Here is a 72,089-nt window from a genome sequence, read left to right as displayed (position 1 = left end):
TTCCTAAGTATTTTATCTTCTTGGGGGCTACTGTGAATGATATTGATTTGGTAATTTCTTCTTCAATGTTCTTTTTGTTGATGTAGAGGAATCCAAGTGATTTTTGTATGTTTATCTTGTAACCTGAAACTCTGCCAAACTCTTCTATCAGTTTCAGTAGTTTTCTGGAGAATTCCTTCGGGTTTTCTGTGTATAACATCATGTCATCTGCAAGTAGAGATGATTTTACTTCTTTCTTTCCAATCCGGATGCCCTTTATTTCTTTGTCTAGCCTAATTGCTCTGGCTAGGACCTCTAGCACAATGTTGAATAAGAGCGGTGATAAAGGGCATCCTTGTCTGGTTCCTGTTCTCAAGGGACATGCTTTCAGGCTCTCTCCATTTAGAGTGATGTTGGCTGTTGGCTTTGTATAGATGCCCTTTATTATGTTGAGGAATTTTCCTTCAAATACTATTTTGCTGAGAGTTTTTATCATGAGTGGGTGTTGGACTTTGTCAAATGCCTTTTCTGTATCAATTGATAAGATCATGTGGTTTTTGTCTTTTGTTTTATTTGTATGGTGGATTACATTAATGGTTTCTCTAATATTGAACCAACCTTGCATACCTGGTATAAATCCCACTTGGTTGTGGTGGATTATTTTTTTGATATGTTGTTGAATTCTATTGGCTAAAATTTTGTTGAGGATTTTTGCATCTATGTTCATGAGGGACATAGGTCTGTAATTTTCCTTTTTTGTGGTGTCTTTACCTGGTTTTGGTATCAGGGATACGCTGGCTTCATAGAATGAGTTAGGTAGTATTCCATTATTTTCTATAATTTGAAATACCTTTTTTTTTTAGTAGTAGTGGTGTTAACTACTCTCTGAAAGTTTGGTAGAACTCTGCAGTGAGGCCATCTGGGCCAGGGCTTTCTTTTGTTGGGAGTTTTTTGATTACCGTTTCAATCTCTTTTTTGGTTATGGGTCTATTTAGTTGTTCTACTTCTGATTGTGTTAGTTTAGGTAGGTATGTTTTTCTAGGAATTCATCCATTTCTTCTAGGTTTGCAAATTTGTTAGAGCACAATTTTTCATGGTAATCTGATATGATTCTTTTAATTTTAGTTGGGTCTGTTGTGATATGACCCATCTCATTTCTTATTCGGGTTATTTGTTTCCTTTCCTGTATTTCTTTAGTCAGTCTGGCCAATGGTTTATCAATTTTGTTAATTTTTTCAAAGAACTAGCTTTTGGCTTTGTTAATTCTTTCAATTGTTTTTCTGTTCTCTAATTCATTTAGTTCAGCTCTAATTTTTATTATTTGTTTTCTTCTGGTGCCTGATGGATTCTTTTGTTGTTTGCTTTCTATTTGTTCAAGTTGTAGGGACAGTTCTCTTTTTGGCTCTTTCTTCTTTAGGTATGTGTGCATTTATCGATAATCAATTGACCTCTGAGCACTGCTTTGGTGTGTCCCAGAGGTTTTGATAGGAAGTGTTTTCATTCTAGTTGCATTCTATGAATTTCTTTATTCCCTACTTAATGTCTTCTATAATCCAGTCATTTTTGAGCAGGGTATTGTTCAGTTTCCAAGTATTTGATTCCTTTTCCCCGATTTTTCTGTTATTGATTTCCACTTTTATGGCCTTGTGGTCTGAGAAGATCCTTTGTAATATTTCGATGTTTTGGATTCTGCAAAGGTTTGTTTTATGGCCTAATATGTGATCTATTCTAGAGAATGTTCCATGTGCACTAGAACAAAAGTATACTTTGCAGCTGTTGAGCGGAGTGTTCTGTATAAGTCTATGAGGTCAAGTTGGTTGATTGTAGCAATTAGTGTCTCTATTGAGCTTCTTACTGGAAGTCCTATTCTTCTCCGAAAGTGGTGTGTTGAAGTCTCCTACTATAATTGTCGAGGTGTCTATCTCACTTTTCAATTCTGTTAAAGTTTGTTTTATGTATCTTGCAGCCCTGTCATTGGGTGCATAAATATTTAATAAAGTTATGTCTTCCTGGTAAATTGTCCCTTTAATCATTATGTAATGTCCTTCTTTATCCTTTGTGGTGGATTTAACTTTAAAGTCTATTTTTTCAGAAATTAATATTGCCACTTCTGCTCTTTTTTAATTGTTTATTTGATATATTTTTTTTTTCCATTCTTTGAGTTTTTGTTTGTGTCTCTAAGTATAAGGTGTGTCTCTTGTAGGCAGCATATAGACGGATCATGTTTCTTTATCCAGTCTGAGACTCTCTGTCTCTTTATTGGTGCATTTAGTCCATTTACATTCAGCGTAATTACAGATAAGTATGAGTTTAGTGTTGTCATTTTGATGCTTTTTTGTGTGCGTTGTTGACAATTTCATTTTTCCACTTACTTTTTTGTGCTGAGACGTTTTTGTTTGTAAATTGTGTGTTCCTCATTTTCGTAGCAGTTGAATTTATGTTTCCTGAGTTGTTATGTTTTTCTCGGTTTTTATTTTGAATTATGGAATTGTTAGACCTCTTTGTGGTTACCTTAATATTTACCCCTATTTTTCTAAGTAAAAACCTAACTTGTATCCTCCTATATCGCCTTGTTTTCCTCTCCATTTGGAAGATCTATGTCCCCAGTATTTAGTCTTTGTTTTTGATTATTCTGAACTTTTACATAATGACTTCATAGATTCCCTGTTTTGAGCATTTTTTTCTTTTTAAAATTAATCTTAATTTGTTTTTGCGATTTCCCTATTTGAGTTGATATCAGGATGTTCTGTTCTGTAATCTTGTGTTGGTATCTGATATCATCGATTTTCCGACCAAACAATTTCCTTTAGTACTTCTTCTAGGTTTGGTTTTGTTTTTGCAAATTCTCTAAGCTTGTGTTTATCTGTAAATGTTTTAATTTCGCCTTCATATTTGAGAGAGAGTTTTGCTGGATATATGATCCTTGGCTGGCAGTTTTTCTCCTTCAGTGCTCTGTATACGTCATCCCATTGCCTTCTTGTGTGCATGGTTTCTGCTGAGTAGTCTGAACTTACTCTTATTGATTCTTCTTTGTAGCTGACTTTTCTTTTATCCCTGGCTGCTTTTAAAATTTTCTCTTTATCTTTGGGTTTGGCAAATTTGATGATAATATGCCTTGGTGATTTTCTTTTTGGATCAATCTTATATGGAGTTCGATGAGCATCTTGGATAGATATCCTTTCATCTTTCATGATGCCAGGGAAGTTTTTTGCCAACAGATCTTCAACTATTCTCTCTGTATTTTCTGTTATCCCTCCCTGTTCTGGAACTCTAATCACATGCAAGTTATTCTTCTTGATAGAGTCCCACATGATTCTTAGGGTTTCTTCATTTTTTTTATTCTTTTATCTGATTTTTCTTCAACTATATTGGTATCAATTGCCTTATCCTCCAACCCCGCACTCTGCATTCCAATTGCTTCATTCTGTTCCTCTGACTTCCTATTGAGTCGTCTAATTCTGTAATTTTACTGTTAATCTTTTGGATTTCTGAATGTTGTTTCTCTATGGATTCTTGCAGCTTATTAATTTTTCCACTATGTTCTTGAATAATTTTTTTGATTTCTTCAACTGTTTTATCAGTGTGTTCCTTGGCTTTTTCTGTAGATTGCCTTACTTCATTTCTGAGGTCATCTGTGATATCTTGAAGCATTCTGTATATTTTTTTATATTCTGCATCTGGCAATTCCAGGATTGTACCTTCATTTGGGAAAGATTTTGATTCTTTAATTTGGGGAGTTGTAGAAGCAATCATGGTCTGCTTCTTTATGTGGTTTGGTATCGACTGGTGTCTCTCAGCCATCTATAAGATATTGTAATGATTTATTTTATATTTCCTCACTAAGTCTCATCTTGTTTTGTTTTGTTTCAGTACACCCAGATTGGCTACTAGATCGCGCTGTCTTGATTGTTGTAGACTTTGAATCTGTTATGTCCTACTACAAGCTGGTTTGGGCTGTTACCAGATATATAAGTGGAAGAGTCCATTCACTATTCTTGAATAGATTCAGCTTAGGTGTTCTGATTTTGGGTCACCAAGTGTGTGATGTAGACTGTCACCTATTAACTTAGAGAAGTAGTGGTGATAGTTGTGTGCACCAGATTCTAGGGTCACACTCCTGGGGGGCAGGATGCTGACAGCCTTCACCCATGTGCCAGTGAGGTAGGTGTGTATCTATTCCTAATTCACTTTTGTGGGTGGGCTCTGCAGCTGTACCTTAGGCATCCAGTGCTTGTACTTCTAAAGATTGATAGGCATCAGTATCCTCAGACCCCTTTGGCAGGTGGCTAGGTGATTTGGGTGGAGCTTCAGCCCTTAGTTCCCCTTTGTGGATCAGTGAGGGCTCTATTTAATAGGTAGACATATCAGACCTGGAAAACTTGTCTTTCCAGTGATTGGCTAAAATAATTACAGCCAGATCTCTATCAGAATTGCCTTTGCATTATAACAGCCACCTTGTTCCCCGCAGGGATGAAAGCCAAAGACTGTGGATCTCATATGCTTGGCTGGAGCTGATTCTGTATTTTTATTCCAGTTTAGGGAAGTCAGGGAAGGATTTTTCATCCCTGGGTTGTTAGTAGCTGCTTCTCTCAGGCCAGGAGGATGGGTTAGAAAAACAAAACAAAACAAAACTGCAGAGCACTTCAGTCCCTGGTCCAGGAAATTCCAATGTTAATGAATCCCCCTGGGAAGGGAGGGGAGGAATCAAATAGATAGGAGAGAGTAGCACCCAGGAATATAGACAAAGTTACTTTTCTTGCTTGGTGATGACTGTTTTATCTGAGATTCATGAGGAGCTTGTAGCCTGTGTGTGCTGGCTGGGTCGAGATTGCCCCTGAGGGTCAGGCCCACATCCTGTGCTTGTGCTGTCTCAGAAGCGTCCTGTGTTTGTGCTGTCTCAGAAGCCCTGGTCAGCTCCTCTGCTCCCAGTCCAAAGGCCAGCACCAAGGTTCGCCAGCTGGGACGCCGCACTCCAGGCTCCAAAACCAGTTGCTGCCTCCCTGTGACTTCTCTTCCTGTCAGCGGCGTCATTGCACTGCCTGCTGCACTGGCTGGGCTTCCCCCAAGGTCACTTCAGGGGTTTAGGGCTGCGTCCTGTGCTTGCGCCATCTCAGGAATCTGTGCTCAGCTCCTCTGTGCCCAGTCCAAAGCCCGGCTCCATGGTTTTCTGACTGGGATGCTGGCTCCAGGCTCCGAAAACAGTTGCTGCTTCCCCGTGGTTACTCGTTCTCTTGTCAACTGCGTTAGTGTGCAGCGCTGGCTGAGTCTCTACCAAGGTTACCCCAGGGGGCTAGGGTCTAGGGGTTAGGGCTGTGTCCCATGCCTGCCCCGCCTCCGCAAGCTACAATCGGCCCTACCACTCGGCACCAGGGAACCACGAGGGCTCAAGGACGGTTCCAGAAGCGGTCGCTGCTTCAGGGCATGGCTTTTCACTCCCCTGTCACTCAGGTCAACTCTTTAGATCTGTGTTTGATGGTCAGCGTCCGCAGATTGTCATGAATGTGATCGATTCACTTGTTTTTCTGAGTCTTTGTTGCAAGAGGGATCCGTGGTAGCTTCTACCTAGTCAGCCATCTTGGCCCTGCCTCTTGATTAGTCTTTTGAGGGAGGATTCTTGGCCCCCATTTGCAAAGAAGGGAAGAGAAATTTCACCATCACACACTCAAATATGTTCACTCTGAGCATACGTGCAAAGTTTCTGAAACTGCTTTCTTTTTCCTCCTCTCCCAAATATTCACCCACTTCCTTCCTACATCATTCTTTTTTTAAAAAATCAGTTATAATGATTTATTTCCTTCAATTTTGACAGTGATATGAATTGAGCTCTTTGCTTAAATTGGGAATGGGTTGAGTTGTATCATTAAGTCAGACTCAGTTTTTGCTTCATCCCCAATATGCTTATCTGCCACCTCTACAGGCTTTGGCCGATTGCCTTCCACTCAGGCCAGAACACTCTTTCCAGTAGCTCATGCCATTCCAGTAGCTGAAAAGCCATGCTGCTTTCTCTGTTGCTGCAGCCAGCCCAGAACTAGAAGCCCTCACATGCAGTGCCAATTGACAAGAGAGACTGCTCTGCCTTCTGTCTAAACAGACTGGATACACAGAGGACCTGGTTTCTTCAACAGGTATCTGAAAGGGCTACACAAACAATGCAAACGTGAAAAAAGAATTAAATGATGATCCAAAGACACACTGATTCCATAATACATGTTTGGAGACATGGGACTTGATTTAAAAACCAGATGTATATACTGGGATCCTAGGAAGCTGTGGTCAACTGGTTAACACACCATATTTTATTTGCTCTTCTCAGCCTTTCTTTGCTTTTTTTTCCCTCCAATTCATCTTTAGACACTGTGTTTTTTTGTTTGTTTTGTTTTTCGTTTGTTTTCTTAAGAGGCATATGCTAAGACAGTCATTTATGTCATTCTTCTCTAACCTGTCTTCTAATCAATAACAACAAAGTTAACAGGTACAGGTTGTCATGTTAGAATGATTTTTTTTTTCTTTTTAAAAGTGAATCAATCTATATAGTGATAGAACTCTGACCTTTTCCTCATTATCTCATTAATTGTCTGTATTAAGTGACTGAGCTAAATGACTCAGCCAATTATGAGTAAAATGTTAAAAAATGAAATAACCAAAAAAAAAAAAAAAAAGCCTATCACTTGTTAAGGACTTGTTACTGAAAAAAAGATGAATGCATGAATGAATTTTGTTGCTACATCTTTTTTTCTGATCACTACATGTTTTGTAGTAGTTTGACATTATTGTTGACCCTGGGTTATTATTTCGTCAAACATAATGAATTATATTGCATAAGATATTACAGTATTTATGTAAACCCATTGCAGTTGTGTTGATTCTAATGCATAGCGATCCTATAGGACAGAGTAGAACTGCCCCATAGGGCTACCAAGGAGTGCCTGGTGGATTCAAAAACTGCTGACCTTTTGGTTAGCAGTCGTAGCTCTTAACCACTATGCCACCAGGGTTTCCTGTATTTATATAAAATGTACTATTTTCAATCTAAACACGTTTTACTGGACAAAATTGGGTTAATATCTTAAGCACATGATTTTTGTTGTATTGTCTTTTTTAAAGTTCTTAAAGTATTAAGAAATGTGCTGACCCAGATAGAGGAAGATGATATACTGATCAGTGGCAGCTCACTGGCATTAAGTCATTTATCAGATGCTGACAAATTACTGACAATTTGTATTGATTTGCTAGCTGGGCTTAGTGAACCGAAAAGTCAAATCCAAATACGCACTGAACTGGAATTGGATGGAGACTTGACTGTTTCCATCGAATCAAAGTCAAGTTAAGCTGACACTTTATATCTGTACATTCAGCTATAAAATTTCCATTTTCATTAAATTGAATAAAACACTTTTAATTGGTATGGATTCAAGTAAGTTTTTTTTTTTTTTTTTTTGCGTTAGGAACCAAAATTTTGGCCAAGAGTTTTGTGAAATCACAGAGGGTTCTAAGTTTGTATTTTAAAATAGAACCTTTCTAACTACAGAAGTCAAAATTTAATTGCTTGAAACTAGAAAAATTTGACTTGTTTAAGTATAATTTCAAAACACACTTTTTGAAATTTTTATTGCTTTTTTAACACATACTGTAATGTGATATATTTAGTATGTACATAATTTACTGAAAACAAACACATATTTTTCCCCAATAATCTATAGTTCCATATGCATTGTGCAAAATTGTATACATTTTGTATAAAGGATTGTATAATATGAGGGTACTGTGCAGAACAGATATTGTTGGATTTAATAGTTGAAAACAAATTATTAAGGATTCTATTCACATATCAAGGAAGAGCTAAGTTTATGAATTAGTTTTTATTTCTTAAAAATAATTTAGTTATTTATAGAATCCCACCTAAACTTGTCTCTTGTCAGGTTTACTCTGCTAAAAAATATATTTAAAGAATTTATCTACTATAATGCATTATTATAAAATTCAAAACCATACTTATTCTCTCCTCTTTCCTGGTGGTATTTTGGTTGCTATGAGTTGGAATCACCTCAACAGCTATGGGTTTTGTTTGGTTTTTCCTGGTGGTATAGGTGAAAATGCACCTGATATCCGAAATGCATGAGATTTTTAAAAATATGGCTCAATTACTATTTATGTCTATGAAATAATTAACAATCTATGACATTTGACTCTGCTTTCCCATGTAATAAATGGTTGTATTACTTCAGCACTCTACATTTAGGAGGGTAAGCATATCAAATAAGTGCTTGCTAAAACGTTGGGTTTGAGGGATAAAAAATTAATGCAAAGCTGTTTACTTATTAAGCACCCTTTAAAGGTGTTGGGTCTTGTTGATTCAGAATAAAAATTCTGTAAAAAGGTACAATATCCTAATTTTTTCATACTGCAGGTGTCACAAAGTATTACAGGAGACCATAAACTATGTGAAATGGCATGTGGGGATGTGGTACTGTTGTTGTTGTTTACTTTATTGACTCAAAGTGTTTTTAAATAAAGTAAGGCAGTGTTTTCTCAAAAAAAAAAAAATCACATAAATACAGGTCAGGTAGAACTCAGTATTGTTAGAGTGTGTTAGGCAGGGTACACATGCTCCATTGTCACATTTGGTCAGTTTTTCCACATTGAAGTTACTTTCACGGACCCTTAGGCATTTCATTGATGACCCTAGATTTCCACAATAAAACTCAGTTGTACTTTATGTATTGCTTAATTTAAAAGGAGTAGTTGACAGTGTGCCTAGTCTTAATTATTATTATTATTCTTTTTACAGAGAGTGAAAATGGTTGGCTATCCTCTCAAGTTGTTTCTGGGTTTAAAATATTTAGTTAATAGAAAAATACCCACTGATGAAATAAAACTTGAACAATATAGTTTTGATACTGTCAAGGATTTAGAAGTTAATTATATCCTTAAACTTCACATTTCAAGAATCATATTTTCTTTGAAAATATGAAATTTCTCAAAAAGCACTTACATGTGCTTTTTAGAGTGAATATTATCCTGGAGAGGTGGATTCCTTTAGGGCTACCATTTGTCATACAGACTTTTGGCATGGGTTGAGGAATAAGCCTTTGCAGGGAAAGGGAAAAATTGCAAGGCCAGGTCAGCAGTCTACCCATCAACTCATGGAGATGTGTGTGCAGGCCAGGCTGAACGTCGGACACGGTATGGGTTGTGCTCTAGTGAAGAAGGTACTTTGTTGCTGTGAGCTTCCTTTTTATATGGAAATTGAGAGAAAACAATTTTACCAAACAGCTTGGCATTGGTTGGTGTAGATTTGGGTGACAGCTGCTTATAGGAGTTGTCTGGAAAATCAGCTGCTCTGTGCCTGAGGACCCTGTAGCGGCAGGGACATTAGAGTCTGTGGGTGGTTATCTATCCCACTGCTGGGCTGAAGAAGCCAAGAGTATTGTGGGAAACTAAGCTCAGATGCCAACCCTGCAGCTGAGAGATGAGGGAGCCCCCTCCTCTCAACTTGTTGTCTAGGCAACTCAGGATACTCACTTAAGGTCTTTTTTCAGAAAATCTTGTTCCTTCACAACATAATTTATACTACTTGATAAACACACAGGCATTTTTAAAAACCAAACAGACAAAACTAAGCCCTGTGAAGATTTATTAAATAAATTTTAATTAATTTATTTTGACTTAGGCCTTTACAAAATAGCTGATGATTCAAAATGAGGAAAAAAATTGACGTACAGTTTTGAAATGTTATATAAGCTTAACTGCTTGCTTTACAAACACTTTAGAAATAAAATATATATATATATATGTTTTGTGGGAGTAATTCATTAATTTATAACCTTTGTGGTGAATGATACTCTGCAAAAATCTTTTTAAAGGAGATTGTTATGATAAAAGGATTTTAGAGAATATTTATTTTCAGAAGAATTTTTCAATCTTTTTTGTATTCAGGCTACAAATATCCCAAAGATATTAATATTTCCACCAATTACTGAGATGTAAGACTTAAATAAGAAGGAACTGTTGTGGCATCATCATATTAAAATACCATTCTTATCAAATCAGGATTTATGTTTTCACCCATGCCTCCCATAAAATAAAATGTGTAGATCCATGCACATATTATGAAATATCCTTGTGCATGTTGCTCAAGATGATCAGGTGTATTGTACTTTTTTTATTTCTATAGACTCATCCTTTAGATCTATGGCAATATGCCGAACTATCCTCTTACTCATATTGTTTCCATTTTCAATAAACTCATTGCCGTCCAGTTGATTCAGACTCAAAGCAACCCTTTAGGACAGTGTAGAACTGACCCATAGGGTATCCAAGGCTATAAATCTTTACTGAAGCAGACTTCCACATCTTTCTTCCAAGGAGCAGATGGTGAGTTCAAACTGGGGTTAGCAGCCAAGTACTTAATCACTGTGCCATTAGGGCTCTTCCATTTTCAATAGATTAAGAAAATATTTAGCTGTGAATGCTATTAATTCAAACTCTTACAATTGAAAATGAAGGAAAGGACATGTAAGAGATGTTGAATAACTTAGCAGCTTGGTAGCTTAAGATTTGATTTTGCAACTCGGAATTGGCTTGGCTTATAAGCGGGTTTTCTAAAAACAATCCAAGTGGCATTAAAATAAAGACAGAGAAAATGCATTTTTCAGTCTTTATGATTTATAGTCCAGTTTATAGGAAATACTAAAATTATTTATTTTGACAAAATTAAATATTTGAATTATAAATCCATCTATGATGACTGAGATATTCTCTTTCAAATAAGTTTTGCTTTTGTTTGTTTTTCAATATCCTATGCCTAGAGCTGTATTCCAGTTCCTGCAGAACAACAGCTGTTTCACTTATAGGCTTCTACATACAAGCAATGAGAAATGAGAGAGTGATGACATTTGGGCAGAGTTCAGTCCGACTATATTTACACGCTGAGGATTCTTACTTTCTGTTTCTGTTGACACCTACCATGCAGAGTCACAATTCAGTCACACTCCCTAAAATAGAGCATTCATGTTCACAGTGTGCCACAGCCTATGTGTGGTCGGAGCATTTCCATGAACTGAAGCCACATGTCCTACAGCTTGCTGCTTCAATGACTGCCAACTTTTGCAATGAAAACAAAGTTCCAGGTGCACCCACATTACATTGCTAATTCTATATCAACCAGATGGAAAAAAATGCAAAACTCTTCTAATTACCCTTCGTATTTGCCACACCTATGGCATTTCTTCTCTTCATATCCAGGTTTGACTCAAGAGCTCAAGAGTTATTTAAAATTTCTAGCTCAGATAAACGTATAAAGTCTTCACTGGCCAATAGAAAGTGAAGAAACTTAGCCTATTATAGCATATTTAACTACGTCAGATGTTGTAATTTTTTAACTATCAAGGAAAGCTCTCAGTGTCTTCTGTGGAACCAAAAACTATATTTAATTGGCTTGTTTTATCATCATGTCATATTTTCCGGACAAATACTAACATTTTTGCTGGATGCTGCTAAACAAACCTTATAAAAGACTGAAAAAAAATCTAGAAATATCTAACTTCTGGAAAACCCTTGAAAATCAGTCATTAAAATATTTTAGCTAGTGGATTTTAAATCCTCTTTTAAAATGAAGCACTACACATCATGAGTTCATTACAGCTCACTTGTAAGTATCATAGAATTTGCAAATCATTTTCACATTACCTTATAAAATTATGTCAATATTATGATATAGGTATAATTTAACTTCTTTCTAATGAATTAAAAATGTCCGAGGGGCTATATTTTTCTTCTAAGATCACAAAGAAAATACTGAGAAGCATAATACCCAAATTTTATGCTCAAAGCCATTTTTTCTTCTCTTTTTCCTTCTTCTACTTCAGACATTTAAAAATAGTTCCCAGGCAAGATTCAAAAGCAAAGATCTTCAATTTCTTGAAAGCTGTATTACCATTTCTTACAGTTTTCAAATAAAATAATTTTATTTTCTATAAGTTTTTTCCTGACTTCAGATGTTTGAAATTTTGGTTAACTCCAATTTGAAGCCTTTTAATTCACAGATTTCTCAACTATATGCTGTTTACGAGGATCTGGCTGGTGAAGACTACCTAGACTAGGAGGATTATTCAGTATGATCTACCAGCCCCACCTCTTAGAGCCAAAATGTTCTAGTCCTTTTGGCCAGAAAATTTCAAACTAATTTCTGCCTTTGATATCAGTATGCAATTATATTAAAAATGGTATGTAGATGCTATAAAAGAACATTTCAAAAAAAATTATCTGGTGAATAACTAAATAGAAGAAATGTTAGTGTTCTCCTTGCTAGTTATTTAACTCCTAATAACAATTGCTAATTAAACAATTTGGTGCAAACAGTAACAAAACATAAAATGGGTAGAAAGATGGAAATAGTAAAGTTGGCTAAAAAGATTTTCAATTATTTTTAAAAAACACACTCTGAATTGACTCCAGTTTTCTAAATTATGAAAGATGGTTTATTCTTATCACATAGGAAAGATTTCAGAGTGCAGTGAAGATGCTGTACTTATTTGTCTTATGGGTATCAGAGCAATATGTCCTCAATTAAGTCAACAATCCCTATAGGAGCTTTTAAAAGTGGAATCCCTTGTTGTCCCCTGGGGCATTGGGTTTTAAATATACTTTGTTGTCTCAAATCCTTGCATTGTTTTACCATATGATTTAATCACTCTCTGTCTCTTTCCCGTGTTTCTATGATGTGATGTGAGTCTGGCATTTTAAATTATTTTCTCTGTGTGTTTGAAATGCAATCTTTCCTCTTCTTCCTTTTTCTTTAAATAGCATACTAGAAACAAATTCAACTTTTAGTGATGTTCAAGGTAGACAACTTTAATCTGTTTCCTGATTTCAAAATACTTCTCTTGACAGAAGGCAGGGCCAAGATGGCAGAGTAGTCAGATGCTTCTGGTGATCCCTCTTACAACAAAGACCCCAAAAAAAAAACAAGTGAAACAATTATATTTATGACAAGCTAGGAGCTTTGAACATCAAAGGCAAAGTTAGGAAACAGACTGAGTGGCAAGGGGAGGGAGAGATGGTTCAGAAGCAGAGCAGAGTTGCCAGACCTGAATCACCAGGAACCCTCAGGCACCATTCCTGGGAGCGACTGCCTCAGGCTGGTTGTAGCATTTGACCACAGTTTCCTCAATGAGAAACAGAAAGCTGCACAGCCTACTCACTCCTCTGGAACAAGAGAATAATGGTGTTCTCGGCATAAGCTAAGTACTTGCGTATATTTTACTGCACCCCCAGGTACCAAGCTGGCTTCAGTGGCTGTGGATTTCCCTGGGCCTCAGATAGGTCCTGATGAGCTTCCTGAGCCATTTCCCCAGCCTTGGAGAAGGAAAAAACTCACAACTGGGGGAAAAGATAATCTGCTAGCTCCACTAACCTGGGGAGCTCAGGACAGAAGTGACTCCTGTCCAGAATAAACAGTCCAGGGACTTTGAATATCTTTCCGCCCTGCACGGACCTGTGTGGGCCTATTTCAGGAGAATTGACCCTAGTTTGCAGACTGCCACTGTTTACGCTGTGCAGTGGAGAGGTGGGTGTTTGATGTTTGACACTGCTTTGCCTACTAAACAGGGTCCTCACCTAGCCACATCAGGGCCCTGAGGACTGGTGGCTCCACTCAGGTCACCCAGCCACCCATGAGAGCAGTCCAAGGATAACCGGTACCTCCCAGACCCTACAGCCAAAAGCACTGGGTGCCCATGGTCCATCTACAGAACCCAACCACCTGTGCACTCTAGGGAACAGGGGCACATGTTCCTCACAGACAATCGGGGAACAGTTATCAGCTCCCAGCCTTGTTCAGTCTGTGACCTTTTGCTGCAGCCAGATACCTGTATCTACACCAATTACCCTGCATCTCTAAGATTATAGAACAGAGCCTGTACCACACACTTGATGACAAACTACCTGGACACCTGAGCTGAATCCATACAAGAAAAGTGAATGGACTCTTAGGCTGATATACCTGATAACAGGTTTAGCCATCTCGTGACAGGACATTAGAGCTTCAAAGGAGAAAATAAATAAGCTACCTCACTCAAGCATCCTATCCGGGCACATAAAAAAAAAAAAAAAAGGGGGAAGAAGCTAGGATAGTGTAAGAAAAAATAAAATAAACTAATACAATTACTTACAGATGGCTCAGAGACAACAGTCAGTATCAAATCCCATAAAGAAGCAGACCATGATCCTTTCAACAAGCTCTCAAATCAAAGAATCCAGGGATCTTCTGGATTTAGTGCCTTCCTGGAATTACTGGATGTGGAATACAAAAGATTAATATGCAGAACTCTTCAAGACATCAGGAACAAGATCAGGAAGGAGATCAGGCAATACGCTGAACAAGCCAAGGAACACACAGATAAAACAGTTGAAGAAATTAAAAAGGTTATTCTAGAACATAATAAAAAATTTAATGGGCTGCAAGAATCCATAGAGAGACAGAAATCAGAAATTCAGAAGATTAACAATAAAATTACAGAATTAGACAACTCAATAGAAAGTCAGAAGATCAGAATTGAGCAAGTGGAAGGCAGAATTGGTGAAACTGAAGATAAAGCACTTGGTGCCAATATATTTGAAGAAAAATCAGATAAAATAATTAAAAAAAAAATGAAGAAACCCTAAGAATCATGTGGAACTCTAGCAAGAGAAAGAACCTACGAGTGATTGCAGTACCAGAAACAGGCAAGGATAAAAGAAAATACAGAGAGAATTGTTGAATATTTGTTGGCAGAAAACTTCCCTGATATGGTAAAAGATGAGAAGATATCTATCCAAGATGCTCATAGAACTCCACATAAGGTAGATCTTAAAAGAAAGTCACCAAGACGTATTATAATCGAACTTGCCAAAACCAAAAATAGAGAATTTTAAGAGCAGCTAGGGATAAATGAAAAGTCACCTACAAAGGAGAGCCAATAAGAATAAACTCAGACTACTCAGCAAAACCTTGCAAGCAAGAAGGCGATGGGATGACTTATAAAAAGCATTAATGGAAAAAAATTGCCAACCAAAAATCCTATATCCAGCAAAAATGTCTCTTATATATGAAGGTGAAACTAGGACATTTCCAGATAAACACAAGTTTAGAGAATTTGTAAAAACCAAACCAAAACTACAAGAAATACTAAAGGGAGTTCTCTGGTTAGAAAATCAATAATACCGAGACTAGAACACTGGACAGAGCAATCAGATGTCAACCCAGATAGGGAAATCACAAAAATAAATAAAGATTAAAAAAACCTGCAAAACAAGGAAAAAGCGATGTTATTATGTAAAATAAGACAACATTAAAATAATAAAGAGGGACTAAGAAATGTCATAGATCTTTCCTAAGGGGAGGAAGACAAGGTGATATAAGGAAATAAAAGTTAGGTTTAAACTTAGGAAAATAGGGGTAAATATTAAGGTAACTATAAAAGACTAACAATCCTACTCAGCAAAATAAAAGAAAAAAATAGAGACTCAGAGAAACAAAATCAACAACAACGAAGAGGAAAAGACAATACATAAAGATAAACTACTCAGCACAAAAAATTGAGTGGGAAAAAGAAACTCTCAACAACACACAAAAAAAGACATCAAAATGACAACACTAAACTCATACCTATCCATAATAATGCTGAATGTAAATAGACTAAATGCACCAATAAAGAGACAGAGAGCGGCAGAATAGATTAAAAAAAAAACACCATCTGTCTATATGCTGCCTACAAGAGGCACACCTTAGACTTAGAGACACAAACTAACACTCAAAGGATGGAAAAAAATATATCAAGCAAACAACAATCAAAAAAGAGCAGGACTGGCAATATTAATTTCTGAGAAAATAGACTTTAAAGTTAAATCTACCACAAAGGATAAGGAAGGACACTATATAATGATTAAAGGGGCAATATACCAGGAGGATATAACCATATTAAATATTTATGCACCCAACAAGAGGGCTGCAAGGTACATAAAACAATCTGTAACAGCATTGAAAAGTGAGATAGACAAGTCCACAATTAGAGTAGGAGACTTCAACACACCACTTCCGGTGAAGGACAGAACATCCAGAAGGAAGCTCGATAAAGACAAAAAAGATCTAAATGCCACAATCAACAAACTTGACCTCATAGACATATACAGAACACTCCACCCAAGAGCAGCCAAGTATACTTTCTTTTCCAGTGCACATGGAACATTCTCTAGAATAGACCACATATGAGGGCATAAAGCAAGCCTTAGCAGAATGTAAAACATAGAAATATTACAAAGCATCTTCTCTGACCATAAAGCCATAAAAGTGGAAATCAATAACAGAAAAAGCAGGAAAAAGAAATCAAACACTTAGAAACTGAACAATGCCCTGCTCTAAAATGACTGGGTTATAGAAGACAAGAAGGATGCAATAAAGAAATTCACAGAATCCGATGAGAATGAAAACACTTCCTATCCATACAGCTAAGGCAGTGTTCAGAGGTCGATTTATATCAAAATGCACACATACAAAAAGAAGGGCCAAAATCAAAGAATTATCCCTAGAACTGGAACAAATAGAAAGAGAGCAAAAAAAGAAAACCTCAGGCACCAGAAGAAAGCAAATAATAAAAATTAGAGCTGAATTAAATGAAATAGAGAACAGAAAAACAATTGAAACAGTTAACAAGACCAAAATATGGCTCTTTTAAATAATTAACAAAATTGATGAACCATTGGCCAAATTGACAAAAGAAAAACAGGAGAGCAATAATCTGAATAAGGAATGAGATGGGCAATATTACAACAGACCCAACTGAAATTAAAAGAATCATATCAGAGTACCATGAAAAGTTGTACTCTAACAAATTTGAAAACCTAGAAGAAAGGGATGAATTTCTGGAAACACACTACCTACCTAAACTAACACAAACAGAGGTAGAAGAACTAAATAGACCCATAACAAAAGAAGAGATTGAAAAGGTAATCAAAAAACTCCCAACAACAACAACAAAAAGCCCTGGCCCAGACGTCTTCACTGCAGAGTTCTACCAAACTTTCAGAGAAGAGTAAAAACCACTAGTACTAAAGGTATTTCAGAGCACAGAAAGGACAGAATACTCCCAAACTCATTCAATGAAGCCAGCATATCTGTGATACATCACAAAAGAAGAAAATTACAGATTTATATCCCTCATGAACTCACATGCAAAAATCCTCAACAAAATTCTAGCCAATAGAATTCAACAACATGTCAAAAAAATAATTCACCATGACCAAGTGGGATTCATACCAGGTATGCAGGGATGGTTCAACTTCAGAAAAACAATTGATGTAATCCATCATACAAATAAAACAAAAGACAAGAATCACATGATCTTATCAATTGATGCAGAAAAGGTATTTGACAAAGCTCAACACCCATGCATGATAAAAACTCTCAGCAAAATAGGAATAGAAAGAAAATTCCTCAACATAATAAAAGGCATTTATACACAGCCAACAACCAACATCATCCTAAATGGAGAGAGTCTGAAAGCATTTCCCTTGAGAATACTATGTAAGAACAATGATGAATCTGTGAAACATTTCATAACATGGAGGATTCTGGAAGGTATTATACTGAGTGAAATTAGTCAATTGCAAAAGGACAAATATTGTATAAGACCACTATTATAAGAACTTGAAAAATAGTTTAAAGAGAGAAGAAAATATTCTTTGAAGGTTACGAGAGGGGGGAGGGAGGGAGGAATGGGGCTTTCACTAGGTAGACAGCAGATAAGAACTATTTAAGTGAAGGGAGAGGCAACACACAATATAGGAGAGGTCAGCACAACTGGGCTAAACTGGATTGAACACTTCGAAGGTCAGTGTAGCATGGGCAGGGGTTAGGGGACCATGGTTTCAGAGGATATCTAAGTAAATTGGCATAATAAAATCTATTAAGAAAACATTCTGAATCTTACTTTGAGGAGTGGCATCTGAGGTCTTAAACACTAGCAAGCAGCCATCTAAGATGCGTCAATAGGTCTCAGCCCACTTGGAACAAAGGAGAATGAAGAAAAAGACACAAGGTAATTATTAGCTCAAGAGACAGAAAGGGCCACATAAACCAGAGACTACATCAGCCTGAGACTAGAAGAACTAGATGGTGCCTGGCTACAATCGATGCCTGCCCTGACAGGGAACACAACAGAGAACTCCTGAGGGAGCAGGAGAGCAGTGGGATGCAGACCTCAAATTCTCATAAAAAGATCAGACTTAACAGTCTGACTGAGAGTAGAAGGACCCTAGAGGTCATGGTCCCCAGACCTTCTGTTAGCCCAAGGCAGGAACCATTCCCAAAGCCAACTCTTCAGACAGGGGTTGGACTGGACTATGGGATAGAAAATGATACTGGTAAGGAGTGAGTTCTCGGATCAAATAGACACATGAGGCTATGTGGGCAGCTCCTGTCTGGATGGGAGATGAGAGGGCAGAGGGAATCAGAAGCTGGCTGAATGAACACGAAAATAGAGAGTGGATGGAAGGAGTGTGCTGTCTAATTAGGGGGAGAGCAACTAGGAGTATATAGCAAGGTGTATATAAATTTTTGTATGAGAGGCTGATTTGATTTGTAAACTTTCACTCAAAGGACAATAAAAATTAAAAAATAAAAACTTCTCTTTCTTTCCCTCCTTCTACACCCCCCCTCTTCCTCTGTCTATGTGTCTAAATCTGTTACAGGAAGATAGCCAAGTAAGAAATGAGTTGTAACCCTGACTATGCCATTAACTTCTTATTTGACTTTCAACAAATCACTTAACCTCCATATGTCACATTTTCTTTATGACTATAATGAAGAGCCCTGGTGAGGCAGTGGTTAAGAGCTCAGCTGTTAACCCAAAGGTCGGTAATTCAAATCCATCAGCCTCTCCTTGGAAACCCCAAGGAGAAATTTCACTCTGTCCTGTAGGTTTGCTATGAGTCAAAATAGATTCAATGGCATTGTTTTTTTTTTTTTTTTTTGGTTTTAATGCAGAGAGTAATGTTACTTTTCTTGAATTACAAAGAATGGTTGAGAATTGTAGTATTCCTAGAAACCACGAAGAAAGTTATAAATAATTAGATTGTGAGCCATAGATCTGAAGTATCCAGTTTATGTTTTCAAAATTGAGGCATGGTAATACTATAGAAAATTCCACGGCTTGGATTAGGCTCACCTTAGTCTTCAGGGTGAAACTTTGCTCTTCAACACTTTAAAGAGGTCCTTTGCAGCAGATTTACCCAATATAATGCATCTTTTGATTTCTTGACTGCTGCCTCCATGGCCGTTGATTGTGGATCAAGTGACATGAAATCCTTGACAACTTCAGTCTTTTCTCCATTTATCACGATGTTGCTAATTGGTCCATTTGTAAGGATTTTTATTTTCTTTATGTTGAGGTGCAATCCCTACTGAAGGCTGTGGTCTTTGATCTTCATTAGTAAGTGCTTCAAGTCCTGTTCACTTTCAGCAAGCAAGGTTGTGTCATCTGCATAACGCAGGTTGTTAATGAGTTCCTCCAAACCTGATGCCTCATTCTTCTTCATATAGTCCAGCTTCTTGTATTATTTGTTCAGTATGAGGTTGAATAGGTATGGTGAAAGAATACAACCCTGACACACACATTTCCTGACTTTAAGCCAATCAGTATCCCCTTGTTCTGTCTGATCAACTGCTTCTTGATCTACGTAAAGGTTCTTCATGAGCACAATTAAGTGTTCTGGAATTCCCATTCTTCGCAATGTTATCCATAATTTGTTACAATCCACACAGTTGAATGTCTTTGCATAGTCAATAAAACACAGGTAAACATCCTTCTCGTATTCTCTGCTTTCAGCTAGGATCCATCTGACATCAGCAATGATATCCCTGGTTCCATGTTCTCTTCTGAAACCGGCCTGAATTTCTGGCAGTTCCCTGTCGGTATGCTACTGCAGCTGTTTTTCAATTGCTTTATATGCATGTGAAAGCTGGACAATGAATAAGGAAGACTGAAGAAGAATTGACACCTTTGAATTGTGGAGTTGGCGAAGAATATCGAATATACCACAGACTGCCAGAAGAACGAACAAACCTGTCTTGGAAGAAGTATAGCCAGAAGCTCCTTAGAAGCAAGGATGGCGTGACTGCGTCTTACATACATGTTGTCAGGAGGGATCAGTCCCTGGAAAAGTATATCTTGCTTGGCAGAGTACAGGGTCAGCAGAAAAGAGGGAGACCCTCAACGAGGTGGATTGACACAGTGGCTGCAATAATGAGCTCAAGCATAACAACAATTGTAAGGAAGACGCAGGACCAGGCAGTGTTTCTTTCTGTTGTGCTTAGGGTCGCTATGAGTCGGGACCAACTCGGTGGCACCTAACCACAATAACAATCCTATAGAACTACTTGACTTTACTGATAAAGACAGAATTCATTCTGAGATTAACATGTTGAAACAAGCAAAATTTCAATATCTTCATAGGTCATAATAAATATATAGATTCATTGGCTTGCAAGGGCTTTAGGGTGATCTGAAGGAGAATGCAGGCTTTGGAGTCAGACAGAGTCATTTCGTGTTCCAAAGAAGTCATTTTTTGTTTGACCTTGGTCAAGTGACTTAAGGTCTAAATGTCACAGATTCTTCATGTCTAAAATAAGGAAGGTTTTTTTATGGGCTAGCTATGAAAACTAATGTGAGAGCCATTTCCGATAGTTTCTAATAATATATGCCTTATATTAGTATGCATAATCACATACTTTGCAGGAAAAAAAAAACTCCGTTTCTTAAAAAAATAAATGTATCTTATTTTGACTCAAATACTGCTCACCTTGAAATACACTATTTTTGATAGCACTCCTGATTCTTGGACCTTTTATTTTGCAAAATTTGAGAAGGTAAACTTGTATGATCTATAAAATTTTGATTAGTTTGATCTCTATTGTTCAAAACAATTTCTTTCTTTTTTTTTTTAAACAGGGAAAATAGCAAGAGTGTTGGCATTCATAGCAGTTATATATTGTAGTAGGGAACGAAGGTTGGCAGATGTGTGAACAGTCTCAGCTATCCGTTAAAAGATTGAGTTCCAATTTCTTTAAATACCTGTGGACAGCTTAACCACTGCCACAGCTTGCTGGAGTGTACACCGATACAAATGCTCATAATTTAAAATTTATTTAAAACAGCAGTTGCAATCTGTTCCGTGGAAGAGGTGAGATGGAATATTAATAGAATAAATTTAGAGGGCTGAAACCCCTCTTAGTAACATATTTAAAAGTATAACGTGTTCAAATTCAAAACTATTATATTCGATCACACCCCCCACACACATACACACACACATCTCTCAAAACAGAACTAGAAGGGACATGGTGTTACAAAATATTCCATATCTAAATGCATCTAATGTAAATTTTAGAAGGCTTTTTTTTAAAGCTAACTTTCGTAGGACATTCTTTATATGCTAGAACTATGCTAAGCCATTTAAATGTTCTAGTTATTTAATTCTCATATGGCCCATTTCAACGTAAAGAAAACTTAGGCAGAAGTTTTAGACAAAGTGAGCCAGGTAATTGTCCCAAGTCATGGAGCTTGGAATTCTAAGATTTAAATTCAGGTCCTCTGAGGCCATTATGATGTGTTGTTATCCACAATTGTACTTATCATTTATTATTCAAAATAATTGTGAAACTTGCTCTGAGTAGCCTCCTTACCATACTTCTGCCTTTTGCTACTAGCTAACAAGATTTTTGTGGAGCATGATTTCTGCAGTGTTAATTATGTGAATAATATTTTATGTCATCTGTATTTAATAAAATTCAAGATTTATTTCAGAATTATATATCCTTCCTTTACCGTCCACCCTTTGAGAAGAACTATAAAGCAATTTGGATGGTGAGAATCAACATAGACTGATTACATGTAATCTAAATTGTGAAATTAATCATGATCAGAATAACAATTTTAGATCTGGCTGTATGTAATTTAATAAAGAAATCTTAAACAATATCTATTGTACATCATATCTTTCAAATATTTTGGCAATTGTGAAGACAAATAACTATTAAAGTGTATTTGAGAATCTCTCCAAAAGTAAGTAAATAATGAACGAAGAATACATTTGTTATCATTTGAATAACATTTTTAGTAAGGGTCTTATCACCTTCTGGATGTGTACTGAATGGCTGAAGTCATATCAAAAAGCTAAGTATCATTGATATTACTCATTATTATATATTTTTTTGAAATATTAAAGAGCAACTTTTATTGTCATATTCATCCCACTGCAATATTGTCACTGTTTTGAGAAAATAAAGGGGTTATAATATATAACTTTGAGCTCAATGGCCCGTTATACAAGGTGTTTAAGAACTAAGTCGATTTATTTAAAAAAAAAAAAAAGGCAGTCTAAATACACACAGGGGCACATATCAATAGACAGTAATAGTTTAAATTCATAAATAGTAATGAAACATGCCAACACTGACAGTTATGCTACAATCCATATATTTTTGCTATTCAGCTGGAAATAAACAGCAGAGAGCACACACAACTGATGTTATTCCAACAGTCTTCCTCTAAGTCTTGTGAAAAATTTGAGACAAGCCCTACTCCCTGCATTTCAATGACAATAAATGAGTTTATTTCAAGCTCTGAAATTAATATTTTGGATTCTTCTGCCAAAGCTGAAGAGATGCTCTCCTTAGCCCTGAACATTACTTTGTGTTTAGGAATAATACGTTATGGCTTGGGTTTTAGCTTTTCTGAATCCTGCTTCATCTGTACCCTCAATAAATTTATAAATAAAAAACAGTGTGAGGAAGTTCACATTACTGTATTAACATTTCGTTTCGCGTTTGCAAATAAGTTGAAAAATTTCTATTTGTTTTTTCATTTATAAGTGTCTGGTATTAAAAAAAAAAAAGGTATAAGACAGGCATTTTTTTGCTAATGTACATGGTCTTCCCGCTCCCCCCAAGAATCCCTGCTGAAAACATTCTAGGAAACAACTTAATGAAAATCACTTTATGTATAAAAGTGCTGAAAACTTTTAAAATCCATAGAACATGAAAACACTAAAATGAAAAGGAGTCAAGGTAAGATTGTGTTGACAAACGTAAGAAGAGAGTATAGGAAAGCTATCTTGCTTTTTCCATTAGGAAATCACTATCCAGGAAAATTATTTTTCCATATTAATTGTATTTGTGAGTAAACAGGCTACAATTGTACTCAAGCAGATGCAGTACATTAATACTTAAAATAGAAAACACAACAAACTGGAATATAAAATATGATAACGCTATACAAATTATACATATTGGTAGGTAAAAGCATACCTTTGGTTTATCTTCTGAGCATCACTGTCTATTGATAGGTGTTTCTAGCTACTTTTAGACAACTGTTCATGACACAATGATGAGGAGATGGCATAGTTATGTGTAAAGGTTATCTCTTTTATCTTCACTGTCTTCATCTTTGTGGAAAGTTCACAGCAGAATTAAAATACACTCAGTATTAAAACAACAACAAATTCTTCCTTGATCTTGATTTGCCCCTTCAGATTTCTTTAAAACTTAATTCTTCCATTTCTTTTACTTTGACTGAATCTGCTTTCACTGCAAACGATATGGAGGAAGGAGAAAGGGAGAACTTTTTAGTGGTGTCGCTGTTTCCTGCTTCTAGTAAAATGTACAATATTTTGATGCATGTAAATCAGTATACGAGAATATATTTAAATTAATTGCATTCAAGCACAAAATTCTCAGAAGTGCATTTTTTTTCTTCTGCTTTTATTTCTGTTTTGTAAGATTGATTTATCATTTGTTTGTCTTTTAACCACTAGTTGGAGATATCGGTCCTGTGTTTAAAAACCTCCTGTTTAAAGCTCTCTTTCTAATCTCTTGTCTCAAGTGGAAGAGAAAATTAATTATCCATAGTCAGTTTGGCACTGTTTGAACAATTGTACCTCCTTCATCTCTTCTGTTCTTTTTCCCTAAGCATTTATTAAATGCCCTCTGTGAACTGCATGCTAGGGATGCAGAGCAAAGTCAGAGGAAGTTCCTGCTGTCAAGCAGCCTATTGTTTAGTTAAGAGATCCATTTTTAAGTTTTTTAAGATAGAGTGTAGCTATTATTTTAGAAAGATTCTCTGACAACTCTGTAGAAGATAGAGATAAAACTTAATACAAAAAGGTCCATTCAGGGAATACTGAAATCATTTGGGAAAATATGCAGGAGGGGTGGGGAAGAGGATAAGAAAGAAGTCTGAGTGGAAAGAAAAATAAATGATGAACATGGACAGAGCTAATATTGACATCTTAAAGTGGAATAGGAGAAAACAGCGTAAGACAGAGACCTGTGTTCTGGAGGCCAATAGAGAAGAATTTCAGGAGAAACGTGACCTGCAGTGTTAACTTAAGGTAGGACAGGAATAACACAATTATTCAATTTGATTATATAATTAAAGGTTACTGTCAACTTTTTTCCAGAAGTAGTTCTGTGGTTGTTGATGGTTTAATCCTGATTACAGTATACTGAAGAGTAGATGATGGATAAGAAAATGAAGACAACATTCTGTGTGTTAGAGGATAAGCCAGTAGATAAGCTAAAAATGCTCTTTTTATTAGAAGAGATGAGGAAAATAGGTTATGTACAGATCTGATTTTAAATATCAGCTAAATGTTAATGACCTTACACTGCAAAGAAGGTATATTAAATGAGTTGTCATTAATTCAACATCTCTTTACTTAAACTTTCTGATGTTTTGTGGAGCCCTGATGGCACAGTGATTAAGAGCTCAGCTACTAATCAAAAGTTCAGCAGTTTCAACCCACCAACTAACTGCTCCTTGGAAATTCTATGGGGCAGCTCTACTCTGAGTTGCTCTGAGTCAGAATCGACTTGACAGAAATGGGTTTGGTTTTGGTTTTGAGATATTGTACTCTGTTCTAGTTGCTAAAGACAAAACAATGGACAAGGCAGAGATGATCCTTACTATCATGAGAGTTAAAAAAAAAAAAAAAAACCTGTTGCCATCGGGTGGATTCTGACTCATAGTGACCCTAAAGGACAGAGTAGAACTGCCCCATAGAGTTTCCAAGGAGTGCATGGTGGATTCGAACTGCCAACCTTTTGGTTAGCAGCTGTAGCGCTTGACCACTACATTACCAGGATGACAGTAAATAAGTATACAAATTAATTCACAGGACTATTTCAGAAATATATAAATACTGTGGGAAAACGTGCTAGAATTTGATTGAGGAGGGTGGAGACAGTTCAGTTTAGTAACCTATGTGGGACTTTATGAGCAGGCAAAATGAGCTGAGGCTTGAAAGAGGAGTCAGTCATGTGAAGGACTGGGGGCAGAGCATTTCAAGCAGAAGGAACGGCAAATCCAGGAGCAAATTTGATGTGTTTGAGGAGCAAATGCAAACCAGTGTTAAAAGAATAGACTCTGGACTTTTAAAGATGCACAGAAGATCCCTCCTACCTCCTAATTTTTCCAGTATGCATTTATTCACCAAGCCCTTCGTGTATCTCAACACTGAGAGCTATACACACATCAGCTACGGGAATAATAGTTCTTACTACTATCTCAGCTATTTGTTAGCCAAATAATGTGAATGTATTAACATTTTCCAACAGAGACAGTTCTTATTTCACTAAAGAGTTTCCCCCCCCAAAATGTCCTGTACCTAACTCAAACAACCACTGAAGGTAGAAGCCGCATTCCCAGCTGGAAGAGTTCTGACCCCAGAAAAGTGACAAAACCCCAAAGGAAACAGTGCTTCCAGAACACCTGAATACCATCCTGGATCCACTGTTATTTTTTGACAAAAACCGTTAGCTTCTTTTTCCCCGTTTAGCTAGCTTCATAAATAGAAAGTGCTATCTACTGATTCATTTGCTTTTTTGACAAGAGCAGGCAAGTTTTCTCACAGCCAAGCTATTTTTTCTTCTGAAAAGCACTATCTTAATGAAGATTCTCTGTGTTCTTTTTTTCTATAAACTTAAGTTCTGGTAAAAGTTTTCAAGTGTGTTTAGAACATTTCTATGCTTTCAATTTCTCTACTATCTCTTTGTTTCTCAGTTCCAATACTAATCTCAGTATGCGTGCATCCCCTTTCAGTACTTGAAAGAGATATCTTTTCTTGAAGCCTCCTTTCCTCGCCTCATATTTCCTCTCAAATCAAGCTGAAAACATTTTCTGAAGACAGTCAATGACTTACATCTTGCCACCTCCTATAGTAAGTTTTCTGTTCTTATCTCATTACAGAGCATAATTTGTCATGGTTGATCTTTCCATTCTTCATGATAACTGTGGCAGACATGAAGATGTGCCTCTCTGATGCCCCTTGAAGAAAGGTCTGGTTGCCTAGCTGCAAGCATCAAAGTGATTGATAACATCTAGCTGCTAGCTCCTTTAGCTAGTGCTGTTCATCAGTGGTCCCTGGCCAATGACTGAGTAAGGCAGAGGTACAAGAGCCAAAACATATCCGTTCAATATGGGACTGCTTTAACAGGCAAGTTTTGCTCTGGAGCAACCCCCTCCTCACCTCCCACGGCCCCCTTCCTCACCTCCCACAGGCTGGCTGTGCCTTTGGGCTGGGTGAGATTTTGTCAGTCCCACATCACAATCTGACAGCTCCCATTACAAAACCTTCTTCCTCACTTATTCTTTCAAAAGTATTCCTCCCCCCAAAAAACATTTAGAACTCAACTTTGTCACAGCACCTATCTCCTAATGACCCAACCTGATCAGTAACATACTTATCGCCTCCTGCTCGTGGTATGCCTGCTGGTTTGTATTGGTTCTTCAGGGATGACTTTTAAATATTCTTGAATTTTATGAGACAATTATTTAACACAGCCATGTTTTCAATTAAATAAATTATATTAAAAAATGTAATAAATAATGGAAACTTACCAATTCCTACTTATTTTACTACTTTGTGTTATTTATTGTCTATGCTTTTAACATTATTTAGGTCTATTGCATTTTATGGTGGATGTGCTCTATAATGGAATGCTGCTTCACATCTCTTTCCCAACTTCCCATTGACTAACAATGCATTGGTAGGTTAAAATAAGCCATAATGGAAGGGTTTACACCACCTTCTGTCCACTCCCACAAGTTTGTTGTTAAACAAGTGTTAACATATCACTGCTCCTACCTCTGATCATTCTTTCTCAATTTCTTTTTATTCTTTTTCTTCTTCTACCTATCTTCTCAATGTACTTGTAAGATTCTGGCTAGCTCACTTCCTTATCTATGCTTTCATGTTTGAGCTTCAATCCAGCTCCACAGTTTAAGTCAAATATATATCCCAACTCCACTTTCTCAAGCAGAGTTCCCATCAGCTAAGGAAATGAGTGCTTTTGTCCTGGGATGGGGGAATCTGAGTGATGTACTAAGGCATCCCCTTTAATGTTCCTTGAATATATTGAGCTTTTTTTTTTTTTTAAACACATTAGGGCCTTCACGTTTGTTTTTCTTTTTTATGAAGTCCTTTCTCCAAATCTTTATGTGTTTTTTTCCTTCTCATCATTCTGGTCTCACCTCAAATACTCCTCATAGAAGATGCCTTACTTTACCTTTCTTGTTAAATTAACACCAGCTCCTCTTCATCCTATTCTTATTTATTTTCATTATAATTGCATATATATTAAATATGACACTCAAATTCGTGAATCATTTCATATTTTTTTGGAGCCCTGATGTTGCAGTGGTTAAGAGGTCAGGATGCTAATCAAAAGGTCAACAGTTCGAATCCACCAGACACTCTTTGGAAACCCTATGGGGCAGTTCTACTCTGTCCTATAGGGTCACTATGAGTCAGAATTGACTCGATGGCAATGGGCTTGGTTTTGGGGTTTTGTATGTTAAATTGTCATATGCATTTTGAGTACTTCCATGCATCCCTTCTTGTAGAACGTAAAATGTGTAACTTGTTCGTTCTATCTCCACAATACCTAAATGACTCCCTGGAAAATCTTAAGAACTCAAAACAGTATATTATCAAATTAACATATCACAACATTGTAGAAGCATTTACCTAATAATTCTATTGCTTCACAGAATAGTTATCAGCCTGTTGTCTTTGGAAAAGGAAAGTACTATGTCATTGAACCATGCGCCTGAGTGGGGGTTTGATATCATCAACATAATTCTGAACAACATTTTTAAAAATAATAGTATTCCTCTGGTTTTATTAGTACACATATGGGATACTCAAAATTTTACACAAAGTTATATACTGTGATTTCATAGAAAGGAAAAAAGTTCCTGGTAAAGAAATTTTTAACTCTAATTTTCTGCAATTCCCTTTGATTTTCTGATAGAATTAATGGATTGAGGCAGCTGAAATAAATTCCTAGAAGAGATAAACCACAAGAAATCATCTGGTAAGATTTAGAGGACAGTTTCTCAGTTTCATAGTTTTTCTTTGCTAGTTAGCCATACATATCACATGACGGAATTGGAACTGTTTCATAGTATTAGAGATTATTTTAAATATGTGATGGTTGTAGATTTGCACTAACAGAAAAACAGCATCTGAATAGTCAGATATGTTCTAACAGCTATAATTGCCTTGAAACTGGCATAGCTTGACATGGTTATCAGCCAGTCAAATTGTTTCATTTGTTTTTGCTATGCTCCATTTGGTACCCCACTACAAGATTACATATTGTCAACTTGTAAATATGCCATTTACCTGTTCAGTGGGAGAACTGACCTTTTATGAAGGTTATATCCAGGGAGAGAAAAATAATTAGTGCACTACAAATCAATAAACATGTAGCCTTTACAAAAGAATACCGATTATATGACTCTTCAAATATATTATTTTTTTCATTACAACAGAACATTTATTTGCTACAAAAACTGTGTGAAGACCTTGGCATGCTATTTTGGACCTTGTATGAATTGTCTTTGTAATTAGGTATTTTAAAGATAGAATGCTTTACAATTGAAAGATGAAATACAGAATGAAGAGTTGATTTATACTAGTGTTTAATTCCTAGTGCTGTCTATTTAGTATAGGGTGGTGGGTGGTTCAGTCGACAAAATATTGGATTTTTTTTCTTAGTTTTTCTATTAATTTTAAATGCCATTCTGTACATTACGTATGTCATCATGCCATTTTTAGTACAATGAAAGGGCATTATACATTTGTAGACCAGGCTCATTTTAAGGTGGAACCATCTTTGAAGACATCAAACAAATGAATTATGAAATTTTTAAAAAATACATTGTTAGTGAGGGAAATCTCATTAAGGATGTGAAGCTTTTTTCTGAGGCTATAGTGTAAGGAACCCTTTATAATATTATTTAATATTCATAAATCTTTACTGTTTTTTTATTAATATTTTAAAAACTTTGAGCCACATTTAAAGATGTAAGAATGTAAAGATGTGGTAAAGGCTATTTATTAAATAATACAAAATTCAGAAAATTTCAATCTTTACATTTCTGTCAGAGCTAATTCTGTACTTTTATCTAAAATAAATTGTTGATTATCCACACTTTAGTTTTGATTTATGAAAACTTTTGCTCTTAAATACCCCTAACATAATAGATCAATATTTGGAGTTTTAGAATAGGTTCCTATGAAAACTTCGAATCTTTGAAGCTCCAACCATTTTCCTCCAGCAAATACTAGTTTGTCATTATTTTTCATGCTGTATCAAAATGGTTCTGGTTAAAAGAAACATAATGATATCAAGGCCCTCCTTCTGAGTTTTTGGTTCACCTAGTGAAAGAACATAATTTTTAACTCTTTCAGTGACTTATAGTAGAAGAAAATGTGTTTACCTTTTTCTCACCAGTGTACTTTCTTATTGGTTATTACTAGAATATTGGTAAGCCATTGATTTTTGTATCCTTATATAAATGATACTGCTTTAAGTTTTCTTTGTGATTCTCTAAACTTTAGGTTAATCAAAGGTAAAATAGGCATTGGACCTGATATTAAGCTGTTACCTTTAGAAAATACTGTTTATACTTTTCTTATCATGAAAAAAATGGAAAGACAGTCCATATTATGTTTAGGAAGTGATTAATCATTTTCTTAAATCCACAGTGGAGCTGAGATAAATTCATACTGGTCAGCTCAATCTGATCAGAGAAATATTATTTTGATTGCCAAATATTGTCTTCTGAATTTTTTTTTTAATAATCTAGTTAGTTAAAAAAAAATTAATTTCATTTTATATAACACACACATAATAAAAATTTTTCCTTTTAATGTATTAGTCTTTGAGGAGAGGGTTAGATGGAGAGCTACTTTGCAATATTTTAATTTTTTTTAAATTACCTTTTGTAACTTCAAACAATTTTTCTCTCCTTCCTCCCTCATAAATACATTTTATTTTGTAGAAGGTCTTAACAATTTTTAACATACTTCTAAGAATGTGACATTTCTTACAAACAAAAAAACGAGTATCTGAAGGATAAAATGGATATACTATTAATTTTTCAAATGTGGTCTTTTCACTTTTCTTTTTGTCTCCTTTCTTTTTCTTTCTCTGACTAATAATTTTTCACATCTTTTCACAAGTAATCAATTCTTACAGGTCTCTATTTTTCCACATCTATTATCTTTCTCCTGAGCATTTTATGGTACGTTTTGCCATACCAAATCTGTTGCTCTTGAGTCATTTCAACTCATGGTGACACCATGTGTTACGGAGTGTGACTGAGCTCATTAGGATTTTCTGTGATATTCTTCTCATGCAGCATTGCTGCATGAGATCAAATTGCCAGCCTTTTGGTTGGTGGCCAAGTGCAAACTGTTTGTGCTACCAGGTACCTCATATGTTGCCATACATAAGTGTTTTTCAAATATGCTTGCTTATATAAACACACACACATACATTTATGGCTATATGGCCTTTTTAACATCTTTGATTGAAATTTTAAGAAAATTTGCCTAACATCCGTAAAGGACTTTTTTTTTCCTCCTAGATACACTTGAATGCTATTTTCAACATTTACCATTTTAAAGTATTAAGTGTTTTCTTCTATAAAAATATCCAGAAAATATCCACTTTTACTGCAGTAGTAATCTCCTTCCACTCTTCACTGAAACAAATGGCCTCTTCATTACGTGGTAAATTTTCATATATACTGGGATTTGGTGGAGCCCTAGTGGCGAAGTGGTTAAGAGTTTGGCTTTGAACCAAAAGGTTGACAGTTTGAATCTACCAGCCGCTCTTTGGAAACCCTGTGGGGCACTTCTGCTTTGCTTTGTATGGTCGCTTTGAGTTGGAATCGACTCTACGGCAATGGGTTTTTTTGGGGGGGGTTAAGGAGCCCAGTGGCACAATGGTTAAGCACTCAGCTGCCGAAAGAATGATTGGTGGTTTGAACCAACCAGCTGCTCTGTGGGAAAAATGACCAGGCAATCTGGTCCCTCAAAGGTTATAGCCTAGGAAGCCCTCTGGACAGTCCTATTCTGTCCTAGAGGATCATTGTGAATCAGAATAGACTCAACAGCACACAACTACATTATGGGATGATACATTTTGTTCTCTTTTATTTACTTGTCTATTTATGTACAAGTTCACTAGTGATTTGTTTGCAATGATTTTGTACTGTGTTCTGGCCTCTGATTATTAGGCCAGTCGTCCTTTTTCTCTATGGCGAGACAATGGTGTAGTATTATTCATAAGTTATAGTAGAAGTATGGGTAATTATTTTTTAATTTATTTTTCAATTTATTTTTTACTTTATATATGTGTGTGTATTCTCTTTTTGTGATGTAATAATCTATATATACCTACCCTATTAAATTTTAATTGAGTCATTTAATTGCAACATAAACACATAATTTTATTTGATATGTCATATTATTTGAAGGATAAATTATAATCTCCTATATTACACTTATGGAAACCCTGGTGGCATAGTGATTAAGTGCTATGGCTATTACCCAAGAGGTCGGCAGTTCAAATCCACCAGGGGCTCCTTGGAAACTCTATGGGGCAGTTCTACTCTGTCCAGTAGGGTTGCTATGAGTCGGAATCAACTCGATGGCAGTGGGTTTGGTTTTTTATTACACTTATATTAACTTCCCCGTGTGAATTTTTCCTGCACTCTGTAGATCTCTATCAACCAATGTCAATGAATAGTTAAAAATGAGAAAAGAGAAATTGCTCATTGAATGCTACACTAATTAAATTAGTTATTGCTTGACAAATGTTGGAGCCCTGGTGGCACAAAGGTTAAGAGCTATGGCTGCTAACCAAAAGGTCAGCAGTTTGAATCCAGCTGCTCTTTAGAAACCTAGTGAGTTAGTTCTCCTGTGTCTTACAGGGTCGCTATGAGTCGGAATCGACTCAACCACAATGGGTTTGTTTTTTTTAGTTTTGGTATACTGTTTTTGGTGCAGTTTTATATTTTTTTAAGACCAATTTTCTTCAATCATGAGCCTATGATTTTATTTACTAGAAAGTGCTAGTTATTCTTTGGGAATGAATCAGGAGAATAAACTATATCAAAGTGATCAACATTAAATGTATAGTAAAAGGTTAATAAAACCCTTGGTGTTGAGTCAATTCTGACTCATAGCCAACACTATAGAACAGAGTAGAGCTGCCCCATAGGGTTTCCAAGGAGCCCCTGATGGATTCCAACAGCTGACCTTCTGGTTAGCAGTCATAGCTCTTAAACACTGCTCCACCAGGACTTCAGTAAAAGGTTAATAGTAAAGTAGTTTTTAGAAAAAAAAACAATTATTGAAATTTTATCTTATTTTTATGCTGATAAAAAATTAGCTTTAAAATTAAAAAAAATGGAAAAATTAGTAATTGTCTTAGTAGAGGAAGAAGACTATTTTAGAATTGCACCTTCAATGTCATTATAAAGAAATGAACTGATGACCAAAAATTCCTAATATACTTTCTAAAGTTTTAAACCTACCTTATAATAACCAGGAAACCCTGGTGGCATAGTGGTTAAGTGCTACAGCTGCTAACCAAAGAGTTGGCAGTTCATGTCTGCCAGGTGCTCCTCGGAAACTCTATGGGGGCATTTCTACTCTGTTCTATAGGGTTAATGAGTCAGAGTCGACTCGACGCACTGGGTTTGGTTTATTTTGGTTTTATACTAACAAAATATTTTAACTGAATATGACTCTTTCTAGAAATCTTCTTATTCAGTAAGTTCACAGACTGATTAATATGAATTCCCTAATCTGTAACATTATACTTAGAAATAATACACTGTGTTGACTTCCTTAACTAGTAATAAATATGTGTATTTTTATAGCATATGCTTTACTACAACAGTTGGTGGCAAATATAAAACAAATTTCCAAGGAAACTGTAAGAATCTGATATTTACACTTGCTTTTTCTATCATTCCTGAGGAAAAATTAATATAATACTCCATAAATGTTGGAATCCACTTGACGACAATGGGCTTTTTTTTTTTTTACATGCGTTGTAATTGACAAGACTGGAAAACAGTGAAGTTATTTTTTAAATGAAACATAAATATCATAAAATAACTGAGGTACCAATAAGTTACTCTGCTTAGAAGAATTGTTAAAGCCACAGTTTAACTCTGATTGTGATAGATAACTAGGAATTTCCCCTCATCCAAATAATTTAGCTTGTGCTAATATCAGTGCTTATCAAAAGCAACATTTCTACTTATTACAACTAAGAGCAATTTCGGAAATCCTGGTGGCACAGTGGTTAAGTTCTACGGCTTCTAACCAAAGGGTCGGCAGTTGGAATCCGCCAGGTACTCCTTGAAAACTCTGTGGGGCAGTTCTACTCTGTCCTATAGGGTTGCTATGAGTTGGAATCAACTCGATGGCAGTGGGTTTGGTTGGTTTTTGGGGTAAGAGCAATTCTAATTCCTTTCTCTATGGTATTCACAAAAATGCTTCTATATTTTGTATAAAAAAAACAAAACCAAACCCAGTGCCTTCAAGTGATTCCAACTCATAGCGACCCTATAGGACAGTGTAGGACTGCCCCATAGAGTTTCCAAGGAGTGAGCGCCTGATGGATCCGAACTGCTGACCCTTTGGTTAGCAGCCATAGCACTTAACCACTACTGCCACCAGGGTTGTATATTTATGCAAAAAACCAGGGTTTTCTGGTGGCGTAGTGGTTAAGTGCTAGGCTTCCAACCAAAGGGTCAGCAGTTCAAATCTACCAGGCACTCCTTGGAAGCTCTGTGGGGCAGTTCTACTCTGTCCTATAGGGTCTCTATGAGTCGGAATCGACTGAACTGCACTTGGTTGGGTTTTGGGTATACAAAAAACTGATAAATAAAAATAATGAAGGAGAATTATGTTTTCAGTTATCACAATATTCTACATTGCTACTGTAAATGGAACACGGTGGTTATAGCACATGACAAGATAAATAGGTCAAAATAACAGTTTAAAAAACAAACAAACAAAGCCATTGCCCTCAAGTCAATTCCAGCTCATAGTGACCCATAGGACAGAATAGAACTGACTGCCCCATAGAGTTTCCAAGGAGTGTCTGGTGGATTCAAACTGCCATCCTTTGGGTTAGCAGCGGTAGCTTTAACCACTGCACTGCCAGGGCTCCCAAAATAGCAATAGAGAATCTATATTTATGCATGCATATACACACATCATTTAAATATATTAAAGGTTACATTCTCCAAGTACAGAATAGGTTGTCAAAACAATTTTCCAGCCATTAATCATATTTCCTTGTTCCTAATATCTTTGCCCATCAAATTCAATTACATAATATTTTAATTAGGACTATCTATTTGACAGTTACAGAAAACCAGATGAACGTCCCTTTAAAAAAAAAAAGATAAAAGAAAATCCAAAATTGTGATGTTGTTGTTAGAGTTCCGACTCATAGCAAACCCTATGCGCAACAGAACAAAACACTGCCCAGTCCTGTGCCATCCTCACAATAATTTTTATGCTTGAGCTCATTGTTGCAGCCACTGTGTCAGTCCATCTTGTTGAGGGCCTTCCTCTTTGCTGACTCTCTACCAAGCATGATGTCCTCCTCCAGGAACTGATCCCTTCTCATAACATCTCCAAAGTATGAGAGACTAGTCTCGTCTCTTCTAAGGAGCATTCTGGCTGTACTTCTTCCAAGACAGATTTGTCCATTGTTTTGTCAGTCCATGCTATAGTCCGTATTCTTTACCAACACCATAATTGAAAGGCATCGATTCTAACTAAATTTTAGAACATCAAAAAAAGTGGCTTACTAGTTTAGGTTAGCACATCCCTTGTTACACAATGTATTTTGCCATTTTGAAGTTTAAAAATAATACATCAAAAAAAAAAAAAAGAAACTTGAAAAAAATTCCCTATGCTCACTGAAAAGGAGAGGCATCAAATTATATAGGAACATCGAAAACGAGATGAGAAGCAACTTGGGGTTGCCACAGGCATGCTCATAAACGGAAAGAGAAAAAAGCTATTGAAGTGCTTAAGCACATAGGAATAAAATGAGATCTAACAGAGTAGGCCAAAAAAAGTTTTTAAAAATGTTTCCAGCTGGAGGTATCATTTCCAGGTAATTTTTATTTTCATGAAATCAAGTCAGTACTTTAAACTGGAGATAAACTGAACCCATTGCTGCTGAGACGATTCCAATGCGTAGTGACCGCATATGATAGAGTAGAACTGCCTCATCAAGTTTCCGAGGCCGTAATTTTTATGGAAGGGAAGGCCTGGTAGTGCAGAGGTTAAGAGTTAGGCTGCTAACCAAAAGGTCAGCAGTTTGAGTTGTCAGCAATGGGCTTGGTTTTTTTGGTTAACCTTTATGAAAGCAGACTGCCACATCTTCTTGGAGCAGCTGGTGGATTCGAACCTTTTAGTTAGCAACTGAGGGTTTAACCGCTGTGCCACCACCGTTCCTTAAACTGGAGATAACAGCCCATAATTAATTAAAAATAATAATTTCAGTAGTTAAGAGTTTTAGTTTATGAATGTTGAAAAGGAGTTGAGACTCTGTTATCTGGGATGCAAAACAGGAAATAAATTTGATTAATTGCTTGTGGAAATGAACGGCATGAATGTATTGTTCTCATAACGTATGGTTAACAGAATAACACATGCATCTTTAAGTATGAATTGCAAACAATGAAATAATTAATTTAATAATGCTTTTAAAATTATAACTCTCTGGGTTGTTCTTAATATACTTTAAAAATGTTTATATCTACATACTATAATGTAGCAAATTTGTTTTGTTTTGTTTTCAGTTTCAATAAGCAAATATTAGTGAGCTCTTAGATGTAAAATCAGTATTGATAATTATGTTGCTCCTTTGGCCATGAATGATCCATTCATTGAAAAAATGTTATGGAGCACCTACTTGATATTACAGCACCATGTCCTGGGAATTCAACATTTAAAAAAGAAAAGAGATGTGATACCTTGCCCTCATAAATTATTATCTAATAAGGAACAACAAATAATCAGGACTCATGGCTGTCCACACTTTTTACCACCAATCTCTTTTTTTCTGAGTTCAAGTGCCAATCTTCTATGAAGTCCTATCCTTAAACTCAACATATTTAAGATAAGATTGACCATGTCTAGTTATAGGACTTAAGAGCATTTGAAAATACTTGACATAAATTTCTTTGTAGCACTTCTATCACTTCTATCGCATGTATGCTTATTTATACATTATTACAAACTTCACGTTCTTTCTGAGAAGGCCTTATATTTTAACAATCTTTGTATGTGCAGCAAATAGTGTTGTGTCTGGCACATAATAGAGACAGAAAACTGCACCTGTTCGTTAGGCCTGAATTAAGCTGAGACAGAGAGTACTAAAGTTATAATTTTTGTAATGATAATAAATACATTTATGTATACCCAAAAACCAAACCCAGTGTCATCGAGTCAATTCCAATTCATAGTGACCCTAGTTTATGCATATCATATATTAAAACAGAATGGTTCTTCCTAAGCAACGTAGGTGTATTGGAAGCTTCAAAGAATAGATTTTAAATGGGGAGAACCAAAATCCAAGAGAACTGATGACTGGTCCAAAGTAATAAGCCAAGTTTAGAAACAAGAGAACTGACTCCAAACTAAGTGTTCTGATCATTACATCTGTTAAGAAAAATTATCCAATTTGGCAATAGGCAAAAGAGATTGCTGGTTGTTTTTTTTTCAGTTTCATGTCGGGTGTTACACAGAAGGTCCAAATGTGAGTTATCGGTTTCTCTTGTGGTGTGTCCCTTTGTCTGACTTTCTATTTATTGGTATTTACTTGTAGCAAGACTACTTATTCATTTACAATAATAATGTAAATTATTTTTGCCTAGTAGAGAAGACAGTACCAAAGGTTATGGTTATAGCACTACAGGACACTAACTAGAAATTTCTCTAATTTAAAATATTTATTTCTGCATGCTATTTTAATATTAGTTTTATATAACCTTGCTCTTCAAATATTTTTTGAACCAGCTTTAACATCTTGCTCATTTGCTCATGAATGAGTTGGGTAATTTGGCACTTGTTAATCCTATATTTTTATATTGTGCTTCTAACTTTTTGAAAATTATTCTTTAACATATCATATTCAGAGTTGATTTTATCTGTCCAGGAACTCACTTTTTCCTTCTTCGAGTAACTGGTCCTTTCCTGCTGCAGTCATGGGAATGTGAGGAGGCTGCTCTCTCAGAATACTGCTCTTCTGGCCGTAAGTTTGGACATATGTTCCAGGACACTCAATTATAATATCACATTCTATTTTTATCCTCTTATATATTTTAAAACACTTAAAATTGTATTTTAATGATTAACTTGTATGTATGGTTCTCATTTGTAGTCTGATTTGTAGAAAGTAGGAACAATATATTATTCATCTATTTTACTCTTGGCCCAGCACTGTGCCTAAAGGGTTAAAGGCCAAAGGAATATGTACACACATACATCCTAAAACTATTTTCCTATGAGGGGATGTGTTATTTGAAAAAAAAAAAAAAAAAGTAATTCTACATTCTCTTAGGAATTTATATTCTTTTTAACCCGCGGCTGCACTGGTGTATTTCTTAGAAGTTTTTTAATTCGCATCCAAAGCTGTGGGGAGTGGGAGAACGTAGGTCAAATCACCGTTAGGCTTTGTAGAAGGGCTTTCAACAGCTTAGGATCTCAGCTATTGAATTTGTTTAGCAGGATGTATTGACATTTCCTGTGCTTCTGATAAAATTAAATGCCCTGTTATTGTCCATAATAATATGCACTCTAAGAATTTTTTCTCCAAATGTCTTTTACTTACTTTTATCTTCTACTTATTTTTTCATTTCTCATCATTCAGTAGTTAAAATTTTAGTTTTCATATTAGACATTATTATGTCCAATTTGGAAACCCTGGTGGCATAGTGGTTAAGTGTTACAGCTGCTAACCAAAAGGTTGGCAGTTCAAATCCGCCAGGCGCTCCTTGGGAACTCTATGGGGCAGTTCTACTCTGTCCTATAGGGATGCTATGAGTCGGAATCGACTTGATGGCACCGGTTTTTTTTTTTTTTTTTTAATGTGCAATTTACCTTAAAAGCATTAATTACAAGATGGAATACCATTACCAAATGAGAAAAATTTATGGCTAATTCACTATAAAGATGTAAATGTCTATTGTATTATTTGATTTTCCCCATTATTTGCTTTACTGTAGCACCTATATTCACATAAATTCATATGCATTATATTCTCCTTATAATGAATGTTTTTTCTATATTTTACTGTGCATAACGTATTTCTACCAATAAATACATGTTAGCCCCAGCCTGGATTTCTAAGTGCTCCTCTTGTTGCTGCATTCAATGGGTCAATAGCAGCCTTATTTGATAAGACTGAAACATGTGTAGGCTCTTCTCCCATGCAAAGAACAAAATTACTTGCATAAGTAAATGTTTTTCTTCCTAAAATAACAAAACTGTATGTTAGTACCTCCACTCATGCCTTCTTGTATATTCAAAGAAGCTATTTTATTTTTTTCTATTTCAACAATAATCATCAGTTTGGGAATTAACATTTTATGTGAGAGTGCATTAAACATCACAGGTTGCTACTCCTTCCAAGTGCAGATATATTAGGTAATTTAAGACAGTGAGAAGTTCTTGCTTTAATGTGGCGACTATAGTGACTGGGATTTGTTCTTAGGTGTCAGGAGACTCCAGTCCATGACACAATCCATATAGTCACCTCCTCGCTAAGGCAAAAAGAACTGGCATTATATACAGGTAAGTCAGGAAATCCTTAGAATGAAAGCAATTTACTTAGGTTTGTCCAAGTCTCTATTACAAGACATTACTCATTTTAAATAAAATGCATTTTCATTGTTTTAGAAGAAGCATTAGGGCAGCATGTTGTCATGGAGCCAGCAATTAGTTAGAGTCAGGCTTTATTTTGCCACTAGGTGTCACTTAATATATTGGCCCAATTTTCTTCCTCTAAATTACACTTAGATTTGATTTCTGCATTTCCCTTCAGCACTAATATTTGTTTCCAGAACTAAAGATAAAAATAGAATATAGGCCTAAATGTTTATCTCATTGAATGGATCTTTCATGTTAAGAAATACAGGACTGAAAAATACCATCTTAAGGATGAGTTACTAAGGCTAGAGTTAGAGTTCATGGGTTAAGTTGACTGGAGATAATGATGGGAAAGTTAAAGTAAGATGTTGAAGGGCTTAGTGTGCTCGGCTGAATGGATTACAGTTTATTCTAAAGGTACAAAGATTTAAGAAACTCACTTAATCAAATACATGAATGTTTGTAGAAGATATCTAGGTATTATTCTAAACAAATCTCTAAATTAATGAGATATCCATAATAGTTCTGGTAGCACAGTTGATATGGAGATTTTACAGTACGTATTCTAACCCTGATAATGCGAAATATTCAGAAGAAAACCCCTCTTACCCTCACTCCGACTTCCACTAAAAAAAAAAATTTTTTTTCCACTAACCACATTCATTTCACTGCTTCCTACCAGAGCAGAATAACAGAAAATATAAGCAATAGGCCTGAAACTTTATTATAATTCTTAAGTCCTAAAGTTAACAAATAGGAGAAAGGCCTGCAGATCTACTCCCCAAAATCAGCCAGTGAAAACACTATGGATCACAAGCGTCTGACTTCCTCAAGCATGGGATCACCCTGGGCCAGGGCCTACTAGGCTACAGCTAACAACATCAATGAATTAATAGCTATGTTCCAGCCTTCCACCCAGGAATCTCTTTCAATTATACTGACAGAGGTCCCAGGCTTGGCTCCTATTTCTCATAGAACACATACCTAAAATGAACATTCAATTCTCTGGCCTTCCTATTAGCTGTTGCTTGGTCTAATGTATAAAAATGAGCTGTGACACAGCAAAATGACTCATTCTCATTATCTTAGTGGTCTATCTGGACCACTGAATGATTGATTCATTTGCAAAACCTTTGTATAGGTTAAGTGGAGTGACCAATACCAACCTAAATTACCTATTGTGACATCCAATCGAAACAGCTTTGGTGGTTCAATGCACAGTTAGGTAAATAATGCATGTCCATATATTTTCATAGAAAATATTGAAATGTTGTTTTTATTGATAGCCTTTTAATCTAATATGACCTCAATTGTGCAGGTGGTTAGTCAACTAATGAAATTCACCACATGAAGAATCACCTGACTTTCTGCTAAAACAAAAAATGTTAATGATTAAAAGTCACATCAGAACCTCTTCTAATCTGTATTCAAATAAATAACAGCAAGATAGAATACTGATAAGCAGAACGCACTTGTTCAAAAGTTCTATTAATTTCATTTTCATACTCCCTCAGCGGGTTATGTAAAACTCAAAACTCTATTTCTTGAATAGCTCAAAGGCACAATATTGACTTATACAGCTTTTCAATAAGAAAGTTTTTCTATTATGTATTTTAGAATATGATTTATTATAATTTTAATTTTAGAGTTTTAATATCCTTACCAATTTGACATTGTAATAAGTTTGTACATATAATATTAATAATAAAATTATTTTGATATACATTTCCCTTAATTTTGGAAAATATGATTATGTCAGAAACTCAAACCATCTTCAAATAACATCTTCTACAACATTCAAAATAATAGATGCAAGCATACACTCTCATAAATGGGAAATATCCAAAATATGTAAAATAAAAAGCCTGAATAGATGTATAAACGTCCAACTATTTTCACATTGTACATTATTTTAAAGTTATTTTCAGACATATTATTGTGCTATTGTGAGGAGCTTGAAATGAAGCCAATCTGATTACATACATTATTTCCACTGCAAAACAAGAAGGGTTTTATAAAGCCAAAGATTTTTGATAAAATACACATTTTATTGAATTAATTAAATAAATATAATTTTATCAAGATACTATATTAAGAAAAGTCACACTGAAATCTTGGGAGGTAAAGAGTGTTTATTGATATTCCTAACCATTCTCCTATTTTTAGGTAACTTACTTAAGCATGTAATTAGCAATTATGACAATGAATTTATGATAATATCAGAGTGAAAATTACATTGGGGCAGATACTGTCATATCAAAAATCTCATACAATATTCATTTCATTTAAATGTCTCTGTGGCTCCGCTAGGTTGAGGATCCTTAGAAAGGTTAACCTAATATAATATAAAACAAGCTGTCTACCCCAAATCTTCCTAATTAAATAAATAAATAAATAAAAAATTCTCTGTGGCTCCACTAAGTTGAGGATCCTTAGAAAGGTTAACCTAATATAATATAAAACAAGCTGTCTACCCCAAATCTTCCTAATTTTAAGGTCTCATTATTTACCCCTTTTTAAAATTTGTTCTAATGCAATTTCCAAGGTGGGGAGGTCAGTGTCTGATTCCTAAATTGATAAACAGCTCATACCTTCATTGTCTACACTTTTAACATCCTGGTCAGCTCTTGTTCTGAACTAACAACTGGGTCTCAGAAATTTTACTGGTGGTGCTGTTGCTCATGCAGCAGTTTTCCACTCAGGCTTAGATGGCCTGAGCTGGTGTTGCATGTTCCACTGCAGTGCTCTCTGGGGAGGTTCTGCTTAGGAAATGAATGTTACAACTCATCTATCTTTGATGTGTAGCATCATCCCTTAAAGCAGCCGCTCTCTCTGTTGTTGCTGAGCGAGGTCTTTCACAACCTGTCTCAGAGTTTTTCTTAATTTAAAAGCATCCAAAGTGCTCCAAGCTCCAATTAAGAGGTCCTCTTGTAATATGAAATACCATGTACAGCCAATGCTTGCCTCACATTCTTTGACAGTAGATTTATCACTTCTCCTTCTTGACACTGAAAGCAGGTCTCTGAACAGGATTTTTTCAGTCACTAGAAAACTTTTCTTGGTTTTTCTACAGTAAGAGTTCTCTCCTTCTCAGCAGGAATAAGATGGAGGCTGGGTTTACCTACACTCAGGTAGAAATCTGTTCCCATCTCTAATTCTTTTGCTAAATCTTCTCAGCATATATTATTTCCACTGCGAAACAAGAAGGGTTTTATAAAGCCAAGATTTTTGATAAAATACACATTTTATCGAATTAATTAAATAAATATAATTTTATCAAGATACTACATTAAGAAAAATCACACTGAAATCTTGGGAGGAAAAGAGTATTTATTGTTAATCCTAATTTGAAAGATTTTTTCTTTTCTTTTATGAATAAAAAAAAATTTTTTTTTTTTTTTTTTTATTATTCATCATGGAGCCCTGGTGGTGCAATGGTTAACAGCTATGGCTGCTAACCAAAAGGTCAGCAGTTAGAATAGGCCAGTTCCACTCTGTCCTATAGTGTTGCTATGAGTTGGAATCGTTGTGACAGCAACCTTTTTTTTTTAATCCATCCTTAAGATTATCCTTCCATTGAGGACTTCAGAGCCTATTTTTCTCATTGATGAGTAAATATATACAAATAGTGAGAATGTAGAGCATCAGCAAAAAAGAGGAAGACCCTCAATGAGATAGATAGACATAGTGGCTGCAAGAATGGGCTCAAACATAGCAACAATTGTGAGAATAGCACAGGACCAGGCAGTGTTTCATTCTGATGTATGTGCATAGGGTCGCTATGAGTGGGAACTGACTCAACAGCACCTAACAACAACATATGTTTAAGTAGTAGACAAGAATAGCGTCAGACTCTGTCCTTTTGTCCATGAAAATCAAAATAATTTACTAGACTTGTGTCATTAGTTTATCTAAGTTTTAGCTCCAATCCAACCAGGAACCACACTACACTGATTTCAACTAATTTGACTTACTCATTTAGGAGATAAACTCCTTAATCAGGAAGCCCCTAATTAATGCCATAATAGAGTTGCAAATAATATACTAAGGGGGGATTATTTGCAGCTGTGTGCTTAGAGCTAGGAAGTGGGGATGGTGAGGACTTCTTGAAATAATTCCAGGGCAATAAGCATTTATTATTTATTATTGGTAATAGTTTTGGTATCATAAATATAAATGGAATAACTCCTTCCCCTCAAGAAAGTTACAGATTAATAGGAAAGAAGAAGAAGAGCAAAGCTGTGACAATGATATTGTGTTTCCATGTTTCTTATTTATCGTATGTGTAAATCTTATGTTACTAGACAATGACTCTTACATCTTAAATAACAATAATAATTAAAAAATACAATGAAAATAATTTTAAAATAAAATATTAAACAATAAACATTATTTCTTCCTTTCTCTTCTTCGCTCTCATTCTTTCTTCCTCTTTTTTTAATTTTAATTCTTTTTTTTCCTCTTTGCTATTTTTAGAAGGCTTTTAAAAAAGCGGCAGTTTACTTCAGACAAGAAAAAGATGAGTTATCGGGACAGCTGAGGCTGGGCTTAAAGGGTGGTGGCAAATAATAAACAAACACTGAGTTTGTTTCTAAGTGGCTTTTGAAAGAATTTAAGAAAAAAAATAATGATTTGAAGACTCATCAGAAAGCATGTGATTTTCAGGACAGATGTCTAAAGAGGCTTTCTGGCAAGATCTGCTATGCATTATTCTCTGCAAATTCCTCAGAATCCACAAGGGGCCTTCCAAAATTATTATAATGTTTGATCAATTTTTAGGTTATAATTTACATACCATAAAATTCAGTGTTTAAGTATACATCTGAATGAGTTTTGAAAAAATGTATGTACCCATGTATCCATGGCCATATCTCTATTATAAATCCCACAATGCAAGGTTATTTTTTGCTTTAAATACTGACAGTTCCTGTGTTCAGAACACCTCACTTAAGGACAACAAGTACTTACACTTTGATGTTATATAAATTTGCCCTTACTTTGAAATGATTTAGGGCTCATATGAGTTTTTATTTATTTATTTATTGGTTTTGAAACGATTGAACCAACCCCTCCTACAACAAATTCTTCATCACAATCCCCTTCACTTGCTGCATGTGTTGCTTTTAAATCATCAAAAAGGCTTTGAGCCTTCTAGGCATTAAGGCAAGGCCACCTAAAAACCGTTTGCACCTGTTCTGACTTACTGACAAATTAGACTTAAAGACATAGTTAGGAATGGACCTTGTTTGTAACCTGGGGACTGGCTGTATTTCGCTATCCTCCAAGAAGATTAAGAATGAGAAAATGTCCTTTATATTTACCCACATATTTTCCACAACTGGACCTCATGATTTGTTTGCATAGATGCACGTATTCTTCTAGTATTGTTTTCTGTCATGGTAAAGAACTTCTTTTAACATATTTCATAGTTCAGATGTGGCGACAGTGGATTATGTCAACTTTCGTTTATTTGACAATACCTTTCTTTTCTTCATTTTTGAGAAAAATTCTTTCAGAGAGTGAAGAAATATTCAGTGAGGTGCAATGCACTCTTTGTCCAACCTCTTACAATGTTAACATCTTGTATAACTATAGTATTTTATAAAAAACAGGAAATAGACAGTTGTACAATCTACAGAGCCTATTCATATTTCACCAGTCATGTATGCAGTCATTGGGTGTGTGTGTGTGTGTGCACCCACACATAGTTCTATGCAACACGTGTAGCTTTCTGTAACTACTACCATAATCAAGATACATAATAGCATTACCATCAAAAGGCTCCCTTGTACTATACTTTTACCCTGACAATCTATTCTCCATCTCTGTAACTATGTTATTTCATGAATGTTATATAAATGAAATCATAAAATGTGTACCTGTTTGAAATTATTTTCACAGAGCTCTATTATGATATGTTTTTGGGGTGTGTGGGGGTTTCATTTTTATTCAACTTGGAATGCATTGACTAAATTGGAACTATGGGTTTAAAGTTCTCGTCTAATTTGGAAAAATTTTTGGTCATTATTTCTGCAAATTTTTTTTCTCTCCCCTCAGCCCTTCATTCTAGAACTTCAATTATTTGAGTATTCAGTATTGTGCCATAACCAGATGATTCTTTGCTAATTATATTTTTAGACTTTTTTTCTCTGTGACTGATTTGGACATTTCTAATGATGTGTCTTCAAGTTCACTGATATTTTCTTCTGCAGCAGTTACTCAGTTAATAATTCCATCCAGGAAAAATTTTATTTCAGATATTTTGTTCTTGTCTATATCTTCTATTTCTCTCCTTATCAGTATCTATGTTTTTAAATCATTGAACATAATAATAATCGTTACAGTGTCTATTTTAAAGTTCTTATATACTAACGGAAACCCTGGTGGCGAAGTGGTTAAGAGCTATGGCTGCTAATCAAAAGGTCAGCAGTTCAAATCCACAAGGCACTCCTGGAAACCTTATGGGGCAGTTCTACTCTGTCCTGTAGGGATGCTATGAGTCGGAATTGACTTCATGGCAGCAGGTGTGGTTTGGTTTTTGGTATATGTTATGCTATCATCAGTTCTTTCTTAATCTATTCATATTGATTACTTTTTTTCCTTTTATGGGTTATATTTTCCTACTTCTATGTCTGATTTGTAATTTTAAATTGATTACAGGATATTTTGAATTAAAATACTTATTAATTTCTTGAAGAGCGTATAATTGTTCTGATAGTTAAGTTATTTGCAGATCAGGTTGGGTTACTGAAGCTGATTTACATGTTTTATTTGTTAGGGAAGTTCTAGATAAATTGTATATCCTAGAGCTAGTTTATTTGTACTACTAAGGTATGACCTTTCTGTGTCCCTAGTGAATGCCCTGTATATGTACTAATATTCTTCACTCTGGCTAGTGGAACCTTTATTGATTCACAAGTCTCTACGAGTTCTAGTATTGTTTGGTTCATGGTTTGCCAGTATTTCTTTATTCCTCAGTATTTGCTCTTTGCCTGATCTCATGGAGTTTCACCCTGTGGAAGTACAGATTGAAATTCAATCAGAAACTCTAGAGGATGCTTTATTGATTTCCAAAACTGTCTCTTCATAGCTCTCCTTTCTGGTTGTTATTGTGCCGTCGAGTTGATTCCAACTCATAGTGATCCTATAGGGCAGAGTAGAACTGCCCCATAGGGTTTTCAAAGCATGGCTGGTAGATTTGAACTCCCGACCTTTTGGTTAGCAGCCTGAGCTCTTAACGACTTTGCTACCAGGGCTCTTCCTTTCAAGAAGTTTGCCTAAAAATTCTATTTGAGTGTGCCTTCCTCAACTCTCATTTTTGTCTCCTCAATTTAGTACAACTGCTTGTTCTGTGTGTCCCCCACCTCGCTATTTCCACATCTGGAAATTTTCTTCAGGCAGAAAGTCAAGGTTTTCCCAAGTCTTAGACCATTTGTTTTACTTCTTTCAGAGGTAGGCTAAAGTCTCTTGTTGACTGGTGTCCAATATTTGAAAACCATTATGTCACAATTGTCCAGTTTTCTACATCTTTATAACAGAAGAGTAGGCATTAATTTTTATTCATGCTTTAAAAATCAAATCCTTGGTTCTTTTGAGTACAGTGCTTTACTATAATGGGTTTCAACTATCAAGTTACTAAATTTATCTAAATTATTACAATGATTAGTGGTTGTAATAAAATAATAATTAGTAGACTAATATAATTATCAGTAATACTAATAACTGTTATGAATATGAATACCATTTTCTCTACACTAAAGCACTTGACAAATCATACCTAATATTATCAGTTATCTTGTGATCATTTTAATATTTCAGCCTTTCCTTAGATAGAAATACTGATGGTCAGATTACTGAGAAGAATTTGATGTCACTTACCTAAGAAGTAGCAGCATTAGGATTCATTTACTGTGTTATTCAACAATCGTTCTTGAGTGCTTACTACTGTCAGCGACCATGCTAGTCATTGGGAATATAGCAATGAAGCTCAACAAAACAAAAGCTCATGGAGCTCACACTCTAGTGACCATATGCAGAAAATAACAAGACAAATAAGTAAAATATACGAAGATGTTTATGAACTCTAAAAAACAAATCAGGAAAAGAGCATAGGGATATCTGAGGTGATTTCAATTTAAATATTGTAGCCGGGGGATGCTCTATGAGATGGTTTCTTTTGAGGAAATGGCTTAAATTGTTGACCAAACCTGAGGGAGATTGAGAAAGAAAGTAGGAGGAATGAGATCAAAGAAGAGTTAGCGGTGGGATGGAGGAAGCAGAACTTGTAGAATCTTGTAAATCATTCTAAAACTGTTGACTTATACTGAGAGTGAGAAGGAATCCCCATTGGAGTGTTATCATCAAAAGAAAAATAAAGATCTAATTTTGTTTTACAGAATAGTTCTGGATACTGTATGGAGAACTATCCTCTCAGGTTTATCTTAATCCAAGGGTACAAAATATAAAGCAGAATGAGCTATTAGAAGCCACTGTAGTAATGCAGATTTAGATGATTGGGGCTTGTATCATAACGGTAACAGGGAGGTAAAGACACGTGGTCAATTTATGGATATATATTGCAAATCTGAGATTCAAAGCCATGCTTATCTTATTCCAAGAATATCAATGTGGGCTTTTAATTTTCTCCCTTACTTTAGACTCTCCCTTATTATTTAGGATTTATCTCAATGCTCTTAGTGTACAAGTGTAAAATTTTTGGATTAAATTATTCCTTTTTCAAATGTAAGCAATAAGCTTTGAAATACAAACTCACAGTGTGTATAGTCTACTTGTATGTGCTTATGACCTTTCTAACAAATAAAATCATAGTGATACTGTATTTGCTATAGAATTTACTTTTTTCCACCTCAACACTTGCTTAAGTTTCATCAGTATTGGTTTTCTTGGTGCAATGACTAGTATTTCCTGCAGTAGAATATATTTAGTCATTGCACCAAGAAAAACAACATTGATGAAACTTATTCCTATTCCCATTCTCCTGCCAATAGGTTTCTTTTTTGCTTAAGCTAACAGTTCTATGAACAACCTTATGCACGTCTCCTGCTGCACATGTACAAGAGTTTCTCTGGAGCATATACTTATGAGGGGAATTGTTTAGTCATATGTTATGTGTGTTTTCATCTTTACAAGATAACTCTAAATAAATTTTAGAAATAGTTGTACAATTTTATATCACCATCAGCTGAAAGTAATAGTTTCTATTGATCTACTAGGTATAATGTAATTTTTTATGGAAGTTGACTTGCTTCCTTAAAATTAGTGTGGCTGTATCTATTTTGTGTAATGCTTATTCAAAAGGAATTTCCCGGAAATACATGTCCCCCAAAGTCCTAGGAGAAATGTAAGCCATGGCTACCATGGATTTTAAGCATGATTAATGATGTAAGAGGACTGATGCCAGGGTCCTGTCATTATGTGAAATTCTAAGGAACTCAGGGGTATCTAGAGAATAAACTTATTTAGAGGAGAGGGAATCAAGGCACAATGTATAGTTCTAGAACAAGGGACAATGGCTGGGGAAGCTCATTTTGCATACAAGCACAGTGTCCCTCATATTTTCTTTTAACTCAGGCACATCAGCCCAAACCTTAATCTTAAGGATGTATAAGTTGCAAAAATAACTATAAATACTTAAAAATAGAAATAGTTATGGCATTATAATACCATTTGGGTAGTAATAAGACGGACTAATCTAGGAAGTCTGGCAGTGATGAGAAATGGTGTCAGTGGTTTTTTCAATAATGAGAAATGGGACAGAAAGGAAATATTTTCCCAGATAAATTAGACAGCTTCAAACAAAACTCTGAAAACACCAGCATATATGGCAGTGGGGCTTTTGGAAAATTAGGGTGTTGGGTTGTGGATGCCTTGTATTGTCAAAAATTTCATCAGCAGCAGAAATTGCATTTTCAAAAAAATATTTTGGATTATTCTGTCTGCAAGTGTTGCTTATGCCTTCTAATTTGGCAAGTTCAGCCTTAGCTAATAAGTATATGGTGATATAAGAAAAAAATGTAGGGAGTAGCACATGCGGTATTTGGTTTACTGAGTATTTTTGAGACACACACTGAGTTCTATCAAATCAATTGATGAAGACGTTTAATATGCAAATTTATTCACTAATTCACTCATCATGTCAACAAATATTTATAGCACCAACTATGTGTCAGACACTGCTCTAGGCTTTAGGGCTACAACATGAACAAAAATGCCACTGTCTTCAATGACTCTATATTTTAGTGGAGGCAAAGATTAAGAAAACAAACGTACAGATCATAATGCCATAATACCTAAGAGGAAGCAAAATGGAGAAATTGAAGAAGAGAGTTCTCAGCTACTACAGTGATTTTATTATTTCCTCCTGGTTAAACAGGCCTTGAAAACACAGATTTTACCCAATGACAGCAGGCATCCTGACTTTAGGTGCAATCTCCCAACAACAACAAAAAGTTAAATAAAATAAACTGAATCATTATGTCTGCACCATTGTACAATTTCTCCCCATTAAAAAATTACGAAATAAATATGGCTGCTGAAAAGAGACACACAGCTATTGTAATTCTGTTCACTTTCTCATCTGGAGCTCAACTCACATAATTTTAAATACAGTAAATAAAAGACTTGACCAGAATGATGAATAGAGAAAAGGCAGTGATTCTCTTTTTCAGTCTGAAAAACAGAGATTCCTTGGTAAAGTTTTAAGAAAAATGTAGCTGGTAGAAATAAAAGACTTCATTCATCTCGATTACTAAGACCTTAAAATTATATGTGCAGCAGGTATACAACCCAAAACTGAGACACAGAAACATTAAGTGACTGATTCATTCATTCTATCCTGTCTGAAGTCTTCCTTTTCTGATAAACAAGTCTTTGGTCCAAATGGTTTCTGGTCATTTTTTTTCTGTTTGTCTTGATCTATGTATCAATGTCTTCTACTAACTCTTCTCAATATTTTATAGCGCAGCCTTTCTGCTCTCTCCTAGAAGGTGGGGTGATAGATCATGCTGTTAAAAAAAATCAGACCTATTCTTGTTGTTAGGTGATGCTGGTTGATTCCAATTCATAGTGACCCTACTTACAACAGAACGAAACAACTTGGTCCTGTGCCATCCTCACAATCCTTGTTATGCTTGAGCACATTGTTGCAGCCACTGTATCAACCCATCCTGTTGAGGGTTTTCCTCTTTTTCAATGACCCTTTACTTTAGCAAGTATGATGTCATTCTTCAGGGACCAATCCCTCCTGATATCATGCCTAAGGTACATGAGACAAAGTCTTGCCACTCTCCCTTCTAAGGAGCATTCTGGCTGCACTTATTCCAAGACAAAGTCCATCTTCTTCTGGCAGTCTATGTTATATTCAGTATTCTTCACCAACAGCAAAATTCAAAGAAATCAATTCTTCTTAGATCTTCCTTATTCGTTGATCAGCTTTCGCATGCATACGAGGCGATTGAACATACTATTACTAGGGTCAGGCACACCTTAATTCTTTGCTTTTTAATACATTAAAGAGGTCTTCTGCAACAAATTTTCCCAATGCAATACATCGTTTGATTTCTTGACTGCTGCTTCCATGGGCACTGATTGTGGATCCAAGTAAAATGAAATCCTCCACAACTTCAATCTTTTCTCTATTTATCATGATGTTGCTTATTGGCCCAGTTGTACAAATTGTTTATTTCTTTACGCTGAGGTGTAATCCATATGAAGGCTGTAGTCTTTGGTCTTCATCAGTAAGTGCTTCAAGCCCTCTTCACTTTCAGCAAGCAAGATCGTGTCACCTGTGTATCATAGGTTGTTAATAAGTTTTCATCCAAATCTGATGCTGTGTTCTTTATATAGTCAAGCTTCTCTGATTATTTGATCAGCATGCAGATTGAATAGGAATGGTGAAATATACAACTATTATGTATATTTATAAACCCGATTATAAGCCACACAGCATCCTCTTGTTCAGTTCAAACAACTGCCTCTTTGTCTATGTGCAGGTTCTATATGAACACAATTAAGTGTTCTGGAATTCCCATTCTTCTCAATGTCATCCAAAATTTGTTATGATACACACAGTTGAATGCCTTTGAATAGTCAATAAAACACAGGTAAACATCTTTCTGGTATTCTCTGCTTTCAGCCAAGATCCATCTGACATCAGTAATGAAATCCCTCATTCCACATCCTCTTCTAAATTCAGGTTGAATTTCTGACAGTTCCCTGTCTATGTACTGTTGCAACTGCTTTTGAATGATCTTCAGTAAAATTTTGCTTACATGTGGTATTAATGATATTATTTGATAATTTCCATACTCTGTTGGATCACTTTTCTTTGGAATGGGCACAAATATGGATCTCTTCCAGTCTGTTGGCCAGGAAGCTATCTTCTAAATTTCCTGGCATACATGAGTGAGCATTTCCAGTATTGCATCCCTTTGTTGAAAATCTCAGTTGGTATTCTATCAGTTCCTGGAGCCTTGTTTTCACCACTGCCTTCGGTTCAGCTTAGATTTCTTCCTTCAGAGCCATTGGCTCTTGGTCATATGGTACCTGCTGATATGGTTGAACACCAACTAATTCTTTTTGGTACAGTGACTCTGTGTATTCCTTCTATCTTCTTTTGATGTTTCCTGCATCATTCACGTTTTTCCCTGTAGAATCCTTCCATAGTGAAACTCAGATTTTCAATTTTATATTCAGTTCTTTTAGCTTGAGAAATGATGAATGCGTTATTCAATTTGGTTTTCTAACTCCAGGCCTTTGTACATTTCATTATAATACTTTATGTTGTCTTCCCGAGTCGCCTTTTGAAATGTTCTGTTCAGCTCTTTTGCTTCATCATTTCTTCCATTCACTTTAGCTACTCGACATTCAAAAGCAAGTTTCAGAGTCTTTTCTGACATTTGTTTTGGTCTTTTCTTCCCTGTCTCTTTAATAACCTTTTAGTTTCTTTATGTATGATGTTCTTGATGTCATCCCACAATTCATGTGGTCTTCAGTCATTAGTATTCAGTGTGTCAAATCTATTCTTGAGATGGTCTCTAAATTCAGCTGGGATACACTCAAGGCCGTATTTTGGCTCTCTTGGAGTGGTTTTAATTTTCTTCACCTTCAACTTGAACTTCTATGTGAGCAATTGATGGTCTGTTTCACAGGCAATTCCTGGTCTTGTTCTGACTGATGATATTGAGCTTCTCTGTCATCTCTTTCCACAGATGTAGTCCATTTGATTCCTGTGTATTCCATCTCTTGAGGTCCACAGGTATAGTTTCCTTTTATGTTGTTGAAAAAAGGTATGGGCAATGAATGAGTCATTAGTCTTGAAAAATTCTATCATGCAATCCCTGGCATCATTTCTATCATGAAGGCCATACTTTCCAACCACTGATTCTTCCTTTTTGTTTTCAATTTCCAATTCCAATCACCAGCAATTATCACTACATCTTGATTACATTTTTTATTAATTTCAGGCTGCAGAAGTTGGTAAAAATCTTCAATTTCTTCATCTTTGGCATTAGTGGTTAATGTGTAAATTCAAATAATAGTCATATTAACTGTTCTTCCTTACAGGTGTATGTATGCAAAAGTAAATATTTGAAAAGTGTCATCTGTTCTCTTACAGTCAGACCTCAGAATGTGATACATAATTTCGTGATTGGTTCATGTAAAATAACATACATGAGGTTACAACCAGAAAAATATTTTGATATCATAGAGTACAGTGGTAGAGTTATCTGGATATTATATGAGATATGACTTTTATTTGTATAACAACAAATTCATATTTGTAGAATTATTCCTTGTTCACCAGGCTGTAGCTACTACTGTGATTCTAGCTAAATAATTGCTCCCATGATGTGTGGATCATTATATTAATTACCCCTCATTTTTCCCAGTATGTCTGTACAAGTAATTAAAGAGAATCCTTATGTCAAATCATGTTAATAAAGTAACACATCAAATATTTTTATAGAAAAAACCTCATGGGTTAACTGTTTACCTCCCCTTTGTATAAAACTTGATAGCATTGTGGTATAGATAACAATAGTTACACTTATTATTCTTAGTCTGTGGTAAGCATGTTGACAAGAAATTTATATGCACTTTACATAGTAATTCATTAATTCACTTAATTCTCCCCATAATCCCATAATAAATGAATTATTGTTATGTTTATTTTGTTGCTGGAGAAAATAAGATTAAAACAAAAAGTTTGAATAAGTTGTTCTGTATTACTCAGCTGGTAAGTGGTAAAGCTGAGAATTCAACATGAGTTTTGCCTAATGATTCAGATATGCTTTTCCATATTTTCCTTATGCATAAATCTATGTTTATAAACTTTATTTTAAAAATGTACTTCCACGTTTTTAATATTAAATTGGCATAGGAATTGTGCACTTATTTATATCGACATTTTCAGTGACACACCATAACTTTAGTGTATATATTTTACATTAATGTACAATGGAATCCCTAGGAATTTTATCGTAATAGATGGTACTGTGCATAGATTGATAACATGGGCCTGGAATCAAGCATAGCTCCTAAATTTATTAATACATGAATTAGAGCAAATGTCATACACATTTAAGCCTATAAAATAGATATAAGAACATTTAACACAAATTTTTTTGATAAAATTAAGTGAGACGACATATGTCAAATAACATAAAACACTATTTGGGTCATAGTAAAGTCCTTTGTCTTTAATTTCAATAGCCATTTGTTTAAATATATAAAAATCATCAGACATTTATGGAGAGATGATTCTAAATTCAACCAAGCATATTTCTGAGTAATTAATTATACTTAGATTTATGTTGGATCTATGTAGCCAAAATGAAATAACACCTTTGCAACATACATCAAGGAAGGTATTATGCTATATGCAAATGTGGAATATCAGGATTCTACCAGCCACTTCATGAGTTTAAAAATAATTGATAAGTGTCATTATTTCAATTCAGAAATTCAGCTGCAAAATATAAGCTCTTGAGTTGCCATGGCAACATCTTACTTCGCTCTAATTTATACCCTGTATGCTTAATTCCTGAAGGCAGACAATATACCAGCATTTCCATTTTGATAATCAATAAACACAAAAAGGGATTCAAAATTTATTTTGAACTTTAATTTCTTCTCACTATTTTCCTGATAGAAGTCCTGGTGGCACAGTGATTAAAGTACTCTGCTGCTAACCAAAAGGTCGGCGGCTCGAACCCACCAACTGCTCTGCAGGAAAAAGATGTGGCAGTCTGCTTCCATAGAGACTTACAGCACTGGAAAGCCTATGGGGCAGTTTTACTCCATCCTACAGGATCACTATGAGTCGGAATCGACCCATTGGCAGTGGTGAATTCTCATTATTACTTAAATGCCAGAGAGACATTTGAAAGACTTGCTTTAATTTGTAAATCCAAATAATTTTTGTACCATTGAAAGGGTGAATATTTATAATCAGCTGATTATCTTTCTTAGAATTTCTGGTTACCAAAGCTCTCTTAGAACCTAAATTAAACCTTAGTTGAAACAGTCCAAAGGAATATTTTTCTCTGTCACTTAATATCATTCAGCAGTTTCTCCTTTTAATAACTATATATATATACATATATATATATGATTATTGTAAATTTGGAAAATATTGTTTATGCTAAAAATATGTAAAAATAACTAGAATACCACCCAAAGATAATTACATGAATACATTAATTTTACTTAAATATCATTTGTAAGCAAAAATGGCATATAGTTGATAGTTCCACCCTCTAAGTATGTATCATTAGTTTATTTTCTATTTATTAATAAATTTTAAGGGCAATAAGAAATACCACGCACAGCACAATGCCAAAATTCTGAATCCTAGAGGAAATGGCCCATCTCCTTGAAAAATACAAAGTACTTAAAGTCACACAGGAAAAAAAAAAAAGATATCTGTCACAGAACTTTAATCAATAATTACTAAACTTCAAAAAAAAAAAAAAAATCGTCAAGCCCAATGGTTTCACCAGCAAGTTTTAAGAACATTAAAGAAAGAAATGATGCCAATTCTCCATGGTCTTCTCCAAAAAAAAGAGGCAGCAGAAACACTTTCTAACTCAGTCTATCAAATCAATCTGACACTAATACCAAAACCGGATAAAGACAATACAAGGAAGGAAAACTACAAGCCAACATCTCTTGTGAACATAAATGCAAAAGATTGTTAACAAAATATTAGCAAATACAAATCTAACAATGTGTAAAAGAATTATCTGCCACGATCAGGTGGAATTTATTCCATGGATGTAAGGCTGGTTTGACATTCAAAATCAGTGTAATCCATCATATTATAGGATAAAGAAGAAAAACCATATGATCATATCAATTGATGAAAAAATTAATAAAGTACACTGCCTTTAGCAACCTTACTGGGAATCTTAGATCACATTGCCTTCATATGGCACTGGCCAGAACTTAATCATATGGCCAAGCCTAACTCTAAAGGTCTCTTAAGTGGATGAATTGCTATTCCATACAAATTCTCAAATATTGCCCGTAAGGTGGACAAAAAGATATATTTTGAGTAAACATCTGCAGTCTCTGCTCCACTCGATAACAATAATTTTTTTTATTTCTTTAAATAGTATCTTAAGTGTTATATGTCTGCTGTTGTTTTATTTTTTCTCCTTGATTAGTATAAAAGGATAAACTAAATGCATATACTTTGCTATGTGATTAGAAAATAGGCAGTTGTAGGTACATGGTGACTTCTCATTATGAGACACATTTTGCAAAGAATAAAAATATTACTTGCTCTACTGGAATGCCCCAGAAACTGTAAATTCTCTGTTACTGTCGTTCTTGTGATATAAGCCACTGTATGTCTAGAAGAACCCCTGTTAAAGAGTAATTATATTATCAGGTAAAGGAAAATTATTAGCACATTTGCATGAATTAATTTATTGTTTAAATCACTGCTATAGGAAATTATGGGACTCCCAGGGTTTGAACTAAAGTAAATCATGGCGTGAGGAAAGAAGAAAATATGGAAAACTGCACCAAAGTCATTCATATCAGGATTTTAGCCTGTTATATCAGGTTGTTTTTCATCATAGTAAAATGAAATCCTTGACAACTTCAATCTTTAGGTGGACTGGGATTTCAAGGATGCACAGGTTCTGAAGATTAATTTTCAGACTTCATCAAGACCATCCTCAAATAGAATGCATCATAAAATTCTATCCCTTAAACCTTTGCTAGGTCGACTTGAAAACACTCAAAGCATGCACGCTTTGTTAAAGTAAAGTGTTACAAAAAATACCAACAAATAAAGATGCCTCTTAGGCTTTCTGTATGCTCTGGGGAATATATAGAAAATGACCCTGAATATGTCCTCTCATTCTCTGTCATCAAAAAATAATATTATTTTATTAGTGTACAAGAGGGTGTGCAAATGTCAAGATACAAAAAAATATTTTGGTAGGTTTAGCTTTATTAATAAAACTAATGTCCTTGAAATCTACTTTCTCTGTTCTTTCATGGTTATAGACCCAAGTATTTCCCAGGACAATAAGTCCATCCCCTTACCTCATCTCTTAGTAACATTAGGTAATATGACAAAATTGAAGGAGGAAGATTAAGACACCTGTGAGGATTTTTCACTAATCAACGTAATAATAAATTAAACAAATGTGGGTTTTTTGTTTGTTTGAGTACTCTTTTATCTGTCTTCATACAGATAGGGCAATTTTTATTGGCTTATTGTCTATTTACCAATAAATATTAAGGACAATAATATTCTATTTACTAATAAATATTAAGGACAATGCCAAAAATTCTGAAACCTAGAGGAAATGGCCCATCTCCTTGAAAGATACAAACTGCCTAAAGTCACAAGGAAAAAAAAATATATATATATATATATATAACTTTAATCAATAATTACTAAACTTCAGAAAAAAAAAAAAAAAAATCAGCCCAAGGAACCCATGAGAGCCAAATTCTGTTATAAGATGTTTGGTCCAGATTCTTGCAATTTGGTCCAGATTCTTGTCTGCCAAAATTCAGGCAGCAAACCAATAGGAAGCCAGTTAAAGAAAAGAAACCAGTCTCGAGGGAATTATTTATTTTTGGAAACAAAATTTGGAAATGAGTTCAGGGGGAAAAAAAAACTGTCTCAGTCATCTAGTGCTGCTATAACAGAAATACCACAAGTGGATAGGTTTAACAAAGAGAAGTTTATTTTCTAAAAGTAAAGTAGGCTAGAAGTCCAAATTCAGGATGTTACCTCCAGAGGAAGACTTTCTGTCAGCCTTCTTATCAATCTTCCCCTGGAATAGGAGCTTCTCTGAGCAGGAACCCCATTCCAAAGGACGCGCTTTGCTCCCGGCACTGCTTTCTTGGTGGTATGAGGTTGCCAACTTTCTGTTTGCTTCCCTTTCCTTTTATCTCTTTTAAGATAAAAGGTGGTGCAGGCCACACCCCAGGGAAACTCCCATTACATTGGATGAGGGCTGTGACCTTAGTAAGGCTGTTACAATTCCACCCTAATCCTCTTTAATATAAAATTACAATCACAAAATGGAGGACAACCACACAATACTGGGCATTATGACCCAACCAAATTGATACACACATTTTTGGGGGGACACAATTCAAACTCTGACAAAAATCTAATCCAAGTAGAAATAGGTCTAAAATCTAGGGTCATCAAAATGGAAAGTGCAGGCCCATATTACTGCCAAAATTAGTAAATGACCATCACGATAAATTATATTCAATTTGCGGTTAAAAGAAAGAAAGATTTGTTCATCCTTTTGGCAGTTCATGGTATATTCAATATTCTTTGCCAATACCACAATTCAAAGACGTCAGTTATTTTTCAGTCTTCCTTAATCATTGTCCAGCTTTCACATGCATATGAGGTGACTGAAAAAAACATGCCTTGGGTCAAGCGCACCTTAGTCTTCAAGGGGAATGTTCGTTTTCAACACTTTAAAGAGGTCTTTTGCAGCTGATTTGCCCAATGCAACACGTCTTTTGATTTATTGACTGTTGATTGTGGATTCAAGTAAACTGAAATCCTTGACAACTTCAATCTTTTCTCCCTTTATCATGATATTGCTTATTAGTCCAGTTATGAGGATTTTTGTTTATGTTAAGATGTAATCCATACTTAAGGCTGTGGTCTTTGATCTTCATCAGTAAATGCTTCAGTTCCTCTTCGCTTTCAGCAACCAAGTTTGTAGTCTTCCTCCAATCTTGATGCCATGCTCTTCTTTATATAGTCCAGCTTCTCAGATTATTTGCTCATTATACAGCTATAATAAGTATGGTGAAAGGATGCAACCCTGATGCACACCTTTACTGACAAAACCACACAGTATCCCCTTGTTCTGTTCCAAAGATTGCCTCTTAGTCTATGCACACGTTCTGCATGAGCACAATTAAATATTTTGTAATTCTTATTCTTCACAATGTTATCCATAGTTTGTTATGATTCACACAGTTGAATGCCTTTGCATAGTCAGTAAAACACAAGCATACATCTTTCTGGTATTCTCTGCTTTCAGTCGTAATCCACCTGACATCAACAATGATATTCCTTGTTACACATCCTCTTCTGAATCCAACTTGAATTTCTGGCAGTTCCTTGTTGACGCACTGCTGCAACTGCTGGTGAATGATCTTCAACAAAATTTTACTTGTGTGTGATATTAAAGTTAAAAAACTTTATTAAAGTTATTGTTCGATAATTTCCGCATTCCTTAAAATCACCTTTCTTTGTAATGGGTACTTATATGGGTCTCTTCCAGTCAGTTGGCCATATGTACCTGTTAGTGTACCCGTTGCCATCAAGTCAATTCTGAGTCCTAGTGACCCTATAGGACAGAGTAGAACTGTCCCCTAGAGTTTCTAAGGAGGGCCTGGTGGATTCGAACTGCTGATCTTTCAGTTAGCAGCTATAGCTCTTAACGACTATGCCACCAGTGTTTCTATATAGCTGCCTTCAAATTTCTTGGCATAGATGAGTGAGTGCTTCCAGCATTCCATTAATTTGTTGAAACACCTAAATTGGTACTCTGTCAATTCTGAAGCCTTGTTTTTCAACAATGCCTTCAGTACAGCTTGGATTTCTTCCTTCAGTGCCATTGATTCTGGATCATATGCTGCCTCCTGAAATGCCTGAACATCGATTAATTCTTTTTGGTACCGTGACTCTGTGTATTCCTTCCATCTTCTTTTGATGCTTCTTGCATAATTCAACATTTTGCCCTTAGAATTCTTCAATGGTGCAACTCAAGGCTTGAATTTTTTCTTAAATTCTTTCAGCTTGAGAAATGCCAAGAGTGTTCTTCCCTCTTGGTTTCCTAACTTCTGGTCTTTGCATATTTGATTATAATACTTTACTTTGCCTTCTCGAACTACCCTTTGAAATGTTCTATTTAGCTCTTTTACATCATCATTTCTTCCATTTACTTTAAAAACCCAAAACCAAACCCAGTGCTGTTGAGACGATTCCAACTCATAGCAATCCTATAGGACAGAGCAGAACTGCCCTATAGAGTTTCCAAGGAGTGCCTGGCGGATTTGAACTGTCGACACTTTGGTTAGCAGCCGCAACACTTAAGCACACTTTAGCTACTCTATATTCAAGAGCAAGTTTCAGAGTTCCATTGTTGTTGTTGTTAGGTGCTGTCGAATATGTTCTGATTCATAGTGACCCTACGCACAACAGAATGAAATACTGACCAGTCCTGCACCATTTTCACAATCCTTGTTATGCTTGAGCCCACTGTTGCAGCCACTATGTCAATCCATCTCATGGAGGGTCTTCCTTTTTTTTTGCTGACCCTCTACTTTACCAAGCCTAAGGTCCTTCTCCAGCTACTGATCCCTCCTGATAACATGTCCAAAGTATGTGAGACATAGAATTGCCATCTTCGCTTCTAAGGAGCATTCTGGTTGTACTTCTTCCAAGACAGATTTGTTCATTCTTTTGGCAGTCCATGGTATATTCAACATTCTTTGCCAATACCACAATTCAGAGGTGTCAATTTTTCAGTCTTACTTATTCATTGTCCAGCTTTTGCATGCATATGAGGTGATTGAAAACCCTGTGACTTGGGTCAGACACACCCTAGCCTTCAAGATGACATCTTAGCTTTTTAAAGAGCTCTATTTTATTACTATTGTAAGGGGGAGGGGGAGACCTTGCACTCAGGAGGAAGAAGAGACAGAGGATGGTGACATTCCTCAATAAGATGGTCCCTATAGGGTCGCTATGAGCCAGAATCGACTCAACAGCACTGGGTTTTTTTGTTTTTTTTTTAAGTAGTTAAACGTTAAGCCAAGGAAATGGTCCCTATAGGGGTCCCTAAATTGATAGGGTCACTAACTTAAGGAAATAGTCTCTACAGGGTCCCTGACTTGGCTGTTAAATGTTAACATAGAGAGATAAGAGAAAAAGGGTATAAAAACACTAACACAAAGACTACCAGGGCTCTCAGACTCTCCCTCTGAGCAGCCTGCTTGACGCTCTCTGGTCAAATGTACTTTTGCTATTAACCCTATGCTAACTAATAAAACCCCGTGCTTGCTTGACACTCTTTGTCTCAATGTTTGAATTATTTCCTACACTGAAGAGAAGAATCAAGGTTATTCTCCGATAACATATTCTGGTGCCGTGACTCGGATAGAAAACTTCCCCCTCCTTCATACAGAAAGTGGTGAGTCCACCTCAGAGCATGGGCTTTCTTTTTTTCCTTTCCAGCCCTGTGCCGTGGTATTCCACCTCTGTGTGTGTGTGTGTGTTCTTTCTTTTAGGAGGAAGGTCTAAGAGGTGCTAGAAAGATTTGTCTGTACTTGGTCTGACTATTAACAAGAATATGGTAATAGTGAGTGTCTGACTCTTTCAGACTCCGAAGAAAAGAGGCACTTCCTCCTTCCACTTTGTGGAGCTGTCTGGGTCAAACCCGAGATGTTCAGGGGCCTCACAGGGACTTCCAACTTCACTTAATTAACAACCAGTCTCATCAGGGGACGCACACATAAGGAATGGTCACCCAGTGCTTCAAGCCCTCCTGACTGTCTTAGACAACCGGGAGAAAAATCAAGACACGTAAGAGAACCGCCAGCTGACTAGAGGGGTCACACCTTCTAGGAGCCCCTCTCACAAAGAAGCATATCTTTGGCCCAGAACACCTAACCCCCACTAACATCAGCAATAGTCATGCTAAGTTGGTGAGTCTCTTTCAGATACCAGTCACCCATCTACCTTTTGCACCTCTCAGCTCCAACCAACTTATGGCTAACATACTTATATCTATAACCTCTGTGTGTGCTTTGCAAAAGGGATCAGTGCTGTATTCATGATAGGCTAAGGGATCTTTCTCCTCTTCCTGTTTATACTGCTATTGTGAAGCTAAACACAGTCGGCCTTTCCTTGATCAGCTCCTTCTGCTGTCATGTTATAAAAGAATGAATAGGAACACACTGGTCCACCTCATTGAACCAAGAATCTTAAGGTTTTCATTAGACTAACTAAAGTTATATCTGTTACCCCTCTTACAAAGAATCTGAATGTCTGAGAGTATACAAAGAAGTGGGCTGCAGGAGTCTACTTTATGACAGCCCTCTGCACCCTGATTCCCTCTTTCAGTGTGCAGAAACAATTTATAAAGTATACAAAGAGATGCAGACATGAGGAACGGGTTTGTTGGTTCTGCAGAAAAAAGGAAGGGATGGGCCCAGAACATAATAAGGTTACCCCCCTTGGGTATGAACAGAAGAGGGGCTCCCACAAATGCTAAATCATCTCCTATGCCCAATTCCAAGGGACCCCCAAGATTATACAGTGTGTCAGGGTGTGAGGCAATCAAGGTGTCAGCTTCAACAGATAGTAAAGTTTGCCAGTGAAATGAAGACTTCCCAGACAGACGCAAAAAGGACCCCCACCCTAAAATGGCTGGCAGGGTATACGATAAACAGTTTCTTGGCAGAACAAGGACATCAACAAATATACAGGTTCATGTCCCATCAAGGCCACAGACGTAGACAAGAGCAAACACCCCTAGGACAGAGGCAGTAGGAAGTTTCTAGGCAAGAAACTTCAGGATGGCCTACACAGTAAGTCTAGTTAATTCTGGAAGCCCAACACAGTAGGAAGTTTCTAGGCAAGAAACTTCAAGACAATCTACACAGTAAGACTAATTAATTCTGGAAGCTCAACATAAACAAGGACCCCTAGGACAGAGGCAGCTGGAAGTTTCCAGGCAAGAAACTTCAGGTATGTGCGATACAGTAAGACTAATTAAATCTGGAAGCCCAGGCCTGAGAAGGGATGCCTTCTCTGGGCAATGATTTAACATAGGAGGCACAGGAGACATCCTACCCCCTATGACTCACTCTGTTCCTTTCCAGATGGGAAACCAAAACTCAGTACCACCAGCCTCGCCTCTGGTATGTATCCTCAAAAATTGGGACAGGTTTGACCCTAAAACCCTGAAGAAAAAGAGAGTAGTCTTCTTTTATAACACCTGTGGACTCAGTATAAATTGAGAGATAGAGAAATCTGGCCAGAACCAAACAACGGGCATCTTAGACCCAAGCCCTACTAACCCACAAAACTACACCAACCTTACAACGCACCCTTAAATACCAAAGAAATATATGGTCCTCCTGCTCCTCTCTACTTCAATTCCTTGTCCACGGCACCTTCACCACCTTACCTCTGCTGTCTTCAAGAAGTGGCTGGGCCTAATGGACCAGTCAGAGTGCAGGTTCCCTTTTCAGTACAGGACTTAAGAAAGTTAAAAACAAAACTAAGACGTTTCCCTGATGACCGTAACAATTATATGGAAAAGTTTAGGTATTTAACATTCACCTTTGGTTTGGGTTAGAAAGACATAATAATAATCTGTAACCAAACACTCAACCAGAGAAAAAGCTTAAATTTCTCCAAGGCAGCTAGACGATTCGCAGATGGGCTATATATACAAAACCAATAGGCCTACCCCATGGGCACCGCCACAGTCCCAGACCACAGACCTGGGATGGGAATATAATACCCAAGGAGGCAGACAGGCTAGAGGCCACATGTTAGTGTGCCTGGTTGAGAGAATGAAAGCTTACAAGATAAAACCTACCAATTTCAATAAGCTGGCCATCGTCGACCAAGGACCCCAAGAAAACCCCACTGTCTTCCTAGAAAGACTAAAACAATCCCTCTTAAAGTACACCAATTTAGACCCAGGATCACCAGAAGGGGAACTAGTCTTAGAAGATAGATTTCTAACTCAAACTGCTCCAGACGTTAGGTGTAAACTTCAAAAACAAGGGCTAAGACCCCAAACTACCTTAAACGAACTGTTGAAGTTCTCTTCCTCAGTCTTCTATAATAGAGACCAAGAAGAGGAAGAAAGGCTATAAGAAAAAGAGAAAATGCAAGCCCGTCTCCTCACCGCCCTACAGGGCAGACACCACCCACTGCCAGTAAGAAGACCCAAAGATACTCCACCCAGTGCATGTCACAAATGTGGTCAACTTGGCCACTAGAAAAGGGATTGCCCCCAGAACAAACTGCCCCAGAAGTCCTGTCCCAATTGCCAACAACATGGCCATTGGAGGCAAGGCTGCCCTCCAAGTCAAAGGACTCCCAGCCTCAATCCCTCAATGGAAATGGCCTTAAGCTGACGGGACCCTGGGCTCCAAGAGGCTCCCAGCGAGAACACCGAAAGCATCAACACTGGTGCGGGGGACGCGAGGGTCACCCTAGATATAGCAGGAAGGTCAATAACTTTTATTTTAGACAGGAGAGCTGCCTTTTCCATACTAACCTTCTATCAAGGACCCCTTTCTCCTAACAAAAGCACAGTTCAGAGAGTAGAAGGGAAACCCGTGGTAAAATATTTTACTCCATCATTACCCTAGTTGAAGAAACCAACCAACTAGGACAATTCGTAACTTCTCTGACAAGTTTCCTACAAGCTGTTCAAGAGCTATGGGTACCAAAATCTCCAGTATACAGCTGTCTCTTTATACAAGCCGGGAACTTTAGTCTTAGTCAAAACTTAGAAGGATGGGTCCCTGACATCACAACATGCCCCAGCGTGGAAGGGACTGTATACTGTTATGCTTTCTACCCCTAGAGCTGTAAAGATGCCCAGAATTTCTAGCTGGATACATCATTCCAGGGTGAAACCCTACCACACTAAAGATACATCTGAAGAAACCCTGAGCCAACATCAGGAGTGAACTCATAAAAGACTTGAAGTATCTGTTCAAAAGAAAACAAGAAAATAACAACAGATAAGTCAAAATACATTGTGTTCTTTTCTGTGCCATAACACTTTCACTTGCCCAACTAACACGGCCCAAGCCTATCTCCCCCTTTATTAAACCATCACAGGGAGTCCTAAGGTGCTTACGCTTACCAGATACAACCAGTCCTGCTAAATTTGTCCACAGGCTTAGAGACAGTCCCCAGAAAGCTGGCCCACCTCTTGGCAGGTCGCAGGTCTGAGCTCAAATGTCAGGCTTTCTTCACTATACCCTCTCCACCAGAGCACAGGGGGTGTTCAAAAGTTAGAGTAACCAAACTGTACATGCTATCGCAGGGGCTGTGTACTGAGAAATACCAATAAGAGAGGGACAAAGCCCATTGTACATTTACTCACTGGGTCCCCAAAGATACTCATATCAGGTAGGATCTCTAAACTACTTCCGTTGCAACGTAATCATCACGATAACAGACAACCTCAGAAACCTAACTACATCTTTCCCTAATCCTCTGCCCTCATCTAGCTGGTTAACCTTCCCTCCCAATACCTCTTCAGACACACAGTTAGACTACACTAGAGGGTTTTATCAGGACAAACCACCGGGTTGTGACCATTTGGCCCTTCTGGCCACTTCCACATAGAAATCTGGCAGCAACGGAAATAATTGTACCTTGGTACATGAAACTGCCAAAAAACAGGTTTTCATAGAATCCATCCAGAGAATGATCTTCTGGGAAGCCTAGAAAACAATGCCACCCATAATATTACCCCCTGCTTTAGTCTGCTAAGAAGTGGCTGCCATGTACTTTTAGAAACATACCTCCACCTTCCAAAAGCCAACTTCACACAATTACAATTCATCAGGTGTATACCATGTCTCAGATTGTTTTCCATTATCTTCAGGCCTATATTATATATGTGGAACTGCAGCTTAAATATGTCTATCCACAAATTGGACAGGATTATGCACAGTAGGATATGTACCCCCTCCTGTGTCTTTAGCTGAAACAGGAGCTCTTATCCCTTTACCTTTAAACACTACTCATAAGGTGACAAAAACACAGCAGGGCCCCTAGTTCCCATATTAATAGGACTTATCAGTCTTACCAGAACGGCTGGCCTCACAGCCGGAACCACCACTGGGGCGCTAAGAACTGCTCAAGTTTATACAAACCTCTCACTTGAACTAGCCTGGCTCAATACCCAGGTAACAGCTTCTATAGCTACTCTACAAACCCAAATAAATGATTTGACAGCTGTAGTACTGCAAAATTGAAGAGGATTAGACATACTAGCAGCTAGCCATGGGGATATATGTGCCAGGCTAGGTGAACAATGCTGTTTTTGGGTGAACCAAACTGGCCAAATCCAAGAACATATCCACCACTGTTTTGACCCTGTCTTCTTAAAATACTAACTTGTTTTATATTCTCCAGATTGCAAAAGTTTCAATTACAAACGGCTGTAATTCAGACATCGTCAAATAATACAAGCCCTGAAAGCCCTTTGGATCTAGCTGCCCAAAGCTTCCATACTCGACTCCCAAAGTCAAGCAAACCCCCCATTAGGGAACAAGTGCCTCCCCTAGGGTCAGCTCTATGCCCCGAAGACGGCAAGACGTAGCTACAGAAGATAAACCACCCCGCTTCAAGAACCCCAAAGATTTGAGAGAATGGCACTTGAAGAGGGAAAGATGTAAGGGGGAGGGGGAGAGCTTGCACTCAGGAGGAAGAAGAGACAGGGGGTGGTGACATTCCTCAATAAGATGGTCCCTACGTAGTTAAACATTAAGCCAAAGAAATGGTCCCTATAGGGGTCCCTAACTTGATATGGTCACTAACTTAAAGAAATAGTCTCTACAGGGGTTCCTGACTTGGCTGTTAAATGTTAACAGAGAGAGATAAGAGAAAAAGGGTATAAAAACCCTAAGAAATGACTACGGGGGCTCTCAGATTCTCCCTCTGAGTAGCCCGCTTGATGCTCTCTGGTCAAGTGTACTTTCACTATTAACCTCTGCTAACTAATAAAACCCCTTGCTTGCTTGACACCGTTTGTCTCAGTGTTTGAATTCTTTCCTACACCGAAGACAAGAACCGAGGCTATTCTCCGGTAACACTATCACTTCATTTATTTTTATTATTCATTATAAACTTTGAGAAACAAATCACATATGGGGGAAATATAAGTTATTTTCTTATTGGAAAGAGGGGAGCCTGGAAATATAACACCCTACCCTTTTCATTCTGATCATGACCCAGTGAACAAATGAAACAAGATGGTCCCTTTGTAGGGGTAGCTAAACTCAGTGACTAAACTGCCTTACTAAGGTGTACTAGCCAGGTCGAAGTGAAGGAGATAAAGTAAGAAACATTTCTGAGTCAATTTTTTAAAAAGAGGATGTTCTAATTCTCAACAATACAAGATACCTATATATGGTAGGAAATGTAGAAATATCCTGAATACCTTAAGTATCAGCCTACAGGTAAATGTCTTTTGTGATATTATTTTCAGACTGCAAATTGTCAGTAAAGGAGAAAAAATGACGCAGGTAGGTAATTTCAAGGGCCACGATATCGTGACAAAGGTCAGTGGATCAGTACAAGATAACCTGAAAAACTGTCGACATTAGTGAGGCACCCCAAGATGGAGTCGAAGGCTTGAGGGAGTCAACACGCAGATGTGGATCATGTGTGGGAAACACAACATGCAATGTGACCTCTGCCACTGGCAGATAATGTGGTAAACTTTTGTCGGGAGTCACAATTCTGACACACAGTGGTAGACCAGCCTATGATGGTGAATGCGTTGTAACTACCATTGCCGCATCCAACATGGAGATCAATCCAAGCAGTAGAAACTCTCTTACTTGTGGTGCACAATCTCCAAATGCTTTTATCCTGTGAATCTTATTAGTACTTTGTTTTAGGCTTTGTAAAAAAACAAAAAAAAAAAGGCAGGGCTTAATTTAGAGCTTATTCCTACTCCTGAGGCATAGCCTCTCTGATATCTCAACTGAATGCCAGTGCCAATGAGATCTCTCCTCTCTTAAGGGACAAAACTCTAGTATATCTGTCCTCTGTAGTAACCATCTAATAAGGCTCACTTAGTCTCATTTATGTATGTGTAGCTCATTACTGGGACAAAGACTTGTGGGAAATCGCCAGATCAACCTCTGGGGTTTCTTTTTGTACAGCTCCATCCCTTCCAGGGCCCTGCCCTCAGTTTTCAGACACTTACACAGCCCTAAACATTTTTGATCTCTAACTCTGAAGCTCAGCAGAATCACTGTTCCCTGGACAGCAGCTCCCTGTTCTGTGGTTGAGAAACTAGCCCAGTGAAAATGCATGAGAATTGCGGGGCTTAACTTCAGAGTTTCCCCTTCCACAGGATTTCCAGTCTTATGCTGTCTTTTGTGCAATGGCTGAAAACAATCAACACATACATTTTGCCCAGTTTTATATTTATTTATAATAGGAAAGCTAATCCCTCCCCAGTTACTTCTTCTCATCCCGTACCAGCAGAATGTTAGTTAAATCTATTGCGAGATATTAAAGCCCCCAAATTACGATAATATAGCGAAATTTAAAAAAATACAAAAATCTATTTAAATAAATATTCTTTCTCAGCCAGCCATATTTTGGAAGTTAAAGTGAAAAAAAAAAAAAGATTGTCAACACAGTTAATCTTTGCACAAACTAATATCTATGAAACTTATCTATAAAAAAAAATCTATAGTTACCTATATTTTGCTTTAAGTCTCATCTAAAAGGATCTTATTCAACAATTCGAAGCTAATTTGAATCTTGATATTTATTTCACAATTTTAGCTTTATTTGTGAGGAAAAAACAATTTGATATATATTATAAAATGTTGGAAACACAAAATCAACATCATGTTAAAATAAAATGATAATGTTATTTAGTTAAAAATGCAATATGAAATTCATTCTAAAACATGAGACTTTTGAATTTTCTCAAAACACCCAAATACCATGATATAAAATAAAAAATAACATTTAATTGCTTGGGAAAAAATGCTTGGCACTTGATAATATTTTCACAGATGGAATATCTGGACAGATATTACATTTGTAGGGAAATGAGCTGCTATGTATTGTAAGTTAAATAAATACCCTGCATTTATTTTATGAATTAAAATGTCTTGTACTCATAGACAAAACTAAAAATAATAAAGTATTAGAATATTCTAACCACCTTTCTATTTTGAAACTCAGTGTTTTTCATTTTACCTAGAGAGAGAAATCTGTGTCACGGAAGGTGAAGGAGTAGCCTAACATTGACGGTCTCACAGAGTCACAAGGCACATCAATAGAAAAAGAAATATATAAAACTAATTGTCTTGTATGTCCTCAAGAGAAAAAAAAGTATATATTTCTATCCTTAGGTTAGGAGTCCCTGGTGGTACAAATGGTTAGGCGCTTGGTTAAAGTTAGTTCTAAAAAAAAGCTACCCAGATGCACCTCAAAAAAAGCCCTGGAGTTATACTTCCAAAAGATCTTAGCCATTGAAAACCCTATGGAGCATAATTCCACGCTGAAACACATGGGATCACCATGAGTTGGAATACCAATTCTTGGCAATGTTATCCATAATTTGTTATGATCCACATAGTCTGTCTATACCTTTGCATAGTCAATAAAACACAGGTAAACATCTGGTATTCTCTGCTTTCAGCCAAGATCCATCTGATATCGGCAATGATACCCTTCATTCCATGCACTCTTCTGAATTCAGCTTGAATTTCTGGGAGTTCCCTGTCATGTACTACTGCAACTGTTTTTGAATTATTTTCAGCAAAATTTTACTTGCATGTGATATTAATGATATTGTTCAATAATTTATGCATTCTGTTGGATCACCTTCCTTTTACTGTGATCTAACTAATTACCAAAAACCCCACAAAAACCGCTGGTGTCAAGTCTATTCCAGCGCGCAGCGAGCCTACAGAAGAGAGTAGAACTGCCCCGTGGGGTTTCCAAGGAGTGGCTGGTGGATTTGAACTGCCAACCTTTTGGTTAGCAGCTGAGCTCTTAACCGGTACACCACCAGGGCTCTGATCTAACTAATAGATCACGGTAAAAGTAATGAGACGTCACTTATGTGATCATATTATATAAAGTTGTAAAGTCTGTCTTGCTGGGAGAATGTCTACCTTGATTCTTTTGTTAAAGCAAGTGGTCATGTTGGGTAAGTCCACGTGGCAAAGAACTGAGGGTAATTTTTAGCCAACTACAAGTTTGGAGGAACTGTGGTAACACAATGTTTAAGAGCTCAGCTGCTAACCAAAAGGCCGGCAGTTCAAATCCAGCACTTGCTCCTTGGAAACCCTATGGGGCAGTTTTACTCTGTCCTCTAGGTTCACTGAGTCAGAATTGACTCAACAGCAACTGATTTTTTTTTTTTTTTTTTGGTTTATGAGATAGGAACTGGAGGTGACCACTGGCCAACAGCCAGCTAGAAACTAAGGCCCTCATCTGACAGCAGGCAAGGAGCTGAACGCTACCAACTATTGGAAACCCTGGTGGTGTAGTAGTTAAGTGCTATGGCTGCTAACCAAGAGGTCAGCACTTCGAATCCACCGGGCTCTCCTTGGAAACTCTATCAGGCAGTTCTACTCTGTCGAATGTGGTTGCTATGAGTCGGAATCAATTCGACGGCAGTGGGTTTTTTTTTTTTTCTTTTTTTTTATCACGTGAACTTGGAAGTGAATCCTTCCACAGCTGAGCCATTAGATAAGAACTTGGCTTTGGCTGACTTTCGATAGCAACCTTGCAAAGAAGCCATCTAAGTCGTGTTCAGACTGCACACTCATAGAAACTGTGAGATAATTAATGTATATTTTTAAAGCCACTTAAGTGCGTGCTAATACGAAGCAATAGATAACTAATACGCCAGCCAGTCAAAACACTCCACAATTTAGCACCAATTTGCCTTTCAAACATCTCAGTAGTTCCCTTTACCTCAACTCAGGGACATAAGATACAGTCAGTCCTGCTATAGCACTTGTTGTGAAACCCCACATTTACTCCCACATGATTAACACATTAGGGAACAATTTGAGCATAACGTGAAATTTCATCTGCCAGAAACACTCGGTAAATGCAGAAAATTATGTCCAGCTAAAAATACAGCTGTATAGGGATACACAAAATGAGACATGCACTCATCTCCGAAGGACAATGAACCACACCCTTCCACACCCATTATTATAACTTTGCATCTGATTTCAGATAATCCTCCTTCCACCACTTCACAATAATTAGCTCTAGCTTTTTAACGACCTCCCTGGCCACTCACATCCTGTCTCTTTTCACTTTTTTTGTACTTCTCTGTTCTCTGATATTTTTCTCTCTCTGTTTTATTACATTAATTCTCTCTCTGTCTCTCTTTCTCTCTCTCTCTTTCCATTGTCATAGGAAGTCAGGCTGACAGGCCAGTAGAAGCAGGAGCACTCACTTCCACAACCAAATATCAAATAATTTTTCAAGGTAAAGTACCCCATATTTGTTGTATTTATATGTTTCTTAGCCATTTAACATGTATAAATCTATAGTACTTTTCGTTATGTCCGTTTTTTTTTTATCCTTCTTTAATGAATATAATTGACAAAGTTTTTGAATGAAAGCCTACTGCCATTTTTCCACAAACCTTCTTGTTTTACTGTGTGATTATACACTGTTGTTGTTACGTGCTGGTGCCGTCCAGTTCGTTCTCACTCACAGCGAACCTACTTACCACAGAACGAAACACTGCCTGGTCCTGCGCCATCCTCACAATCGTTATGCTTGAGCCCACTGTTGCAGCCACTGTGTCAATCCATCTCATTGGGGACATTTCCCTTTTCACTGACCCTCTGCTTTGCTAAGCACGATGACCTTCTCCAGGGACTGATCTCTCCTGATAACATGTCCAAAGTATGTGAGATGTAGTCTCACCAGCCTTGCTTCTAAGGAGCATTCTGGTTATACTTCTTCCAAGACATGTTCGTTCTTTTGGCCGTCCATGGTATATTCAATATTCTTGACCAACACCACAATTCAAAGGCATCAATTCTACTTCGGTATTCCTTGTTCATTGACCAGCTTTCGCATGCATATGAGGAGATTGAAAACACACAGGCTTAGGTCATGATAAAAACACTCAACAAACCAGGAATAGAAAAAAAAAAACTTCCTATACGTGATAAAGGGCATTAACAAAAAACCTCACAGCTAACATCATACCTAATGGTGAAAGACTAAGTATTCTCCCCCAAGATCAGGAACAGGATAAGCTCATGCCACTTTTATTCAACATTGTGCCACTTCTATTTGACATCATACTGGAGAGTCTGGCCAAGGCAGTTAAGCAATTAGTCCTCAAGATGACATTTTGCTTTTCAACACGTTAAAGAGGTTTTTTGTAGCCTATTTGCCCAATGTAACGCATCTTTTGATTTTATGTAGCATGGTGATTTTTAGGAATGTATATATCATGTTATAGCAAAACTGTACTGATTTCTACAGGACAATTCAA

Source organism: Loxodonta africana, chromosome 10 (assembly GCF_030014295.1).
Source record: "Loxodonta africana isolate mLoxAfr1 chromosome 10, mLoxAfr1.hap2, whole genome shotgun sequence".
Lineage (NCBI taxonomy): Eukaryota > Metazoa > Chordata > Mammalia > Proboscidea > Elephantidae > Loxodonta > Loxodonta africana.
This window is presented reverse-complemented; position numbering follows the sequence as displayed.